The 72,089-nt window shown below is 39.0% G+C and overlaps 1 protein-coding gene and 1 pseudogene across 3 annotated transcripts; both read right to left on the bottom strand.

Moving 5' to 3' along the window:
- Positions 1-20,580: 20,580 nt before the first annotated feature.
- FMO2 (flavin containing dimethylaniline monoxygenase 2) lies at positions 20,581-45,525 on the bottom strand. Of its 3 annotated transcripts, none has more exons than XM_002760374.6 (9): positions 45,466-45,525; positions 44,979-45,116; positions 37,285-37,473; positions 33,692-33,854; positions 31,119-31,261; positions 26,220-26,419; positions 24,335-24,690; positions 22,207-22,279; positions 20,581-21,201 (listed from the first exon to the last, which is right to left on the bottom strand). In XM_002760374.6, the coding sequence occupies exons 2-9, from the start codon at positions 45,108-45,110 to the stop codon at positions 20,850-20,852; spliced, it is 1,608 nt and encodes a 535-aa protein (XP_002760420.4). In that variant the 5' UTR covers positions 45,111-45,116; positions 45,466-45,525; the 3' UTR covers positions 20,581-20,849. The 3 variants fall into 3 exon arrangements, with proteins under 3 accessions (XP_002760420.4, XP_078211460.1, XP_078211461.1); XM_078355334.1 differs by having other exon boundaries at positions 20,738-21,201; positions 30,711-31,261; XM_078355335.1 differs by lacking the exon at positions 31,119-31,261 and having other exon boundaries at positions 20,738-21,201.
- An 862-nt stretch (positions 45,526-46,387) lies between these two features.
- Positions 46,388-55,504, bottom strand: LOC100895922 (alpha-internexin pseudogene; annotated as a pseudogene).
- Between the last annotated feature and the right edge of the window lie 16,585 nt (positions 55,505-72,089).

Here is a 72,089-nt window from a genome sequence, read left to right on the forward strand (position 1 = left end):
GCCGCCACACCACGTTTGTTCTTCCTTCTCTCAGTGGGTCTCACCAGCGTCCTAGTCAGTTCTGGCGAGGAACCTGGACACCTTGGTTGTCAGTGAAGGATTCACATGCTTATTATGTTTTTTTTCGATGGGATACTTTGAATGCCACTCTTTCTAGTTAGCCATCTTGGCCCCTCCCCATTGGTATCATATTTACAATAGTATAGTAGTATAATGGGGTGAAGCAGAAAGGATGCTAGTGAGGAATCAAAGTTCCTTAACATTTTTATCTGTAGAGTGGGTTAATCATTTTTGCTTTGCCTAACCTACAATGTTGTGGTGGCAATCAGGTAAAATAATATTTGCAGAAGTTCTTTGTAAATATTGCAGAACTTAATGAATTAAAGCTCAAAAGTTTGCAATTGTTTCTTTCTTGTGCTTCTTGGTGTTCCCGGACGTAGCACAGTGCCTAGCATGTAGTAGGTACTTTACAAATGTTTAATAAATGAATAAACTGCAAGCCATATGACCTTGGTTGAAGAGGATATCTAGGTCTTTCTATGATATATGAGCCTTATAAAAGTAAGGACTCCAAGCTGGTCTCTTATGTGATACTCAGACCATTTTTAGCAACCTTTCTAAGGCTTAGGCAACCTGAGGACTTATTTGAGATTCATGTAACTTGGATAGAAGCTGGGGTCTCCCTGTACCTAGGCACATGCCTTCAATAGCATGCCTTCAGTTTCCCAGCTTTCCCCATGACTTCTGCTTATTACTTCATGGCTTTCTCCATGTCTGCATTGGCCTCAGATTGTGCTGTTGTTAATTGTCTCATACCAAACTATGTATAGAGCTTAGCTCCTTTTCAGTTCCACAAAAAATCCACCTCCACTACATATTTTTTGTGTTTAATAACTTTACTGCATATTCAAAGGGGCACAGGGAGATGTCACATTGAACCTACACAGCGTACTGTTATCCCACTGGCTCTGTTCTTTCTTTTTGTTCTTAATTTCTTTCCTTCATTCCTCTTCTAAATTACTTGAACATTCTGTTATCCTAAAGAATGCAATTCTTCACCAAACAAGATCCTTCAAAGTCTTTACTGTTTTCTTCAGGCACTTATGAGGGTATTTTTACTGAACAAATGCAGTTCCCTTTCTTATACAGATACCTTATTACCTAAATTATTACAGTATTTATTAATGTGGACACAAACTAAAACCATTTTTTGAGTGGGGAATCAGGGTCTCACTCTTGCCCAGGCTGGAGTGCAGTGGCACAAGCATGGCTCACTGCAGACTCATCCTTCCTGGGCTCAGGTGATCCTCTTACCTCAGCCTCCCAACTAGCTGTGACCACAGGCATGCACACCATACCCATCTTAAAATAATTTCTGAAAAATTTTTGACAACTTGTAGTTAATCAACTTTTCTCTTTTTATTTTTTTCGTTGTTTTTTTCCTTTATTTTGTTGTTCTTTCATCAACTTTTCAATACTGTTGAGGATCATTAATAATTTTTGTATATAAAGAGGGAACAAAACTGATTAACATAGTACTCCATTTGGGATATAAGACACACACTGAAAAATGCAGAGATAAGACGTGATTTAAAAATATAGTTTAACCATCCTATATACCAGCATTTAGCACAGTCTTGAGTGTCAGACTGTCCTGGCAGTAAAACCCATCTGGGCCCACTTGTAAGCCATATAACTTGAAAGATGTGTTTATTCTGTGTATTAGTCCATTTTCATGCTGCTATAAAGATACTACCAGAGACTGGGTAATTTATAAAGACAGGAGGTTTAATTGACTCACAGTTCAACATGGCTGGGGAAACCTCAGAAAACCTACAATCATGGCAGAAGGTGAAGGGGAAGCAAGGCACATCTTACATGGTAGCAGGATACATGGTGGCAGGTAAGAGAGAGAAGGGGAAAGCATCAGATACTTATCAAACAACCAGATCTTGTGTGAACTCACTCACTCTCATAAGAACAGAATGGGGGAATTACCCCCATGATCCAGTCACCTCCTATCAGGTCTCTCCCTCAACATGTGGAGATTACAATTGGATTACAAATTGAGATGAGATTTGGGTGGGGACACAGCCAAACCATATCATTCTGAGTCTTTGGGTTTTCTGATGCATGAAAGAGGTCGTCAGAATTAAATATAATTAAATAAAATTGAATTGTTTATAATGTGTAGTGGCTTTTAGTATTTTATCTAGGTTACTTAGGTTGTTAAAACTTGAAATAGCTCAACATTAAGAGAAATTGATGCTCCTTAATAATCAATTACTCTATTAGCCAGCAGCTCAAAATGTAGGGATGTCTAATGATAAAACACTTTTTATTAGTTATAATTAAAATCTTCTCCCAGATATGTAGCACATGTAGATGGAAACCTAAGTATTAAAGCACAAATTTTAGACTCACAGTTTTCATCTACAGGAATTGAGTAGCCAGTTCTTAAAATGGTTTGTTTGGAAGGAGCAAGTATGCAGAAGACTTAACAGGTCATGTGATCCTGGGCAGTGCCTTGATTTCTCTGAGCCTCTGTTTTCTTATCTAAGAGCATTCTGTTCAGTCCCTTCCACACGTAAAGTGATCCAATGGCTTATAGTAATACTTTGGTTGCGAAGTATAATTGCTGTTACTGTATTTTGAAAATCAATAAAATATTAATCTAATAAATTAATTCACTCAATAAATTAAATTAATTAAATTGGCCTAAATATGCCTCTGTAGGAAACTATATTCCAACTTAAAATCCAAACAAACTATGACCTAATTTGAGAGTACATTTTTGGAATTCAATTATAGTAGCTGAGCTTTCAGCCAATCATAGGTGAAAACTGCTCAGACATGTCCAAATAAGGCAAATGCTATGCTATGACCAATCAGGCTCTTTCCATATATAATTTCCTTTTTCGGCCTGTAAATACTGCCTGCCCATCTTTCTGGATGAAGCATTCTGGACTTTTATTGGTTCTGGGAGCTGCCTGATTAATAAATATTTTGTTTGTTAAAATAAACTCTGTTAAATTTAATTTGTCTAAAACTTTTCTTTGAACAATTGGTATCAGAAGTTGGATTTGGAATAGACCTTCAGGGACCCTCCCCAGGAGCACTGAGTGACCAAGTAAAAGTACTCACCAGGGCTCATTGTGCCCATTGATCTCTTGTAATAACTGGAGTTGTGGGTGAATTCTTTCCTGAATTTGAGCTCCATGGATTTGTGTTATAAACTCTCCAACTTTATTTGAGCACTTTTTAGTGGACTAAGTCTAGGATCAAGTTGGACTTCATAATTACTAGATTGGATCTAGTTAGAGGCCTTAAGTAGGTACCTTTCAAAGAAAAGGAGTCTAAGACTCCACTTTCTGCAACACTGGCTACCTTTACATACAGAAATTACAGGCCCAGAACCTGTATATTTTACTTATCTGTCAGGAGAGATACCATGATCACGAAAAATTCATTTGTAGAGATAGGGTCTTGCCATGTTGCTCAGGCTGGTTTAGAACTCCTGGTCTCAAATGATCCTCCCACTTCAACCTCCCAAAGTGCTGGGATTACATGCATGAGCCACTATGCCAACTGGATCCAAATATTCTTTAATAAATTAGTGATCTTGTATTACTGCACTAGGGACAAGGCTAAAATCTTAGAATGAAAGCTACAAGATCTGTTTTTGTCTATATGTTTATATATGTCTATATGTTTATATATATGATATATATGTGTGATATTTTTCTATCTACTTATGATATTGCTAAATTAAGTTGTAAAAGAACTCTAATTGGATTTAATAAAAATAAATGTTTACATAAATGAAGTATTCGTTCAGAAGAATAAGAACTAACCCAAATAGTTTTTAAGTTCACATGATTTGAGTAATCTTTGATAAATTAGGGTACTGTTGGTTTAATTAAAACAGGCATGTCTCTAGAGTTTCAGTACTAAATGTAATACAGATGCATGACTTTTCCTACCTAGGTTTACCAATAAAATAAATTTATTTTATGTCTGTATATCAAAACTAGTCATCAAAAACAGTAATTTAAAATGATGAGTAGCGGTTTAATATTTAACTTTTACAAGCAATCCAAGTGAAATTGTTAAAAAAATGAGTTAAATGGATGTAATATAAAGTTCTCATGTAAACAATATTCTTTCTGTACCAGTAAGTTTTGACATTCTTATCATCAAGAATGGAAAGTTGAGGCTGAGGGTAATCTGTAATAACAACAATTTAATTCTCAGGCCTATAAAGCAAACAAAAACAAACCCTTAGGAAGATAGACAAACAATTTTGCCTCCTCTACAGTTTCTTATTGCAGAGAGACTAAGGATATTTGGGACTGTTAGTAAATATCTTCTGTGCCATACTGAGAAATTCTGCTATGAGAAAGCATGTGCTTCTAGAGCTATGATTATACATTTGCCAAGTTACAGATTACTGGTGTGACTGTTCATAACTGCTTGCTTCCTAATGGTCACTGGAAATTAAAGTCACTGAAGATTAAGAATTCTAATTAATACATGTAAGTAAAATTACTAGAAATAATAATGGAAACAACTCTACATGCAAGAATACAAGGAAAGTAAGATTTAATTTTGATAAGGAAAAGCTATAAGATATGAGAATGTTATGTTTTGTTAAGAAAAAAAGAGTAATTTTCGTCCTAAAGTAGAATAACTAATTTTTCCAAAATGAGGTAAAGTAGAGGACAAAAACTGAATGGATGAAAAAGTTGTAGTGAGTTTGTGGAAGGTGAATCTTTTCTTCCTTGTATGTTCTTCCAATGTAGGAGATAAATCTTGTGGAATAAATTTTATGTGTGACCAGGCTAGCTAGGGTTAGAAGGAATTATTTACAAGTTTTTCTAAAAATTTCGTATTAATATGAGAAGTACACTAACACAAAAACTAGAGTTTTGTATTCTAACAGGAGCAGACAAATTTTTCTTGTGAAAGGTTTTTCCTTCTCTTTTAGATAATTGGCATAGGAGATAAAGATTCTATATTTTACTGAGATAATGTCCAGTGCTTCATGCTGCCTTAATTAGGTTTCTGATTTCTTAAGAAAACAGAGTCCTCACTATTAAGAAAGCAAGTTTTTCTACAACTATTTAACTTTCTATATTTGCCTTTGAAATATTTTAATTATCACTTTGGTTAAATAAATTACTACTGTTATAGTGACCTGTGATACTATTAAATATTTTGCTCAAATGTTTCAAACCTTTGATATTTTAGACAGACTTCCCAAAAATAAAATGTAAATTTAAGTCTTCTTCTTGACCTTGAATTAACTTTGTCATTTTCCACATGGGCCCTTGGAACACGCAAAAGTATATCTTTCCTTACAAAGACAGATAATAAGCTATTTGATCTTACTTGATACATTTAGTTATATGAATAGTATTGTCAAAAATAAATAATGCTTAATCTTCTTTGGGTTATTTTTATGTGTATGTGTTATTACAATATGGTTTGGAAATTGTATGAAATTCATCGAACTCAAATAGTCCTTGTATAATGTTGGTAGTCATAATTCTAGTTATTATCTTAAAATATTGTATGAAAGAGAATTAACTTCATTTCCTTGTCAATTTCATCATTAGTGTAGTAAATTTTCATTAAGTCTTTTTCTTTTTTTCCTTTGTCCTTAGTCTTGTCATTCACGGATGGTTAATTGCTTACTATGGTACTTTCCTGAGCAGCTATAAACCTGAAGTGTTTCATCTTCAAGAAGATTCATGAGGCCGGGCGCGGTGGCTCATGCCTATAATCCCAGCACTTTGGGAGGCCGAGGCGGGTGGATCACCAGGTCAAGAGATCGAGACCATCCTGGTCAACATGGTGAAACCCTGTCACTACTAAAAATACAAAAATTAGCTGGGCATGGTGGTGCGCACCTGTAGTCCCAGCTACTCAGGAGGCTGAGGCAGGAGAATTGCTTGAACCCAGAAGGCAGAGGTTGCGGTGAGCCGAGATCGTGCCATTGCACTCCAGTCTGGGTAACAACAGCAAAACTCCGTCTCAAAAAAAAAAAAAAAGAAGATTCATGAAAAGGACACTGACAAATACAGGTTTCTGGTAACTTTAATCTCATACCATTGGACTGGGTAAGAATGCTAAAACTCTAATGAAAAAATTGACTGGTTCATGAAACTGTGAACCCAACATATATCAGGACAATAATTAATTAGATATCAGTGAAATGATATGGCAGACTTTTATGCTAAGTCAGCCAGTACTGAAATTGTTAAGATATGCAATCTGTATAAACTTTAAAAGATTGATTGCTGTCAAATTACCTATGGTATCCTATTTAACGAGCAGTGCTATTCACCTGAATTGGATAAACAAAATTGATATTTAAAAAGATGTAAATGCACTATTAAGTGTGGACTCATGAAGAGTCTAGACAGCTGCTTGGTCCTTCCTGAGTCCTTAAAGCTTCCATTATTAAACACTCTGCACTCCATGAAAGAGATAAAATGTTTCAAATCATAAGGAATATTGATGAGGTGACTTTTAAAATTGCTAAAATTTATAATCAATTTTGGTTATAAATTGTCAAACTCATAGTTCTGATAAGAAATAAAAACTTCAGGTGATACACACCTGCAGGATCATTTGAACACTTACAGATGGCTTTCCTTCAAGTGCACATTAAATGCATCTTTTCTGGTTGTATAGACGCTTTCCCATGCAGGAAGGCTGATGCCATAATAGTAGCTAAAGAATGTTAGAAAATGTGTTTCCTTTAACATTCATTACTAGAGGATTCTTCAGTGATAGAGGTACTCATTTCACTGGACAACTGATGGCAATCAGACTAATTCTCACTAGATACCTAGGTTGACTGCTTGTGAAATTAAATATTTTAAATTATAAAAATTATAAAATATTTGAAATTATAGTAATAAAACCTGTGGATCTCCTGCTTTTGTAAACTCTGACGTGACTCAATAGTGTCAGGCTTTAAAGCATTATGCCAAAGCATATTTTCACCAAGTAAGAAAAATCCTTTGTGACTCACAAATTGATGACAACCAGACTTTTCATAATTTAGAACAAAGAGGTTGGGTCTTTTGGAAATGACAGCAGAGAAAAACTGCCCTTGATAGGGACTATACCAAATTCTTCTCTGCAGCAAAACCCCCAGGTCTTGAGTCTTATATTCACATCTTTTAACTAAGAAGGGCTCCTCCAGACTCCTGTGTACACTTGTTGGAGACCTTAAGGTAAAGATGACCAGGGAAGTTTTTCCCCAGAAGCAGCTGGTATACCAGACATAGACACTTTCCCAAGATCATGGATTAAGATTTCTCTGTCATCATGAAAGCCTTATTTCTCCCCTTTTTGCCTAGTTTTCTGCTGTCTGAATTCCTTCCTTTTCCCTAAAGGAAAATCCATGTGACCATAATCTCTGGATGGCTTTACCAAAGCTTATACCCTAGAAAGAAATGAGAGCAACTATTGGGTTTGTAGGCTAATACCCCGATATTGGAAAACAATTTCTCTCCATTGTCTGTGTTTTCATTGAGAGTCATCATGAAACCCAAAAGGAAGGGTGGAAAGCTATCCCTAAAATTGTAGACATTACTGCTACTTGCATTTCTACATGCACTAGAAATAGTACCATGAACTTTCCAATGAATAACCAAATATAGAAAATGTACCTGAGTGGTGTCTGTAAAAGGTATACTGTGTTTCTAGGCATCACATATTAAAGATCTGGGTACTACCAATGCAGATATGAATAATTGCTTGTATGATGTCACTGAATTAAATCCGGAAGTTCCTTTTCCATTAAATGTGGTTAGGCACTCTTACAGCATACCCTTTAAGTAAGTTTCTCACTGTACCTTAGGAGTGGACTTGTGGACAAATTTAACTTACTTCTGCTCAAACACCACTAGGTGGCCATCTTTCCTAGCCCCTGAGGGCCTACATTGGGACTACAGAGAATTTACTTACCGCTTCCTCATTGGTTCAGATTTTGCTATCTGACCTGGCTCCCTCCCACCTTCTGATTAGCTTTTCCTGAAAGTTCCCATTATATTTTTCATAACCAGAGGCCAAAGCAATCAATAACCAAATTTAGTACTAACCTTGAAATTGATGGAGACAAGTTAGTTTCCTTGGAGGAAATGTTTTAGTGGGGTTACTGCGGGCACACTCTCGGCAGTATTGGGGTGCTGGTTATATAGAATTTGAAGATAGTCTGTAAATTGGGTAAAATCTTAGATTTTGTAGCCAATATGACCTCTCAGAAGTTCAGATACGTAGAAGCTGCTCTTTAAAAGGTATATGAAAATATTCATGTTCAACAAAAACACTTAATGGAGCATCACGCAGCTCTCCTCTTTGCGGACTTGTGTATGTGCTAAAAACACCTGAACATTGTACTTATCTTTCTCATGATTTTACTACTACAAAAAGCTTAACTTAAAATGTGGCTGATCCTGATATTTCTCTAGACACTGCCACCAAATACATCAAGTAAATTTCTCAAGGGAAAGGAACACATAATGTGTTTACAGGAGCAGCTAACAGTTGATTTGCAGATATCCTGAATGGTGGAATGGTGGTTGGAAGTCTTGGCTATTGCAATTTTTTTATTTTTATTTTTTATTTAATGTCGAATCATTTGGGGCTAATATTCAAAGATTTAAAAATCTTTATGGGTCTTTTAGTAGGTCTTCAGACTAGTATGACTTGTCTTATGAGGCTAACTATAGAAACAGGCATCTCTTTAAAGCAGGCCATTTTACTAGTAACTATGGTTCTTAATCACTATCATATACTGAACAAAGACTATAATAAATAGGACTTGAATACTGTTGAATTGTCTTTATTATTGCCTGAACTTTAAATTGCTTAATTTTGATGATTTTGGTTTGTAGAGACTCCTGTTAAGTAGTGTACTTCAAGTTTTTGTATTTTTCCTCCTGATAACTATCATAATATTCTTCCAAATGTATTGTACCCCTTAAGATTCTTTCTTTTTCTTTTTTGAGACAAGGTCTGGCTCTATCACCTAAGCTGGAGTGCAGTGGTGTGATCACCACTCATTGCAACCTCCACCTCCCAGACTCAAGCCATCCTTTTACCGCAGCCTCCAGAGTAGCTGGGACAACAGGTGTGCACCACGACGTCCAGCTAATTTTTGTATATTTTTGTAAAGAAGGGGTTTGCCATGTTGCCCATAGTGGTCTCAAACTCCTGGGTTTAAGCAATCCACCCACCTTGGCCTCCCACAATGTTGGGATTACAGGTGTGAGCCACCATACCCAGCCCCTTAAGAGTCTTAAATGCTCATATGAAGCCATCTGTCATACATCAACTGATCTCATTATAGTTAGAAAAACAAAAGTATCAAGAAAGCATAAAGAATAATCCAACAAATTCGACATTGTGAATCATGAATTTTCTACTGAGACCAAACAAGTCCATTAAGATGGTGAAAAAAATTGGTGTCAGTACCTAGGTTATGGTCAATTTCTCAAAATTGAAAGGCTAATGAAAAAGGGGAATTGTTAAATTGAAACTTGGCCTAAAGCTGTCTCTATATGAAACAAATGATAACCTAATTATATATATATGTATGTGTATATATATATATATAATGTATATGTATATGTATGTACATATATGTGTATATACATATATATATATATGAAACCTACCTTAAGACTACATTCTTGTAACAAGTTACTGAGTCTGAATTAACCATAGCAGCTGAGCTTTTGGCCAATCACAGGCTGCAAACTGCTCAGATATATTCAAAAAAGGCAAGTGCTAAGCTGTAACCAATCAGACTATTGATGTATGTCACTTCCTTTTTCCATCTATGAATATAGACTGCCCAGATTGCAAGGTAAAGTATTCTGAACCTTCACTGGTTTAGGGTGCTGCCCATTTTCATGAATCACTTGTTTGCTCAAATAAACTATGCTAAATAACTTGTCTAAAGTTTTTATTTTGTACTTCTGCCAAGATGGCCAAATTGAAACAGCTCCGGTGCACAGCTTCCAGTGAGAGAGATGCAGAAAGGGAGTGATCTTCACATCTCCAAACAAAGTACCAGATTCACTTAAATCGGACTGGTTGGACAGTGGGCATGGCTCAAAGAGGGCAAACTGAGGTAGGGAGGGGTGCTGCTCCACCCCAGAAGGGCATCTGACCAGAGGATCAAAGGCTTCCCCCTGCCAGCACACCAGTCCAGATACTGCACTTCTCCCAAAGCCTCTGCAACCCACAGACCAGGAAATTTTTGCCAGGCTGAAAAGTGCCCGAATTACCAGCATAGAGCTGAATAGCAGCTCCAGTCGGTGTCACAGATTGTCAGAACAGATCTAGGTGGTTGCACTGGCTGACTAGGAGAGCTACTGGCCCCCTGGAGAGAGGGGGTGCTAAAAGCAGGGATGCAGGTGATAGGCTAGGTGGGTCCCTCCCCCCACAAAGCCCAGCAGGCTGAAGCCCTCTTGCTTTACAGCCAGCTCATCAATTTGAGCTTGACCCAGAAGGATTGAGCTAGGTGGGGGGAAGGGCATTGACCAATACAGAGGCGGGCCTAATCTCCTGGTGTAAACAATAGTCACAGGAAGCCTGAACAGCAGCCGGACTGCATCCATGACAGCCCAGCAGTGCCTCTACAGGCAGGCAAGGGAAAGACTACACGATCAAGCGGCTCCCTGAGATCAAAGCTAGGTAAATCCATGAAGATGGGAAGAAACCAGTGCAAAAAGGATGAAACCATCAAAGACCAGAGACCTCTCCTTCTCCTCCTCCAAGGGATCACAACTCTTCATCAGCAAGGGAACAAAACAGGATGGAGAATGAGTTTGATGAATTGACAGAAGCAGGCTTCAGAAGGTAAGTAATAACAAATTTCTCTGAGCTAAAGGAGCATGTTCTAACCCAATGCAAAGAAACTAAAAACCTTGAAAAAAGGTTAGACGAAATGCTAACCAGAATAACCACACTAGAGAAGAACATAAATGACATGATAGAGCTGAAAACCATAGCATGAGAACTTCATAAAGTGTACACAAGTTTCAATAGCCAAATTGATTAAGCAGAAGAAAGGATATCAGAGGTTGAAAATCAACTCAATGAAATAAAACAAAAAGGCAAGACTAGACAAAAAAGAGTAAAAAGAAATGAACCAAGCCTCCAAGAAATATGGGACTTTGTGAAAAGACCTAATCTACATTTGATCAGTGTACCTGAATGTGAAGGGGAGAATGAATCCAAGCTGGAAAATACTCTTCAGGATATTATCCAGGAGAACTTCCCCAACCTAGCAAAGTAGGCTAACATTCAAATCCAGGAAATACAGAGAACACCACAAAGATATTCCTCAAGAAGAACAACCCCAAGGCACATAATGGTCAGATTCACCAGGGTTGAAGTTAAAGAAAAATGCTAAGGGCAGCCAGAGAGAAAGGGTGGGAAGCCCATCAGACTCACAGCAGATCTCTTGGCAGAAACCCTGCAAGCCAGAAAAGAGTGGGGGCCAATATTCAATATTCTTAAAGAAAAGAACTTTCAACCCAGAATCTCAAATCCAGCCAAACTAAGCTTCATAAGTGAAGGAGAAATAAAATCCTTTATGGACAAGCAACTACTGAGAGACTTTGTCACCACCAGACCTGCCTTACAAGAGTTTCTAAAGGAAGCACTAAACATGAAAAGGAACAGTCAGTACCAGCCACTCCAAAAATGTACCAAATGGTAAAGACCAAAGATGCAATGAAGAAGCCACATCAACTAATGAGCAAAAAACCCAGCCAGTAACAAAATGGCAGGATCAAATTCACACATAACAATATTAATATTAAATGTGAATGGCCTAAATGCCTCAATCAAAAGACACAGACTGGCAAACTGTATAAAAAGTCAAGACCCATCCGTGTGCTGTATTCAGGAGCCTCATCTCATGTGCAAAGACACACATAGACTCAAAATAAAGGGATGGAAGATGATTTACCAAGCAAATGGAGAGCAGAAAAAAAAAGCAGGAGTTGCAATCTTAGTCTCTGATAAAATGGACTTCAAACCAACAAAGATCAAAAGAGACAAAGAAATGCATTACATAATGGTAAAGGGATCAATGCAACTCTCCTAAATATATATGCACCCAATACAGGAGCACCCATATACATAAATCAAGTTCTTAATGACCTACAAAGAGACTTAGACCCCCACACAATAATAGTGAGAGACTTTTAACACTCCACTGTCAACATTAGACAGATCAACGAGACAAAAAAATCAATAAGGACATCCAGGACTTGAACACAGATCTGGACCAAGTCGACCTAATAGACATCTACAGAACTCTCCACCCCAAATCCACAGAATATACATTCTTCACAGCACCACATTGCACTTACTCTAAAATTGACCACATAATTGGAAGTAAATCACTCCTCAGCAAATGCGAAAGAACAGAAACCATAATGAACAGCCTATCAGACCACAGTGTAATCAAATTAGAACTCTAGATGAAGAAATTCACTCAAAACTGCACAATTACATGGAAACTGGACAACTTGCTCCTGAATGTTGCTGGATAAACAATGAAATGAAGGCAGAAATAAAGATGTTCTTTGCAACCAATAAGAAGGAAGACACAACATACCAGAATCTCTGGGACACATTTAAGGCAGTGACTAGAGGGAAATTTATAGCAATAAATGCCCACATGAGAAGCAAAAAGTCCCAGAAGGCAAGAAGGTAAACGTTATTGCAGAGTCAAAACAAAATATTTTGGTAATGCAGAAGCAGAGGAGACTATTTCGGGCTGGAGGGACTCAGGAAAGCTTGAGGGAGAACAGCATTTGACCTGTGGGAAGGATGGAATTTCAACTATTAGAGGCTGGGGAGGCAATAGTGGAGTAACATTGAGACAGCCGGGTGGGAGGAGGTCCCCAAAAAAACTCCAACCAGCCTGTGCACTGGGGTGGAGGCTAGAAAATTTGCACCTTTTGCAGTGGGGAGGAGCCTGGTCCCTTCTCTTCCTGTATGAAACCTGGAATTTGAATCGCCAGGTGGGAAGCATGCTAGCAGGGGACTCTGGCTTTGTGGAGAGTTCCTGTTTCCTTTTTTTCTTCATTTTCACCCAATAAGACCTATTTATAGCCTATCTGTGAGTATTCTGAACTTATGGCAATATAATTGTTTGCATCAGTGCAATAAAAATCCACTTTCCGGAGGGGACTCAAGATGGCGCTGTGAGAACAACCCAGGATTGGAGCCCGCGTTGAATTCGCAAACGAGACCCAAACGAAAAGTCAGCAACTACGCAGACGACCAGCAGACAAATCCACAAAGATGGGAAGAAACCAGCGCAAAAAGGAGGAAAGCACCCGAAACCAGAACACATCGCCTCCTAGAAAGGACCAAGACTCCTCACCAGCAAGGGAACAAAGCTGGATGGAGAATGACTGTGACGAAATGACGGAATTAGACTTCAGAAGATGGATAATGAGAAACTTTTGTGAGCTAAAAGATCATGTATTAAATCAATGCAAAGAAACTAAGAACCTTGAAAAAAGATTTGAAAAAAGATTCGAGGAAATGATAACAAGAATGGATACCTTAGAGAGGAATATGAATGAATTAAAGGAGCTGAAAAACACAATACGAGAACTTCGCGAAGCAAACGCAAGTTTCAATAGCCGAATTGACCAAGCAGAAGAAAGAATATCTGAAGTCGAAGACCAACTCAATGAAATAAAACGAGAAACCAAGATCAGAGAAAAAAGCGCAAAAAGGAATGAACAAAGTCTCCAAGAAATGTGGGACTATGTGAAAAGACCTAACCTACGTTTGATAGGTGTACCAGAAGGGGACGAAGAGAATGAATCCCAGCAGGAAAATACTCTTCAGGACATCATCCAGGAAAATTTCCCCCACCTAGCAAGACAAGCCAACACTCAATTGCAGGAAATACAGAGAACACCACAAAGATATTCCGCAAGAAGAGCAACCCCAAGGCACATAATCGTCAGATTCAACAGGGTTGAAATAAAGGAGAGAATACTAAGGGCAGCCAGAGAGAAAGGTCGGGTCACCCACAAAAAGAAGCCCATCAGACTCACAGCAGATCTCTCGGCAGAAACACTACAAGCCAGAAGAGAGTGGGGGCCAATATTCAACATTCTTAAAGAAAAGAACTTTCAACCCAGAATTTCATATCCAGCCAAACTGAGCTTCAGAAGTGAAGGAAGAATAAAATCCTTTGCGAACAAGCAAGTACTCAGAGATTTTGTCACCACCAGGCCTGCTTTACAAGAGCTCCTAAAAGAGGCACTACACATAGAAAGGATCAATCAGTACCAGCCATTCCAAAATCACACTGAATGCTAAAGAGCTTCAACATAATGAAGAATCTACAACAACTAACAGGCAAAACAGCCACTTAGAATCAAAATGGCAGTATCAAATTCACACATAACAATATTAACCCTAAATGTAAATGGACTAAATGCACCAATCAAAAGACACAGACTGGCAAATTGGATAAAAATCCAAAACCCATCAGTGTGCTGTATCCAGGAAACCCATCTCACATGCAAGGATACACAAAGGCTCAAAATAAAGGGATGGAGGAAGATTTACCAAGCTAATGGAAAGCAAAAAAAAGCAGGAGTTGCAATTCTCATCTCTGATAAAATAGACTTTAAAGCAACAAAGATCAAAAGAGACAAAGAAGGCCATTACATAATGGTAAAAGGATTGATACAACAAGAAGAGCTAACGATCCTAAACATATATGGACCCAACACAGGAGCACCCAGATACATAAGGCAAGTTCTTAATGACTTACAGAAGGACTTAGACTCCCACACAATAATAGTGGGAGACTTTAACACTCCACTGTCAATACTAGACAGATCAACCAGACAGAAAATCAACAAGGATACCCAGGGCTTGAACTCAGACCTGGAGCAAGCAAACCTGGTGGACATTTACAGAACTCTCCACCCCAAATCCACAGAATACACATTCTTCTCAGCACCACATCACACCTACTCTAAAATTGACCACATAATTGGAAGTAAAGCACTGCTCAACAAATGCAAAACAACTGAAATCATAACAAACAGCCTCTCAGACCATAGTGCAATCAAGTTAGAACTCAGAATTCAGAAACCGACCCAGAACCGCACAGCTTCATGGAAACTGAACAACTGGCTCTTGAATGTTGACTGGGTAAACAACGAAATGAAGGCAGAAATAAAGAAGTTCTTCGAAACCAATGAGAATGAAGACACAACGTGCCAGAACCTCTGGGACACATTTAAAGCAGTCTCTAGAGGAAAGTATATAGCAATAAGTGCCCATATGAGGAGAATGGAGAGATCCAAAATTGACACCCTATCGTCAAAATTGAAAGAGCTAGAGGAGAAAGACCAAAAAAACTCAAAACCCAGCAGAAGACAAGAAATTACTAAGATCAGAGCTGAGCTGAAGGAGATTGAGACACGAAAAACCCTTCAAAAAATCAATAAATCCAAGAGCTGGTTTTTTGAAAAGATCAACAAAATAGACAGACCACTAGCCAGATTGATTAAAAATAAAAGAGAGAACAACCAAATAGATGCAATAAAAAATGATAAAGGGGAAATCACCACAGATTCCACAGAAATTCAAACCATCATCAGAGAATATTACAAACAACTCTATGCACATAAACTAGTAAACCTGGAAGAAATGGATAAATTCCTGGACTCCTGTGTCCTCCCAAGCCTAAACCAGGAGGAAGCTGAAACTATGAATAGACCAATAACAAGGTCTGAAGTTGAGGCAGCAATTAAGAGCCTACCTCACAAAAAAAGCCCAGGTCCAGATGGGTTCACAGCCGAATTCTACCAGACACACAAGGAGGAGCTGGTACCATTCCTTCTAAAACTATTTCAAACAATCCAAAAAGAGGGAATCCTTCCCAAATCATTTTATGAGACCAACACCATCCTGATACCAAAAACCGGCAGAGACCCAACGAGAAAAGAAAACTTCAGGCCAATATCCATGATGAACATAGATGCAAAAATCTTCAATAAAATATTGGCAAGCCGATTGCAACAGCAAATCAAAAAACTTATTCATCATGATCAAGTAGGATTCATCCCAGGGATGCAAGGCTGGTTCAACATACGCAAGTCTATCAACGTAATTCACCACATAAACAGAACCAAAAACAAAAACCACATGATTATCTCAATTGACGCAGAGAAGGCATTTGACAAAATTCAACAGCCCTTTATGCTAAAAACCCTCAATAAACTCGGTATCGATGGAACGTATCTCAAAGTAATAAAAGCTATTTATGACAAATCAACAGCCAATATCATACTGAATGGGCAAAACCTGGAAGCATTCCCTTTGAAATCTGGTACTAGACAAGGATGCCCTCTCTCACCACTCCTATTCAATATAGTACTGGAAGTTCTAGCCAGAGCAATCAGGCAAGAAAAAGAAATAAAGGGTATTCAAATAGGAAAGGTGGAAGCCAAATTGTCTCTATTTGCAGACGACATGATAGTATACCTAGAAGACCCCATCGCCTCAGCCCAAAAACTCCTGAAACTGATAAACAACTTCAGCAAAGTCTCAGGATATAAAATCAATGTGCAAAAATCACAAGCATTCGTCTACACCAATAACAGACTTAAAGAAAGCCAAATCAAGAGCGAACTGCCATTCGCAATTGCTACTAAAAGAATAAAATACCTTGGAATACAACTCACAAGGAACGTAAGGGACCTCTTCAAGGAGAACTACAAACCACTGCTCAACGAAATCAGAGAGGACACAAACAGATGGAGAAACATTCCATGTTCATGGTTAGGAAGAATTAATATCGTGAAAATGGCTATACTGCCCAAAGTAATTTACAGAATCAACGCTATCCCCATCAAGCTACCATTGACTTTCTTCACAGAACTGGAAAAAACCACCATGAACTTCATATGGAACCAAAAGAGAGCCCGCATAGCCAAGTCAATTCTAAGCAAAAAGAACACAGCGGGGGGCATCACACTACCGGATTTCAAACTATACTACAAGGCTACAGTAATCAAAACAGCATGGTACTGGTACCAAAACAGAGATATAGACCAATGGAACAAAACAGAGGCACCGGAGGCAACACAACATACATACAACTATACAATCTTTGATAAACCTGACAAAAACAAGCAACGGGGCAAGGATTCCATGTTTAACAAATGGTGTTGGGAAAACTGGCTAGCCATGTGCAGAAAGCAGAAACTGGACCCCTTCCTGACACCTTACACTAAAATTAACTCCAGATGGATTAAAGACTTAAACATAAGACCTGGCACCATAAAAACCCTAGAAGGAAATCTAGGCAAAACTATCCAGGACATAGGAGTAGGCAAGGACTTCATGAACAAAACACCAAAAGCACTGGCAACAAAAGCCAAAATAGACAAATGGGACCTAATGAAACTCCACAGCTTCTGCACGGCAAAAGAAACAGTCACTAGAGTGGATCGGCAACCAACAGAATGGGAAAAAATTTTCGCAGTCTACCCATCTGACAAAGGGCTGATATCCAGAATTTACAAACAACTCAAGCAGATTTACAGGAAAAAAACAAACAAGCCCATTCAAAACTGGGCAAAGGATATGAACAGATACTTTACGAAAGAAGACATATATGAGGCCAACAATCATGAAAAAATGCTCATCGTCACTGGTCATCAGAGAGATGCAAATCAAAACCACATTGAGATACCATCTCACGCCAGTTAGAATGGCGATCATTAAAAAATCCGGAGACAACAGATGCTGGAGAGGATGTGGAGAAAAAGGAACACTTTTACACTGTTGGTGGGAGTGTAAATTAGTTCAACCATTGTGGAAGACAGTGTGGCGATTCCTCAAGGCCTTAGAAATAGAAATTCCATTTGACCCAGCAATCCCATTACTGGGTATATATCCAAAAGACTATAAATCGTTCTACTATAAGGACACATGTACACGAATGTTCATTGCAGCACTGTTTACAATAGCAAAGACCTGGAATCAACCCAAATGCCCATTGACAATAGACTGGATTGGAAAAATGTGGCACATATACACCATGGAATATTATGCAGCAATCAGAAATGATGAGTTTGTGTCGTTTATAGGGACATGGATGAATCTGGAAAACATCATCCTCAGCAAACTGACACAAGAACAGAAAATGAAACACCGCATATTCTCACTCATAGGTGGGTGATGAAAAATGAGAACACATGGACACAGAAAGGGGAGTACTAAACACTGGGGTCTATTGGGGGGAAAAGGGGAGGGCCAGTGGGAGGGGGAGGTGGGGAGGGATAGCCTGGGGAGAAATGCCAAATGTGGGTGAAGGGGAGAAGAAAAGCAAAGCACACTGCCATGTGTGTACCTACGCAACTGTCTTGCATGCTCTGCTCATGTACCCCAAAACCTATAATCCAATAAAAAATTAAAAAAAAAAAAATCCACTTTCCTTTTGCAACAGGACATAATTTAAGAAAGTGGTTTTTTTACCAAAGCTTTGACTGGAAGGGTATGCTTCCCTTTAAGGAGCCAATCTCAACTTTACAGAGCTAATAAAAGCCCAGTTGAAAACTGGCCTCATACACGTGTCTACAGAGTCCCTGTACAGGGTTCCTGACCTGTCGTCAGTAAAGAATGTCAGTTTCTAATAGGTCTAGGAGCTCCAAGTTTATCTTAGGACCCTAAGAGGAAAGAATCACCCAACTTACAGGTGTTTAAGGATGCAAACCCATGGATGAGCTCAGCTTTAAAAGGTCTTATCTGAGCCAGGCGCGGTGGCTCATGCCTGTAATCCCAGCACTTTGGGAGGCCGAGGTGGGTGGATCACTAGGTCAAGAGATCGAGACCATCCTGGTCAACATGGTGAAACCCCATCTCTACTAAAAATACAAAAAATTAGCTGGGCACGGTGGCGCGTGCCTGTAATCCCAGCTACTCAGGAGGCTGAGGCAGGAGAATTGCCTGAACCCAGGAGGCAGAGGTTGCGGTGAGCTGAGATCGCGCCATTGCACTCCAGCCTGGGTAACAAGAGCGAAATTCCGTCTCAAAAAAAACAAAGCAAAAAGGTCTTATCTGAGACTCCTTGTGGAACAGACTTCCATCAAAGCCAATCTAAAAGGTCTATGTTGAAATAATTATTCTTGTTGCACTTTATGCAAACAATCAGGCCAAGTATAAGACTAAAGTCTATAAATAGACTAATTCCTATAATCATTTGTTTCTTAACAAAAATGAGGACTGCAAAGAGAGAGAGAGAAATTATGTTTCAAAACTCATCATAGATTTATCACTAAGGCTTGGCAGAAATAAGAAGAGAAATTTGCTGAAATCTTCAACATCTCTGACCTTTGTTCTCTCTATGAAGGGCTTGGTTTGAGCTCATAACAGAGCTTCTCTTCCAAAGTGCAGTTCATGGAAAGAGCAGCTGTAACAAATGTTCCCTAAGCAGATGTTTGTCTGTTCTGTTGCCCAATGTATATTGACATTGAATTGCTTGTTTTTGTTTTAGACTTCATTTCTAAAAAAAGTTTGTCTCTCCTGACAGAGTAGTATACTTCCTTTTATAAATGTTAGAGGTTACATATGGTTTAGCTTTTTTGCCTTGGTCATCTGTAAGACTGGAGTCAGATACAAGTGTCAATCATTATACTGCTGTGCATCTACTTGGGAGATAACATTTTTTTCCCTCAATTCTTATTTTTCCAAAATGTCAAAGATTATCTTAAATGTTATTGCATAGGTATCTTTCATTGTTGCTTTTTAGATCCAGCTGAAATATAAACCAAAAATTATAAATAAAAGTAATTTGGTTATACTTAGCAAAAGAATGCATTGTTTTGTAAATGTTTTACAGGACAAGGTTATAATCTTTAGGTCTATAGTCCAACAAACCTGGTTTCCAATTCCAGCTGCCTTGCAAGATCAGCTGCTCAGAATCTTAGTTTCATTATCTGTGAAATGACTTTAATAGCTGTACCCACCTCACAGAATTGTTGGGAGAATTAAATGAAATAATACATATGATGTGCCCAAAGCACAATGTCTGGTCTATGATAAGTATTAAATATATACATATTTGTTAAGTAGCTATTATGGCATTTTAATTTTATTTTTTCCAGCAGTATTTCTGTCAAAATCTAGGAAATGTGGCTGAGCTAAGCAAACAGCCTCATCTTAAGATGAGGTCCTAAAAGTTCATCTGAGCATTACTGATGCTTCCTAAGTCTGTCCTCTCACTTTTTCTAGAGTAGTTTTGAGTGATCCCCACGGAGCAAAGGAAACATGGTGGTCTTCTATCCGCCCTACCTGGTAACAACCTTCTCACATCTTGAGAACATTGTTACCAGGTAGGGCGGATAGAAGACCATCAAAAACATTGTTCAGGAATTTTAAATATTTACCCACAATTTAAATTGTCCAATAATTTAAACCATAGGCTGCTTTTCATGCTGTGTAATTCTACTATTTTTCCATACAACTCTCCTATATCCGGGTTGGCAGCACTATTTACATGAGACGGTATTATTTTATTTTATTTTTTGGTGACTCTGATGAACTGAGGGAAACGTGGAATGGCAAAGAAATTTCATGACATAATTTTGGTTTTGTACATAGACATATTTCTGCTAATTCTCTACAATTCCCCCTCTCACTTGTTCTACCTAACTCTAAAATTTATAATTAGAAGATGAATTTAATATTTTTTTCTTTTAGTCTTTTTTTTTTAAGAGGTAGTGACTGACAAGATAATAAATCCCAAAGCGTTATGCTGACTAGGACCAATGAAGTTGGCAAAAAAAGGCCACCACAACAGCAAGAAGGCCCAGGATTTTCAAAAGAATGGAAGCTGGGAAATTAGATGAATTCTTGAGGGACCGAGTCTTCAGCGGCTTCAGTATCCTTTGTTTCTGGGTGAAAATAGCACTCCTGGCTCCTTCCCATTGCCCAGGCCCAACCAGGCGATACTGATAGGAGTTGCAGGGCCCAAAATAGAGTCTCACAGCCAGTTTAGGATCTTTGAACAAGAGAGAGCAGAAATCTGGCTTTGCACCTATCTCTGAGGCGAGCTCATCCAAGTAGTCAACGTAATTAGTCTGCAACGTCTGGCTCTGGCTTTTTCCAAACCTGAGTGAAGAAAGTAAAAAGGGAATATTCACAAAATGTTCTAAGTTATCTAGAATATTAGGCATTCGAAACTGCTAAAGGAATAAAGGAATGAGTGAATACATGAATAAGTTTTGAATGAATCTCTGGTGGGAAGTATGAGTTTATTGCACCAGAAGGCGCATATCTCAGATTGAGAATAGGCCCTCAAATAAAGAGCCATGGATTCTTGGACACTCTAGAACTGTGACAAGATTAATAACCATTATTTGGCATTTTTTTAAGCAGTGGCAAATCTCCAGGCAAGAATGTAGGCGTTAGGATGGCTGTAGGGATTCATGAGGTAATGCATATGAAAGCATAGCTTGGTGTCTTGCTCAGAGGAGAGGCTTAATATTTGCTTGTTAAATTACTAAAGTACCTGGCAGTCTGGATGGCATATAGTAGATACTCAATAAATGTTAGGTAAATTTGAATTTGAACATGAGATAATTTCTTACCCTGATGTAAGCCCCAAATCAACTTTCCAAGAGTGCTCAATCACTGTTGAACCCCATTGCACCTCATCGCAAAGTACAAATTCTTGAACCTTCACACCAACCCCTTCCTAATTTATTTTGATGGGGATTCTCTGGCTAACTTTTCATAGATACTCAGGCTACTATCACCACCACTGTGTCATCCCATTCCCTCTCTAATCACAGAGTGTAGGTGGCTTGAGAAGTTATGGAATCTGACATGGCCATCATATAAAACTGAAATGAAATTAAGCCAAGGAGAAATGCTCTTATTTGGTACAATTCTTATCTTTAAGTATTTGGTTCTTAACCTAGAATGTATAAGAATCACCTAGGAAGAAGATAAAAATGCAAATTTTTAGCCTCCACATATAATTTCTGATTTAATCATCTGGGCTATAGCTCAGAAATGTGCATTTTATCAGGCAGCTAGGTGGTTCTTGTAAGTAGTTAGATCACTATACTTCGAGAAACACTGCTCCATGTAAAGAATTTAAAAAAATCTTACAGGTCAATTCTTTTTTCATTCCTTTTGATCATGTCCATCACCATAGTTCTCTCTGAGGGCAGGCTACACAAGCCTAAGGAATAAAAGGTTGGTTTGAATAGTAAGTTTGAGTCAATATGATTACTTTATCTTGTTGATTCTTAAGATTAAACTCTGGCCATTGAACCCTGTCATGCCAGTCAGGGCTTCTGTGCTGTTGAACGTCAGGGGGTGCCACTCCCATAGCACTCTATGTGACACTGTCCAGGGAGCACAGTCTACAGTGGGACTACGAGATGGAGAGGGCCAAGAGAAGAGGCTGGAAAAGGGAAGTGTGTCTGGGAGCTTGGCAGCCATGTCTGGTGGTTTGGGCTCTATCCTCAAGGTGGCAGGAGGCTGTGGAGGAGTTTTCTGCATGAGATGAGAAGACCAGACTTAATGGTTTGGAACGATCTGTCTGGCCGCTGAATTTAGGAAAATGGACTCCAGGGATGCAAGACCAAACTTGGGGAGACCAGTAAAGAGGCTGTTGACATAAACCTGCTGTGAGATGAGAGTAGGGCAGTAGAGATAGAGAAAGATAGATGCAAGAGTTATTAGTGTGTGCTCATGACTCCGTTGCCTGCCCACAAGTGTCCTCTGAGCTTTGGATGTGTTGAAATGTAGTCAAGTCCCCTTACTTAGAGTCATCAGATATCTCATATTTAAGTAGTCTAAACCTGAGCTCCTCACTGAAGCCCTCTTGTCCAGACTTGCATCATCTTCTGCACACCCCCTCTTTATTCACAGCACCATTGTCCACCCAGTTTCCAGTGCCAGAGATCTGTAAGTCCTCCTTGCTTCCTCTCGCTTTCTCTGACTTTCCCAGATTGAACCAATCATGACATCCTGCTGATTTTTCCTTAATGATTTCTCATATTTATGGCTTCCTTTCCACTTTGTATCTCTGCCCTGGCCCAATATGCATCATATTTTAGCATAGGTAAATGTAGCCTTCTCTTTCATCCTTGAGGCTATAGTGTTTCCCCATTTTCAACTCTGTATTCCACACTACTGCTGAAACAATCTATCTAAAGTGTAAATCTGCTAATGCCTATTTTTTGCTTCATTAGTGTTCCTGGCTGAAGAGTTTTCTAAAATCAGATTCCAGGTTCTCCAGCCAGTCTTACCCTCAGGGTCCCTAAGGATTCATCAGATGATTTTCATGTGTAGCCATATTTGGGAAGAATTGATCTATATTTTATAATGTAAGTGCCATAGCATGTCTTAAGAATTCCTGTATCCCGTCTCCTTCTTCTCCAAGAGTAATCTCTCATCAATCTTTGTCTCATAGGTCATGCTCTAGGAATGTAAAATAGCATGTGCCTTTCCGTATGCATCATTGCCTCTATGCTTTTGCTCAGGCAGTCCCCTTTTCTGCCCCTGAGAAAATGCAGTTATCTAGGAAGTTTTCCCTTATCATGTGCCCTCCCCTTGTTCTACTGTGATAAGTGCCCTTTCTCTCCTTCCCTGAGCACTCCGTATATCACTCAATCAAAGCATCTGTCATATTATGTTGAAATGATCTGTTTAAATTTCTCTCTGTCCCACCAGTTCCCAGCACAGGGCTAGGTATTGAGTAAACTTTTTCTAAACATAATTGAACCCTGGAAGCAGGGAAATAACAGCCTTCTGAGGAGTATGAAGTGCTATATAGACACTCAGAAAGAAACTTTTCAATAATTTTATAACTTGTAGTCATTTGTGAGGTTGAGCTGCTCAGGTATTAGGAGTTAAATTGATTTGCACATATGCTGAGGAATTTTTAAACACAGCATAGGTAAAACCAGGATACATAGATGTTTTTCTTAAACTAATCTCTCATGATTCAAAGAAAATTTAATATGTACTTAGCTTTATACTAGTTGAAATTCTCTTGTCTGTCTAATATTTTAAAGGGATGATTGCAGATATTTATTATTACTAAATTCCTGTATTTGTTATTCTTTGAATTCTCCATTAACTTTTTAGAATGTTAATCTTGTGGGAGCAGCCAAGGTTGTCAAATGTTTTCTTGACAACCTTCTTATCTCAGGTAACCTTCTGATCACTATTGAACAAACTTCGCCAGATCTGAAACCCTTAGGCAGTCACCTGCCCACATACTTACCTTTGAAAACGCGTGTCACCCAACGAGCTTGAAGTTCAGCAGTTGGGAAAATGGAACCTAGGGGCTGGATGAGACCAATGCATGCAAGGGTTGACTTCTCCAGGTGAGGGGGGAATATGTATTTATACAGTGAGACCATATTATTTTCTGCTTTAACAAGTGAATCTTCAAGGAAGGGAAAAGAGAAAGTATATCCCGTTGCAAAAACAATGACATCAATATTCTCCTCCACTGTTCCATCCTCAAAGATGGCAGAAGTTTCTGTGAGCTCTTTCACTGTAGATTTCACCTTGATGGCTCCATAGAGTAGACGACTTGGGAGATCATCATTTAGTACAGGTTCCTTCATAACATATCTGAGGCATACAGAAGAAAAACATTCAGAAGGATCATTTGCTGAGGAATCTTGAACCCTCTTGATATTTTTGTGTTATGGCTCTGAACATAAAAGGTCTTTTAAAATATCTGTAAAACTCTAACTTAATTGGTTGTCTGTGCCAATCCTTATTTTCTGACTTAAATGTCACAAATATCTCCCTTCAACAAATAAGGGAAAACATGGAGGCAATGTGAGTGAAAGAGATTTTAAAGATGGAAGCATCTCCAAGGGTTGAGACAAAATGCCTGTGCCAATGGTGAATCCCAGAGTATTATGGTGGTTATTATACCATTTCTGTTTCTGACCTTTTTCATGCTATCTAGCTTTTATTATTTTGCTGTTTTATTTAACCCCTATTAGATCATAAGTAAGAAAAAATTTGCTAAATTTCTGCTAGTTATGAAATCTTTGAAGGGATCAATGTGAAAATTAATGTACAAAATTAGGTTTGGTGATATTTGTCAATCCCAAATGTCCATGGAGTCCCTGTTAGGAAGAGCATGGATATTGATGCAGAGTCCACTTACAGATATATATTTTTAGATTTGAGAATATTTTCTTTTTTTTTTTTTTTAATAAAGCACATGGCACTTATGTCAGATCTTAGAATATGGTAGTTACATGGCAGGCATTTGTTAAAAGATTCTAAAGCTCTTTTGTTTTTTAAGGGACGAAGCCTGTAACAACTAAAGCAAAAGAAGCATTCATAACATTTGCTTGTGCTTATATCACTGACATATAACTTTGACGTCAACAGAGATTTCTTTTAGCAAAGAAAAAGGAATGTGTTTTCAAAGGTTGCCCAAGGGAAGAACCTTCATGGTATAGGGCTAGCAAAGCATAAATTATTAGATGGAGAATTACATGTTTCCCTCTGCACCCCTCTGAAAGGCAGGTCATAGTCTCTTGAAGCAGTTTTCTCCAATGTTAGATAACTCTGGGCATTAGAAAGTTTTTCCCCAGTTTTGCCTTCTGGAGCAGCTTATAACAGTTCTGCTTCATCTTCTTAAGTAATTTTTTTTTTTTTTTTTTTTTTGAGACGGAGTTTTGCTCTTGTTACCCAGGCTGGAGTGCAATGGCGCGATCTCGGCTCAGCGCAACCTCCGCCTCCTGGGTTCAGGCAATTCTCCTGCCTCAGCCTCCTGAGTAGCTGGGATTACAGGCACACGCCACTATGCCCAGCTAACTTTTTGTATTTTTAGTAGAGATGGGGTTTCACCATGTTGACCAGGATGGTCTCGATCTCTTGACCTCGTGATCCACCCGCCTCGGCCTCCCAAAGTGCTGGGATTACAGGCATGAGCCACCGCGCCCGGCCCTTCTTAAGTAATTTTTAAAGGTATACAGAACAAATTTGGAATCCAAACTCCAGGACCCATAAGGTACTCATACTGTTGGGTTGTAGTTTGAACTACTGTATTAGCTATTTGGATCTTTGTTAAGGGAGGCACCTTCAGACAACCTTGCTCACCAAGTATGCCATTAAAAAAAGCAAAATAACTCTACTTGTTTTGAGGCTCAAGGCCGTAATTTTCATGGTTGAACCACCGATTCATCTGTTGTTCTATCATCCATTTTACAATTGTTCGTGGCAGTACGTTGCGGAGCATTGAGCGAAACCGCGTGTGGAACACCGAGTCCCAAGGATAGCCATCTTCAGAGATACGGCTCATGACCCAGGTGCCATGCCTGGTGCTGATAAAAACCTGGAAAGCAAAAATAAATGCAGTTTAAATTAGGGCATTGTCCCATTTAGGAGGAATCTACTGTGAAGGTAATGTGTCACATATGTAGCCCCAGAATTTACAGAGGTTCTGTTTTTTTTTTGAGACGGAGTTTTGCTCTTGTCACCCAGGCTGGAGTGCAATGGCGCGATCTTGGCTCACCTCCGCCTCCTGGGTTCAGGCAATTCTCCTGCCTCAGCCTCCTGAGTAGCCGGCATTACAGGCATGTGCCACCATGTCCAGCTAATTTTTTGTATTTTCAGTAGAGACGGGGTTTCACCATGTTAACCAGGATAGTCTCGATCTCTTGACCTCGTGATCCACCCGCCTCGGCCTCACAAAAGAGGTTCTGTTTTAAAGGTGATTGACCTCAAACGTAAAGTAGCTCCTGAATAGGGGTCCCCATGGCATTTGCACTGATAGAGGAAGACTGCAACAAAGTCTTGAGAACTTCGTGGAGATATGAGAAAGTCTTTGGGCTCATTCTGATGATAAGATCCACAAGTCTTTCCCGTGTTTACAGTTGTGATTTGCTCCTTAAGAGAATGTTCCTTCCTCCCTCCTCTCATGTTTTCCATCCACCTGTTTCTTCTATAGTGCAGGTAGAATGATAATCCTTAGAAATGTATGATTGTAGCCTAGTGGACTACACAAGTATAAATGTTTGCATCTGAATATACCTGGATGGAGAATAACAAGGAAAATAATCTTCCTTCCATACTTAAAAGACCTTTATTATTTGTGTGTGTGTGTGTGTGTGTGTGTGTGTGTGTGAGAGAGAGAGAGAGAGAGAGAGAGAGAGAGAGAGAGAGAGAGAGAGAGAGAGAGGGTTTTGCTCTGTCACTCAGGCTGGACTGTAGTTGTGCAGTAATGGCTCATTGCAGTCTCGACCTCCAAGGTTCAAGTGATCCTCCCACCTCAGCCTCAGACAGGTACCACCACATGTGGCTAATTTAAACAATATTTTTGCAGAGACAGGGTCCCACTATGTTGCCCAGGTCGGTCTCCAATTTCTGGGCTTAAGCAATCCTCCCACCTCAGCCTTCCAAAGTGCTGGGATTACAGGCATGAGCCACAGAGCCTGTTATGTATTTTAAAAGTTGAAAACTCTGAACTTATACTGTGATTCTCTGTCTCTTAAAGCGTACATCTGAATCCCCTTTCAGAGGTATTGTTTACCTTGTTTACTAAGATTTCCCTTGTTTCCAAAATGTACATTTAATCTCTTTTCAAATATGTATTTTGCTGTGCTTACTGTTACTCCCTCATTGTCCAAATGCGTATTTGAACTGCTTCTTAAATTTTTACATACCATCCGGTGAGTTTTTGTTTAAGGCTGTACTTAATAAGCGCCTAAGATTCACCTGTAAGGAAACCAATTCACTTAAAAGATTTGAATACAGACTGATTGGGTTTGAATACCAATCCCACTACTCTGGGGGGAATTATTTCAAGCTATGTGGCCATGGGTGAATTATTTCAATCGCTCTGTGCCTCAGTTTCTCTTTCTGTAATGGGGGGGTATTAACAGTACCTATCTCATGGCATTCTTGTCTAGATTAAATGAGGTGGTACATATAAAGTACTTTAAATATTGCCTGGCAAGTGATAAGTACTTCTAGCTGTTAGTTTGTAAACTTAGGCTGGAAGAGAGGGGTTTCACACAGTGCCTCATATCTGGAGTGAACCAGAATTTGGAGACAAATTTTGTGAGACAAAAGTTTTAGCTTGTGAAGTAGCACCTACACCAAGCATTCCTGTATTGCTGGTCTGTGTGTGGTATATACCTGTTTTGAATTTCTCTTGCTGTTGCTTTTAGGCTGACTTGGCAATATTTTGATTAGATATTAGATACTAAAATATTTCCATTAGTGTCTCTTTCCGTTACTTACTGTCCCCACCTCTTCCTCAGGAAGAAACCATGTTTCAAATGAAATGCTCTGCCTGTTTAACTTTCTTTCTGTTGTGACCGTCCCTATTGCAGGGGTGTGTAACCTGCCTATTCACGCTAGGTACAACGGTGAGAGAAACATGAGGATTTGGGTTCAGGCTGCTTTCTCTGAGACATATGCTTTAGGTCAAAGGCCAGAGGTTTGTTTTTTGGTCAGAAGTATGTAAATGACTGATATGGTTTGCTTTTGTGTCCCCACCCACATCTCACCTGAATTGTAATAATCCCCCCACGTGTCAAGAGCAGGACCAGGTGGAGACAATTCAATCACAGGTGAGGTTTCCACCATGCTGTTCTCGTAATAGTAAGTTCTCGCGAGGTCTGATGGATTTCAGACTGAACCCCTTCAGTCTGAAGGGGTTTCTCCTTCGCTCTCATTCCCTCTCCTGCCACCCTCGTAAGGAGGTGTCTTCTACCACAATTGTTAGTTTCCTGAGGCTTCCCCAGCCATGCCAAACTGTGAGTCAATTAATCCTCTTTTCTTTATAAATTACCCAGTCCTGGGTATTTCTTTATAGCAGCGTGAGAATGGACTAATACAATATGCAGCACCAGCCAATATGCTCTCAAGTGGTGCTTCTGGACTGTGGTAAAGGGTACTGTATCTTTATGAAGGTGAATTTCGTTTGACAGTGCAGTGCACGCTCAGAATTTTGGTGAGTTCAGGTTGTAATTTCAAGTTTTCCAGACGTACCTAGTTCAATTTCTAGCATATATATCTCCTGTAAAGCCTTTGGTAAGTCTTTCCACAGAAGGCTTGATAGTACCTTACTCTGTGTAAAAGGTTTTTATCATAGTTATAGATTTATGTTGTTACTCTAATAAATATTGAAGAGATTAGTGCAGGTGAATGATTATAATCCTTGGAAATGTATGATTATAATATTAAATTTAGGAGGAATCTACTATGTAGGTGTTGTATCACATACATACCCCCAGAATTTACTAAGGCTCTGTTTTAGAGATGACTGACCTCAAAGTGAAGTACCTCCTAGAAACGGGGCACCTGGTGGCATTTACACTAATGGAGGAAGACTGCAACAAAGTCTTTTGCACTTGGTGCAAAATATTGTTTAAGGAGCTATAAGGCATGCAAATACAGACAAGATAGTTTCTTAATATTGAATCTGACACTGTAAGGCTTTCTGTAGGACAAGACCTATACAGGGAACTGGTTCTTGCAATCTAAGATTTGACATCTTTGGAATGAAGAGATCTAAGTTCTAAGTCAATATCACTGGTCTGACAACATGTAGGAGTCTAGGACGGATCTTCACTTGGCTGACTACCACATCAGCTCCTCACATATTGCTCCACTACATACTGTTCCTAAGGCTTTGCAGGAGTTCCCAGCATGAACACCTGGTGCTGAGACAGAGTCTTGCTAGAGCTGGTACTCTCACTTTCTGGCTCTGCTCTGCTCCAAGCTTTCACAGTTCCTGCCTCCTCACTTGTTCTTCACATTGAGGTGATAAATGAAAAGGTTTATTTTCACAAAAAGTGAAGACTTATTGGGTCTAATAAATCTTTCTGTTCTGCTCTGTTCTTAGGCTGGCACTGACTGACTGATAGATGACTATGATGGGGCCCATTAACCTGCTGGGCAAGTGTCATGTTTGCTTGTCACTTTGCTACTGGATGTCTAGAGTCCTGAAAGGGTAAGACTTGGGATGGAAAAGATTTGCTGGTTGTGCACATGGCCCTGGTAAGTCCTGGGTGGCCAGAGATACCAGGCTGAAAGAGCTAGTGTAAGAGTGACTGGGTATCTGTTTCAGACCTTGTTGAGGGGAGGGATGTTTTGGGAGAGGACCTTTAGCCATTTTCCCTTCTTAGCCTAGGTCTGTCCTTGCAGACGGAGTTTATTTTTTGTTATTCCTGACCGCCACTGTCAGCAGCAGCATCGTGTAATGTTTGACTCTTTGGCAGCTCAGCTGGTGTGATTCCTGAGCAGGTGCAAGATGACCGTGGTTAGAAGGCCTCAGGAAGCACCTAAATATCTGTGATTTTAGTTGGGAGACCTACTATCTATTTAATCTTTCTTTTCATAATATTTGGGTAACTGAGGATTCTCTTTATTTCAAATATAATTCAAATATGCACTAAATTTCTAAAAGCCACCCTCCAGAAAATGAACAGATTAACTTCTCATTAGGCACTCAGGTAGAAACCAGGCCTCTTAGCTGGGTGGAGTGGTGGTGGTGCATGCCTGTAATCCTAGCACTTTGGGAGGCTGAGGCAGGGAGATTGCTTGAGTTTAAGAGTTTGAAACCAGCCTGGGCAACATGGTGAGACCCCATTGCTACAAAAAAACACAAAAATTACCTGGGTGTGGTATGGCATGTGCCTGTAGTCCCAGCTACTCAGGAGGCTGAGATGAGAGGATCACTGGAATCCAGGAGGTCAAGGCTGTAGTAAGCTGTGTTCACACCAATGTACTCAGTAACAAAGGCCGCTTGTGTGGAAAATCATCTGGTCAAAACTTCCCACTTTAAAAATGAGGGAACCATCACCCAGAGAAGTGAAATGAATTACTCTAGGATACAGAGCTGATTAGTGACAGAGGTAGGAGGTAAACTGGTTTCTTGACTTCGGGATTTTCTATGATGCCACAATGGGTCACCAACCAACTAGTTAATGAGGATTGGAGCTGTGATTATGTGGCTGGGGTTCTCCAGTATGGCACTCCCACGGTCTCCCCTCCAGGTACATGATAAGCAGAGAGCATCGCACCTGAGCAGCCTTCTTACTCAGCTCAACAGCAATATCTGAGCCTGAGTTTCCCATTCCAATCACCAGGATGCGGTTCCCTTCAAATCCGTCTGGATGTTTGTATTGGCGGCTATGGAAATATTGGCCTTTGAATCTCTCAATACCTTCGGGGGAAAAGGAGAGGTCTGTGAGCTCCAGAGCAACTATGTCAAGCTAATTTCACTAAAATTTCATTGCCAGCTTTTCCTTTCTGGAGTCGATTTGTTTTGCCTCTTCTCCTCTATAGGAGTAAAGCACTCGTTGGGGGCCTGTAATCCCAGCACTTTGGGAGGCCTAGGTGGGTTCATTGAGCCCAGGAGTTTGAGACCAGCCTGAGCAGCAGAGAGAAACCCTGTATTTTTTGTACAAAAAAATACAAAAATTACCTGGGCACGGTGGCACATGCCTGTGGTCTCAGCTACTTAGGTGGCTGAGCTTGGGAGGTAAAGAATGCAGTGAGCCCTGACTGTGTCACTACATTCTAGTCTGGGTGACAGAGTAAGACTCTGTCTCCACACCAAAAAAAAAAAAACAAAAACAAAAAACAGGACCAAAGGGGTTGATTTTAATTTCAGAGGCTGCAGCTTGTAGCTTTTATCTATCAGAGACAAACAAATGGTGATGAATACAGCAGGACAAAATACTGGCTTCTGGCTACCCATTATACTATATTAGACTATATAATAACACTGTAACATCCATATTAGGCTGGGCGTGGTGGCTCACGCCTATAATCCCAGCACGTTGGTAGGCTGAGGCAGGTGGGTCAACTGAGGTCAGGAGTTTGAAACCAGCCTGGCCAACATGATGAAACTCTGTATCTACTAAAAGTACAAAAATTAGCCAGGGCTGGTGGTGCACTTTTAATCCCAGCTACTTGGGAGACTGAGGCAGGAGAATCGCTTGAACCCGGGAGACAGAGGTTGTGGAGGCTGCAGTGAGCTGAGATTTTGTCATTGCACTCCAGCCTGGGTGACAGATTCTGTTTCAAAAAAAAAATCACTTATCAGATACTCTTAAATATTTCTTAAGCACATTATGAAGTACTATTATTGTAATTGTGTAATAGAATACTATTAAGCAATCTTATTTTCCAAAAGTAAACGAAAACTAGGACTAAAAACCAGGCACATAGGAGTTGGTTTCCGTGTTGTAGTAAGTGATTTCCTGGTGGTTAATCACAGACAAGCTTCTCTGTGTCCTTTTCTAGTTACTACTTTTACACTTCCCGAAAACACATGACTTTATAAAGTATTTGCCATTGATGGGGGTTGCTTGAAAAAATCTTTAGATTATTGGTTCTCAAAGTGTGGTCACATGGCCAGCAGCATCTGCATCTCCTGGTGTTAGAAATGCACATTTTCAGCCTCATGCAGACCTACTGTCTTAGTTTGTCTTCTATTGCTTTTAACAAAATATCTGAAACTGAATGTTTTTTAGGGGAAGGAAGTCATTTTGGTGCACAGTTGTGGCAGCTGAGAAGTCAAGGTTGAGGGGTTGTATCTACTGAGAGCCTTCTTGCTGGTGTGGACTCTCCGAAGAGTCCCAGGACAGCACACGGTATGGCATGGTGAGGGAGGCAATCATGCTAACATGTTAACTCAGGTCTCTATCCTTTTCTTATAAAGCCACCAATTCCACTCCTGTGATAACTCAGTAATCCAACTCATTAATCCACAAATAGGTTAATCCGTTCATGAGGGCAGAGCCCTTATGACTCAGTCACCTCTTAAAGGTCCCACCTCTTCATTACTGCCTCATTGGAGATTAATCTCAATATGAGTTTTGGACAGGACATTCAAGCCATAGCACCTATTGAATGAGAAATAAGGAGGGTGGGGCCTAGCAATCTGTGCTTGGAAGAGCCCTCCAGGTGATTCTATTTGGGAACAGTTGCTTTAGATGAGCTGATCTCAGTCCTAACTATATATTAAAATCACTTGAGCAAACTTTCATTGACCTAACCCTACTCCATGGTGTTTGAAGGCATCAGGGCTTTAGAAGCTCCCAGGTGATTCTAATGTGAGGCCTGGACTATGAACCACTACATTAGATATTTTCCTGAGGGCTTTGGAAGGAAGTGTGTTCTCTGAGGAAAGACTTGGGTGGACCAGAACAGGTGGATGCAGGGTTCTATTCCTGCACTTCTCTCTCCATCACTAACTCACAGAAGCATTTCTTTCTAGGAGCTCTCTCCTTGTCTGTGAGCATGGACCTTTAGAAAAGGCTCATTGTTTGGCAGGATAGAAAAAGGCCAACGCAGGTACATGGCTACAAGGGCCTCTCCAACAGAGAACCAGTTTGATGCGAATTCTCTAAAATTCTGCCGAGCACATAGTGACTTCCAAGGAAATTAGCTCTGAAATCTATGTGTGATGAAACTCGGATCAATAGAAACAAAGATGGTGTTTGGTGTCTGTCATCTTTCTAGCTCTATCTCAATCTTCTTGAGCCCAGTTGTGCCCAGTTGCAGCAATGAATCCTGTCTGTCAATTCAAACTAGATATAAAGTACCTGGAAACCTCCAAAAAGCTGGGAATCCCAGTGGGTCTCACCTGGAAATGACTTCAGCGGGATATGAGGTAGAATGTGGTGGCCACTGCAAACCATAACTGCATCAAAGACAGCACTCTGCTCCTTGCCGTTGCTCTGAGTGACAACCTTCCATTGGCCAGAGGATGAGAAATCTGGACATTTTCTCACACTAAGAACAGTTGTCTTGAAGAAACACAGAGAAGACATCATTGAGAATTACTCCAGGATAACACAGGCCAAGTGTGTTCTTCTCATTGGCGCTTCGTGCAAGGGGCCCAACTCAGCAGTGGGACCAGTCTGCTAAGGGTGTTGAATACTGAATAAGGACTTGAGAGAGAAAAGAAAAACAAGTTCTTGTGAAAGCTGTCAGAATCCAGATGGAGTTACTAATGTTAAGAAACCCGAAAAACAGAAGTGGGAAAGGAAAGAAAGAGAGGGTTCTCATGGTATGTGGCTGATAACAAAAAAGGCTACCAAAACCATCAACTTGCACAAAGACCATCATAATCTTACATAAAAACGACTTCTACAGGAACATCTGCCCAGTAACTGACCAGTCTCGGACTGGCATCATCTTTGTTACTGCTTTTTATATTATTTAAATAATTATTTCAAAACAATTATGTAATTGTATTTTTTCTGTTTTAAAAACCTTTGCTTCCTTTAACTCCCTGACTACACACATAGTTTACCATGGCATGCACATTCTAGTTACAATGCTCTATTACCAAATATCTTGTAAAGAGCCTCTCTCTGTTATTTAGGTTGATAGTATGAACAAGGAAACGAACCAATAATTCAATTGATCATGAAATTAGCATATGTCAGGAATCTTTTGTGTAGCCACCTCTGTGTGGACTTTGTATGAGAGAGGATATTTCATATAAAGCACTTTGCAGAGTGCCTGACATATGGTTGACATTCCACCGAATGTTAGTTTTTAATGTTTATTCTTTTTAAAACAGATTATATCATGTGAGCAGGGCAGTTCATGATCTCATTTGAATAAAATAATTTATTGGCTCATTGATTTTTTTTAATGTAGCTCAGTAGAGATCTGTTAATTTCTAAAATTGTACATAAATGCTGGATTAAGAAACAATGTCGAGTGGAAGCGAAGTTTATAATGTAGAAGAATGGCATGCTTCTCCTTTGTGAGTATTTTAGTCTTTTATGTATTTTATATTTTCAGATATTTTTCAAAATGCTGGGTTGGGAATTTTTAAAGCTGTGTTATTTTAAAAATGTGTATGGAATATTAGTAGAAATCTTGTGGGAGGACTTTAAATATCTGGGCAATTTTAAGCTGAGAGAAAAGATTTCACATTGTAGTTCACAGTGATATATTAACTGAATCGCTGTAGATTCCTGCTATTCAAAATGTGATTTGAGGACCTGGATCTTCAGTATCATCTGGGAGCTTGTCAGAAATGCAGAATTTCAGACCGTACCCCATATCTATTGAAATCAGAACCTACATTTTTAACAAGATCTCCAGGTGATTTACCTGTGCATTAAAGTTTGGGAAGACTGATGTAGATTACATTGACAATCATAAATAACAGGGCTTGTTACAGTTTGCCTCCTTCTCGAGTTGAACCCTAATATCTATGACTTACACAAACTAAGAGACCAGTAAACAGAAATGAGTCTTCCCAACCCCTCTTCACTCTCCAAGAAACAAGTAATACAATAACCAAGAGAAATGACTCCATTGCAGCTCTAACATGATCTTTAAAAGAGTGGAATATGAGTTGTATATCATAAGAGGGCAATATATTTGTTAAGTAGATTGATAGCTAAGTGCACAAAATTACAGAATCATTTGGTATAAAGAATCTTATTCACAAGTTAGTTATACTAGGAATTGGGGAAAAACTACATTTGGTAGAACTGCACATCTTAATGGCATTTGTAAATACAAATTTTCATCAAAATTTACCATTATGAGTTAATATTATATAAGCCTAGTATTAGAATTACTAAGACAATGAGGTGTATTAAAAATAAGCCTCTCTGGCCGGGCGCGGTGGCTCATGCCTGTGACCCCAGCACTTTGGGAGGCCGAGGCGGGTGGATCACGAGGTCAAGAGATGGAGACCATCCTGGTCGGCATGGTGAAACCCCATCTCTACTGAAAATGCAAAGGGTTAGCTGGGCATGGCGGCATGTGCCTGTAGTCCCAGCTGCTCGGGGGGCTGAGGCAGGAGAATTGCCTGAACCCGAGAGGCGGAGGTTGCGGTGAGCCAAGATCGCGCCATTGCACTCTGGCCTGGGTAACAAGAGCGAAACGCCGTCTCAAAAAAAAAAAAAAAAAAAAAAATAATAATAATAAAAAAGTAAGCCTCACTAACAGTTACTTATCCAGAAGCATTATTTAGTTATTTTGAGTCAGGGTCTCCCACTGTTGCCTAGGCTGAAGTGCAGTGGCACAATCACCAGTTACTACAGTCTTGACCTCCCAGGCTCAAGTGATCCTCCCTCCTCAGCCTGTTGAGTAGCTGAGACCACAGGTGTGTGTCAACATGCCTGGATAATCTTTTAAATAAATGTTGTAGAGACAGATTTTCACTGTATTGCCCAAGTTGGTCTCAAACTCCTGGTTTCAAGTGATCCTCCTGCCTCAGTCTCCCAAAGTGCTGGGATTACAAACGTGAACCACCACACCTGGCCTAGAAATGGGATTTATATTTTATTTTCTAAGCACATTAACTATTTCTCAAAGTATAGACTATTGATGAAAATTCAACATGCTTAATGAAATTGTTGTTGTTTGTTGCTATTTGTTTTTGAGGAAGCACAGGAAAAGGTAATTCCAAGTTGTATTTCAAAATGATCTGCCATCTTGAGGTTGCTAGAGATTGCATTCAGAAAAAAATTGTAAGAAAAATACTTTCCACAGCCTTCTCGTATGAACAGAGAGCACGGAGTTTATTTAGTCATGTCTAAGAAATCTCATTTCTATGGAGAAGAAAACAAAATGGCAATTTAATTTTGATATATGCCCTTTCAAGGACAGGCGTATTTAATGGTAACAGATATTAATTTAAATGAAGTTTTGGGGCTGAGTGCTGTGGCTCACGCCTGTAATCCCAGCACTTTGAGAGGCCGAGGTGGGTGGATCACTTGAGGTCAGGAGTTCTAGACCAGCCTGGCCAAAATGGTGAAACCCTGTCTCTACCAAAAGTACAAAAATGAACGAGGCATGGTAGTATGTGCCTGTAGTCCCAGCTACTCAGGAGGCTGGGGAGGGAGGAGAATTGCTTGAACCTAGGAGGCAGAGGTTGCAGTGAGCCAAGATCATGCCACCGCACTCCAGCCTTGGCAATAGAGTGAGACTCTGTCTCGGAAAAGAAAGAAAGAGTTTGGCATCAATATCATTATTCAAACCTTTAATTTTAACAGATGATTTTTCTCTTCAGTTAATTTAAATAATCTATAATATCAAGGGTAATAATACTACTTTTTGGGTTTTATATCCGCCTTTTATATTTCAACAAACACTTAGAATGGGATACTTTATTCATAATTGCTTTCATTATTAGAATAACTTACCTATTTAAATATGAGCTAAACTAATGTAGAAGAACCCAATTCCCCAAAAATACAATACCTGGAACTGAATATATTTTAACAGATCAAATTTTTTGGCAAACATCCTGAAATATTCCAGAAGTTTAGAATTATGCAGGAAGTTTGGAAAATCTTCAGGCATTGGAAAGTCACTGAAACAGGACATTTCTTTGCTGGTGTTGGTAATAACAGATTGATAGATACTTGCTCGGCCATCTTCCACATTCTCCTAAAGGATCAAATAAAATAATTAGTGATAATTACACATTCAAAAAATTTTTTTTGGTTTTCTACTCGTCCTACAACGAACCCTTGGGTGATTCGATTGTCTTTTGTTGTGTGGTGTGACGACATTTAGGTGATGAGTGTAGTCTACGTGTTCCATCATTCTGTGGTGATACCTGTTTGTTGCCTGTTTGTGATGCTCACTGCAAGGGTTGGGGAGATATTGGCAATAGTGAGGGTGGGGGCAGGGACAATTATTTTGGCACATAGCAAAATACTAGCATCCTAGGTCTCTACCTATTTAATGCCAGAATTTGTGACAACTGGCTTGCTTCCTTAATTCCCTTTGTGGAGGCTGCACACACCCTCTACCTCTTTAGAAACCAATAAACCTTGGGACACTGGGCAGAGAACACAATAGAGAATTTCAGTATTATAAAATGAGTACTTTTGGAGGAAGGAGTTTGCACATTTTGATTTGAATCCCTTTACACGAATCAACCTTTGTCAAGTGATAAAGGTTAGTAACACTGATATGATTAAATCTTAAACTTGCCTCGGCCTCCTGAGTAGCTGGGACTACAGGCATACACCACCATGCCTGGTTCATTTTTGTATTTTTGGTAGAGATGGGGTTTCACCATTTTGGCCAGGCTGGTCTCTAACTCTTGACCTCAAGCTATCCACCTCCCTTGGCCTCCCAATGTGCTGAGATCATAGGCATGAGGCACTGTGCTGGCCCCTCTATTTTTCTAGTCATTCATTTCGTTTACCCATGACTACTATAGTACATTTTCCTTGAGTAGTGTGTTTATGCTGGTCTAGAATCAATATTTTTTTTTTTTGAGATGGGGTCTCACTGCAGTTGCCCAAGCTGGAGTGCAAGGGCATAATCTCAGCTCACTGCAGTCTCAGCCTCCTGGGCTCAGGTATGTACCACCAAACCCTGCTATTTTTTTTTTTATTGTTAGTAGGGATGGGGTTTTGCCATGCTGCCCAGGCTGGTCTTGAACTTCTGAACTCAAGCAATTGGTTTGCCTTGGCCTCCCAAAGTGCTGAGATTACAGGCATGAGTCACTGTGCCTGGCCAGAATCAAGGTTTAAATGGTAACTTTGTTATAATTTCAAGTGGCTTGGTAAAAGCTAATCAGGTTAAGGTATGCTAGCTTTTTAGGTAGGTAGAATTTAGTATGGTGTTATTGCTAACTATACATATTAAGATCCAAAGAGAGGGTTGCACTAGAATACAAAAGGGTTTCTGTATTATACACAAGGATATAATGATCTGAACTCCGGATAAACAAATGATGGTACAGTATTTTCATTTTCAAACATGGGCTTCAAATTGCATAATACTGAAGTCAGACTGATGTGTAAGCTATTTCTGGATGTTTCAGCATAACTGAATGTAATGTCACTGGCAAGACAACGAATTCCTTAATCAAGTTTTCAAAATGGGAAATATTTTATGGAGCAAAAAAATACTATTTTTTTTTTTCTCAAGAGCAGATTTTTTTTTTTTTTGAGACAGGGTCTTACTCTGTGGCCCAGGCTGGAATGCAGTGGCATGATTATGTCCCATGCCTCATGGCAGGGTCAACTTCCTGAGCTCAAGTGATCTTCCCACCTCAACCTCCCAAGTAGCTGGGACTACAGGTGTGTGTCACTAGACCTAGCTAATTTTTTGTATTTTTTTGTAGAGATGAGGTCTTACCATGTTGCCCAGGCAGGTCTAAAACTTCTAAGCTCAAGGATCCACCCACCTCGACCCCCCAAAGTGCTGGGATTACTGGCATGAGCCACTGCACCCGGCCCCAAGACCAAATAATTTTATGAGTAGTATAGAGTAGAAATAAATAGGAGGGTTCTGGAGTCAGACTGACTGGGCTGATGTCCTAATTCTGCCACCTTTAATGTCTTTGTGACCATAAGCAAGTTACATAGATCAGCTTCCTCATTTTCCTCTGTAAAGTGGGGCTCGTTAATAACTTAAACATGAACCAATTGTATCAAGGCTTTAATGAGCATGAATAAAGTACTTAGCAGAATGCCTGGCTCAAAATACATGCTTAAGAATATTTATCTCTTTTCTGTTATTATCAGCCACTAGAGTTAAATTTATTAAGCCAGCCGTAGTTTTGAATCAGTTAAACTAAGACTGTTATACTACAGCCAAAAATGTTAGTTTTTAAAAGACCCAACAATTTGGCTTTAAAATGTGGTTGGCTCCTTTGTCAGGTCAATTTTAAGGGAATTTTGAGTGATGAGAAGAACTGATGTCTGAGGCCCTACAGTAATCTTAGGGCCAGGGCAAAACTTGCCTTTGGGGGTTTTGTTGTTGCTGTTTAGAATCATTATTATTATACTTTAATTTCTAGGGTACACATGCAGATCATGTAGGACAGTGGTGGTTTGCTGCATTCATAGCCCTGTCATCCACATTAGGTATTTCTCATAATGCTATCCCCACAACCCCCCACCCCCTGATATTCTTCTCCTAGTCCCCCAACCACAGGAGGGGAATATGTGATGTTCCCCTCCCTGTGTTCGTGTGTTCTCACTGTTCAACAGCCTTTGGGAGATTTTACTTCTGTAGTTTGTCAGCAAACAATAGTGACCTCACAGTTCTTTTTCTGAACATGAAGTGATAATCTTTTATTGCTGGGTTAATTGGTAAGTAGCAGCTAAAAAAAAAAAATCCTTGTCTTTATATGTGCTTCTTTCTACATTTAGTTTGCTGAAGTAGATGTCCATGTATTTATGATCTTTTGATCATAGGCTGAATTAAAGTTTATGTTTGACTTCATGACAATAAAAGGATTGAAAAAACTAAACTAAGTTTAAAGAAGAGTAAAAGGGTAATATTTAATCTACTCAAGGAAGCAAATTTATAAAGAAGAAACAGATTCACTTATAAATGTAAATTATAAAAACTTATAGATTAAACTTCTCCTTTGTGAAACATCATTATATTGACCCCTACCAATCAATATTTTGCTTTCATTGGTAGTTACTATAAGCAGTTGGAAATAATAAAATTGCCTTGCTTTAAAAATATTTTGTGATTTTATAATTTTAGTCTTTCAGATGGACCTTATATCTATCTGCTCCATTACTTGAATTGAATATGATTGGAACTCTTCTTACTTCCTTGTCCTACAATTAGAGGCAAAACTGCAATTCCCAAATGACAGTCAGTGGGCCAGCTGTGTTAGGAGAAGGGCCCAGATGTGTGGTGGTACAAGTTTGTAATCCCAACTACTCAGGAGACTGAGATAGGATAATCACTTGAAACTGGGGGTGGAGGTTGCAGTGAGTCAAGATCGCACCACTGCCCTCCAGCCTGGGTGACAGAGCAACATTCCATCTAAAAAAAAAAAAGAAGGGCCCAGATTTCTATTTTTAAAGTGTTTCCTAGCTGCTTCTGCACAATGAACTTTGCGAACCACATCTCTGTTAGAATATTGCTATCTTCTGTCATCTTTCCATTAGGCTGGTGTCTCCTTTAATCACTGGCCTTGATCAGTGATAGACCTCCCTAATTAAGCTCCCTGGCTCAGGTATGTTCCATCTTTGCTGCTGCTTTCAGGGTACAGGGTATACATTTATTGGCAATATGTTTGGAATATTGGATCTTGGGGGGAGCCACATTTTAAGAGAGAAAGTGATATTTCAGATTGAACTTAAAGGAAGAAAACCAAGATAGAGATATGTCTAGTGAGTATTACATGAAAATTAACTAAAATAACTAAACATATATACCTGGAAAAGGAGGAGATCCAGATAGTAAAAGAAAACAAAAACAAAAAAACGTACATGGTAACTCCCTTGTGAATACAGGGTATTAGGAACAATAAAAGAAGCAGAGAAGTTCAGTGGCTGAAAGAAGATCATGCCTTCCTCTATCAATACTTCAGCAAGCTTATTAAGTGTGAGAGCAGTGAAATTGTAAACTTTCATTTTTTTCCCCCTACCACCTATGTTCCCCTGGCAAATTATTTATCTGAAACCTATTTCTTCTTAATATGTAAATAAAGATAATAATAATATATACTTTCCAGCAGTTTTTTAAGAAAAGTGAGGTGATGATTGCCAAGTGCTTCCCATTGCTGGAAACAGCCAAACATACATGCTAATTACCTAGCTGGCCCACGGTCCATATGTGCCACTAGGGGGTGCTGGAGAGTTTGGGAGAATTCTGTATTGTCTAGATTGGGCATAGGATAAGAGTATTTATTAACTTGTCACCACCAAATGTGTTACATAATCTCAGAAGGGTTTGTGTAAATATAACAATAAATAACCCATTTTAAAAATTGCTTCTGGATGGTAGAGTTGTGAAGAGGCAAAGTTTCCCAGGGAAGAGCAGGGACTCCCAGCATCCTTCTTGGAAACTCCTAGCCACGTGGAAATCAAGACCCTCACATAGCCCTAGTGCAGGCAGCCTGTGAAATTTTTCTGCTTTTATGTTTCACTCTGCAGGGAGATTCTTTGGACTCTTTGACTCTGCTGAGTGGAGACAGTAGTTTACATTCTTCCACTGAATATATTTTTAAGAAAAATTTGAAATGTGATAGATACTGTTACAAGTTCCACAGTTATATAGTTAACATTTAATATTCAATAAAGCCTAATTAATCAGGTTTTAATCCAATTTTTCTAGCGAATAGGAAGGTATTTCTAATCTGAAATTTTAGATACTAGCAATAGGATAGTTGGAGAAATATTTTGCTGCAGAAAATACCTTCGTAGAATTAATCAAATCATATTGTTGACAGACTAGTCAAACCGACTCTCATCTCTTTTGCTATCTGTGGGATGTGAGTATGCAAGGATTTGGGATACTGGTGGAAGGAGGTTGTGGAGCCAATCTCCTGCAAATACCAGGGAACAACTGTAATTTTTTTTTTTTTTTTTTTTTTGAGACAGAGTTTTGCTCTTGTTACCCAGGCTGGAGTGCAATGGCGCCATCTCGGCTCACTGCAACCTCCGCCTCCTGGGTTCAGGCAATTCTCCTGCCTCAGCCTCCTGAGTAGCTGGGATCACAGGCACAAGCCACCATGCCCAGCTAATTTTTTGTGTTTTTAGTAGAGACAGGGTTTCACCATGTTGACCAGGATGGTCTTATCTCTTGACCTTGTGATCCACCTGCCTCGGCCTCCCAAAGTGCTGGGATTACAGGCATGAGCCACAGCGCCTGGCCCGGGAACAACTGTAATTTCTACATTTCTTCTTAGGTTAAGAATCTATCTGGGGGCAAAACAAAACAAAAAACAAACATGAAAACCCCAACTGAAATCTACATGTGAACCTAGAGTGGACAAAAATATCTTTGGTTAAGACAGGAATGACCACCATATTATATGGCCATCCCAGGAAAAGCTAAAATGATGTTAATCACCAGATTTTAATAAGAAATGAATGTGATTTAAGCTGTTTTCCTTTTTGCAAGGCCACCTGTCTTACAGAAAGATCAATTTCTTCCTTCTCTATTATTAACTCTGAGTGTGTTGATAGTTGAATGATCAGATTTTTAAATTAGGTGTTTGTGTGAAAATTACCAAACTTGTCTTATCATAGGATTCATTTGAGATGTTTATTAAAAACCCCCAGAAGAGTGAGTCAGTTGGTGTGGGTTGGGGCCCATGAATCAGCATTGTGTGTGTGCGGGGGGGTGGGGGGCAGGTTTGTTTAACCAAAGGAATCAATATCTTTAAAAACCTCTCCATGGCTGGGCATGGTAGCCTGGGTGACAGAGCAAGACCTTGTCTCAAAAAAATTTAAAAGGAAAGAAAGTAAAACCCTCCAGGTGTGGTTTATGGTGATATGTACTTGAGAAACTTAATGTTAAATGATAAAAAAGATCCCCATTGGCGTGAGATTCAATTTGAAATGCCAAAGCACAGGTCCTGGATCACCATGCCATCCTCCTAACTAGTCAGCCTGCAGTGAGAGCCCTTTGCATGGTCTCTGCTGTTATGAGTTTGCCTTTTGCTCCCATCTGGAATATTCTCATGTGTTTTAGTATCTCAGTTAGAGATATCTGATAAATAATTCCAAAGTCATTGCTTTTGGGTTCTAAACTTAAACTTTTGTAAGTTAGGGCATGGTTATAAGTCAGGGCTCCTCTGTTTAGAAGTCATAGAGGCCCCGGTTTGAATGCCAGTTCCTCCAGTTGTGTGGCCCTGGCCATCTCACTTAACTCCCTTTCAGTTTGCACATCTATAAAATATATGGTTATTGTTAGCAGCTAACATTTATTGAACTCTGTTTTGAGTCTGGAACTTATCTATTGTTCTTTATGTAAATTGTCTCCCTTAGTATTCAAAATAGCACTATGAGATAATCACATTTTCCTATTAATATATCTATTTATAACTGAGTAAACTGAAACACAGGATGTAAATAACTTGCTCAAGATCTCACCGTTAGAAGGTGGTAAGCTACTACCTATTCAGAGGTTGTGGGAAGGAATAATTATAAATCCTTATAGCTGTCCATCTATGCAAGTTTCTAATTTTTATACAAATTGTGAAGGACAGTGATATGGTTTGGCTCTGTGTCCCCAACCAAATCTCATCTTGAACTGTAATTCCCACAATCCCCACATCATGGGAAGGACCTGGTGGGAGGTAATTGAATCAAGGGGGGAGTTACCCTCAAGCTGTTCTCCTGATAGTAAGTGAGTTCCCATGAGATCTGATGGTTTTAAAAGTGGCTTTTCCCCCTTTGCTCAGCATTGCTCTTTTTCCCCTTTGCTCAGTCCCTCTCCTGCTGCCATGATTGTAAGTTTCCTGAGTCCTCCCCAGCCCATGTGGAACTGTGAGTCAATTAAACCTCTTTCCTTTGTAAATTACCTAGTCTCAGTGTTTCTTCATAGCAACATGAGGACGGATGAATATGGACAACTAGCATTATCAATATTTGATTTCATTAATAAAATGAATTTAATTAAACATATTTTACAAAGAGTTTACAGCAGTTACACTAGAATGTCATTGATAAAGTTTACTAAACAAACATGGTTCATTTGTCAGAGAAAAAATAGTAATGATAAGAGGAGGGTCTCTAAAGAAGCATTTAGGCCGGGCACGGTGGCTCAAGCCTGTAATCCCGGCACTTTGGGAGGCTGAGGCAGGTGGATCACAAGGTCAAGAGATCGAGACCATCCTGGTCAACATGGTGAAACCCCGTCTCTACTAAAAATACAAAAAATTAGCTGGGCACGGTGGCACGTGCCTGTAATCCCAGAAGTATGGGCTATAAGACAATTGCTGAATCCAGAAGAAGAGATTTTTTACATGCCTGAGTTGGCTACCTGAGTTGGGTTAGTATTGACCTGGGGAGGGATGTTAGCCTATGACTTTAGTTCCCACATGGCCACATCAATAAATAGAAATAAATTTCATCAAAATTGTTTAATAAACTTCTCAATATGGCCCACTAGTAACTATGATTCACCCTGAAATAACAACACAACTATTCAAGACCCAAGAAAATCTCACTTACTTTGAACCTCCACACTCCTCCAATATCTTCAGTTCTCTCAAAGCAAGTGGGCTCAAGTCCCTCATCCACACAGCACTTCAGAGAAATCAGGCCACTGACCCCAGCTCCAATCACAGCTACCTTCTTTGCCATCAGCTCCTGTCAAGGAGTTGATCAATAGACGTTACTTAACTGGGACAACTGGTAAGAGAATCCTTATGATTTGGTTAGGTAATTGGCTTTAAACATTGTCACAGTGGTAATTTAATAAGCAGCACTATTGAATAAAGTACCAGTCAAAAATCCTGCTATTTTCTTGCCTCTGTAAAAAGCTGAGTTGTCTTATGGACTTTGTTGCAAACCTTGCTTACATCTTGCTTTAACATATAAAAGCGACCCATTCAATAAAGCCAAACTATGCAGTAACATACTATGGATGTGAGCCAAATTTCCAGTTAGAGTTCTGAGCTTTTCCTTTTCAGTTTATTTCCCCAGCGATCATCCTTACCTTTGTTTTTGCCTTTTGGCACCGTCTCTTTTACAGACTAGTTTTCTCCCTGGGTTGTGTGCTGGGAGGCAGTTGGAAGTGTTTTTAAGAGTTGGAGGTGGCTGTGAGAAATGGGAGGAGCTCCCTACTCCTCCAGCATTCTTCCAGCTGAAACTCTTTCTTAGCTAGGAGTTCTAGAATTAGGCAAGAGGCATATGCTCTAAGGTCAACAGTAGTGATGCAGTGTCTTTATAGTAACAGCATATACTCTTAGATGTGTAGCAACATATACTCTCACACATTAAAAATCCTTTTTATAATGATGTATAAATATTAATTCACAAATGAACAAATAAGGATAAATAGCAAGAAGGTTAAGATTACTCCCAATCTCACCACCCAGAGATAACTGCTTTTGACATTTTGGTATATCCTTCTACCTATTTATAGATACACCCAAAAGTGGAATAGCAGTCTAATTTCCAATTTGATTTTTTAACTTTGTAGTATATCAATATTGTGCACCTACAGCAGCATTTTTCGTGGTTGCATAAATCTCATTCAGTTGATGGTTTAGTTATCGGTCTAACAAATATTCAGTACTTAGAGTTAAGCACTATTTCTGGCAGATTACCATGCTTGAATGAACAAGACAGATTATGTCCAGCCTGGGTAACAGTGAGACCCTGTCTCTAAAAAACAAGTAAAATAAAAGGTTACAAAAGAAAAATTTTTTTAGAGGAAAAAAAAAAAATCAAGTGACTTCATTGACAATTGAGTACACATTTTGTAAACAGCCTGTAACAACTCTCCAACGTTATCTTTGCAGCATCTTATCTAGTTATGATATTGATGGGAACCCTGTTAAAAATAATTGTACCTGACCATCATGCAGGGAAAAGAAAATAGCTAGGTACAGAAGCAAACTTTTTTTTTTTTTTTTTTTTTTTGACATTTCATAGTGGTGTGGCAGGTGTTATGTTTCAGGAATAGGCTGTTTAACAAGTCAAATGCATATCATTCCCTCTTAAGCATTAACTCTTTCAAAGCAATGGAACTATATTTTTTGGCTTGAAATGGTGGTTTCTTCTGTATTTGATTTCTCGGTTTTCTTAGTAGATATTACTGTCTCCTCTAATATGTCTTCAAAACTTTCCCCTATCTGGGAGGTTTTCTTAGAGGCTACCTTAGATGCCTCCTCCTCCTCCTCTTTCTTAAGTGATAGCCCAGTGGATGAGATTTTGGAGGTTGTTAGAACTGAGGATTCTAGGTGGGAGCGGATAACTTGGATTGGGAAGTGGATTCAGCCCCGAAATGCTTAACCCACTGGTGCTAAAACGTGTCTCTTCACCTTCCAGCAGTTTCCTGTAAGCTGCTATCTCAATGTCAAGAGCCATTTTGACATTGAGCAAGTCCTGGTATTCCCAAAGGTGGCATGCCATCTCACTCTTGGTGTTCCTCAGATCATTCTCTAGCTGCCCAATGTTATCCTGGTAGCCAGCCACCTCGGCATTGCGCCGCTCCTCCAGCTCCAGGATCCGCCTCTCCAAGGGCTCGTTGGCCCTGCGCAGGCCCTCGATCTCGATGGTGCACGCCTGCAGCTGGCGCCGGTACTCGTGGATCTCCTCACGGCTGGCTCGCATGGCCTCGGTGCTGCATGCCGCCTGCTCGTTCAGGTTGGCGAACTTGGACTTGTACCATTCCTCTGCAGACTGCAGGTTCTTAGCAGCCAGGGACTCATACTGGGTGTGGATCTCCCTCAGGGCCGAGCTCAGGTCTGGTTAGCCACAGCCACGTCCACCTCCGCCGCGGCCTGTGACGACGCCTGCAGCGTGGCCAGCAGCTCAGCTACTTTCTTCTCCAGGTCCAGGCGGGCCAGCTTGGCGCCATCCACGTCGCGCTACTGCGCCTTCGGGGCACGCCCGGCACCTTTGCATCCGCGGCTCTCCTCCTTGCAGCGCGCCCGCAGCCGCTGGACCTCCTAGGCCAGCCCGTGGCGCTCCAGCAGGGCCTGAGCACGCGCCGGGCTTGCCTCCTCCAGTTGCGTGCGCAGCTCGCGCTGGAAGAGTTCGCCAATGCGCGAAGCCTCGGCGTGGCGCTGCCTCAGCGCGGGCAGCTCGGCCTCCAGCGTGCGGTTCTGCGTCTCCAGCTGCTGCACCTTCTCGGTGAACCAGGTGAAGCGGTCATTGAGTCCCTGCAGCTGCTGTTCCTCGTTGGTGCACGCCGCCGCCTGGCTCAGGTCCAGCCCGTCGGACGCCGGCGGCCGGCGATAGGCCAGGCTGAGGCCGAGCTACGAGGCCGAGGAGCAGGCGGTTGAGGAGGCCACACTGCAGCGGGACAGCGACTGCGAGAGGAAGCCTCCGGCTCCGGAGAGGCGCGCGGACAGGCGGGAGCCGTCCCTGAACACCTTGCGGTAGGAGGAGAAGAGCACAGGTTGTGCTCCAAGCCGGGCGTGCGGCTTCACCTGGAGATAGAGAAGAAAGGAGAGGTGCGGCAGGCAGGGCCAGAAGCAAACTTTTAAACTGGCTGAACCCTTGAAAGATGATAGAGGCAGATGTCCTAGTTCTCCTCCAGGGATAACTGATGTGGGGATATTAATGCCCTTTTGTGTCACCTAAACATACATCTATGTTCACAGTAGCATGCATTAACTGAGAAGCAGGCATCTTCTAGGCACCAGCACCAGCTAAGAACCAGCTTGCTTTGTAAGTTAGCTCTGGCTGGCAAATGGTGTATCCATAGATGAACCATAAAGCACTTTGGTTAATTTTCTAATAGTGGACCTTTCAGTTCATTGTATACTTTTGTTGTTATAAAAATGCTGTGTACTTAGCCTAATCATTTTCTCAGGATAAATACCTAAAACAAGAATTGCTTAGTGAAAGCATTTTCCCATTTTTAAGTTTACAGATCTCCTCAGACTTTAATGTGCATATGAAACACTTGGAGATGTTGTTAAAATGATAAAATGCAGGGGGGATTGAATGGATATAAGGTGGGCCTGAAATTGTTTCTCGCAAGCTTCCAGGTGATGCCAGGTGTACCCTTAGACCATATTTTGAGTTGCAAGTTTCTGATATGCTGTGTCAAGTTTCCTTCTATGAGGTAGATAGGTTTTAATAGTATCTGATGTTTACAAAGTGTTTTCCGTTGTAAAAATACTTAACACATATGTTAATCCATTTGCAAGTTTAGGACCCCAGGTCTTACCACCCATTCATCTTTTGTGCATGTGGAAATAAGTTTGGCTTAGCTACCAGAGAATTTAAGAATAAACAAAATGTCAATGAACTTCTTAAAGCCATGTCACGTAAAGGGACACTGAAGAAACTTCTGATGTTTAGCCTAGAGGATATATCGAAAACCCTATGATAATTGCCTTCAAGAAGGTTGCTATATGGAAGAGGTCATACAAGCCTATTTTGGGTAGAAACAAAAGTCTCTCTAGGACTGCATATGTCAATGGTACAGAAAAACTGAGTTTGTCTCAATGTGAGGAGTAACTTTCTAGCCAATCAAGCTGTACAAATACAGAGTGAGATGTTTTGAAAGGCAATGAACTCCTTATCACTGTAAATATTCAAACAGAGTTTAGAGACCACTTTGTCAGTGGATAAGAGAGGAATTTAGGCAGCACTAGAAAGTGGAGTAATGTCACTAGCTGCAAGAGTCTAGGGTCTGAGATCTAAAATCTTACTATCAATTAAAGTTTTAAGATAAACATAAAAATGCTGAGAAGAATTAAATGCTGTTGGTATTTTGTGCATAATCTATTTTTTATGTGCATGCTTGTGTCTTTTAATTTTTTAATCAAAAATGAAGTCATCTACCTACTACTTATAACCAGCTTGTTTCATAACATGTTATTTTCCTGTGTCATTAAATAATTACCTCAAAAAAATGCTGAGAAGACAATTTGAAAGTACTCAGGTTACTGTAGGGGAATGAGAGGGTGTTGGCCCCCTTCACTGCCCTGCATGGTTAGGAGTTCCATAGTCACTCCCTTGACCTATTCCTGGACGAGTCCAAGCTCCCTTATTGTGTATACTATCATGAGAACAATATACGTATTAGCCCTATATCTCTTCCTTCCTTTTTAACTTTCTGCTACATAGTTCAACAGAAAATGCCTTTTTTTTTTGTATGAACTCATCTGTATTTCCTGTGTGACATATATAGTTCCATCACTTCTATGTGTCCTCTCTATTTTTGGGGGCAGTTCTTTTTAGAAATAATCCCTACAAAGCTTCTGAATCAAGAGTGAACTGAGCAGGCACATTTGCTACCCCTTTCAAAAATCTCATTAAAGTGGTAAGAGAGTTATACAAAAGGACTAAATCCATGAGAGCCTTGAGAGAGAAAAGTGTTCTGGGCATCAGATTTTTAAAAAACAGTTTTATTGTGATATAATTCATATACTATAAACTACATCAATTTGAAACATAAAATTCAATGGTTTGGAGTTGTACAAATATTCACAGAATTGTACAATCACCACAATCAACATTAGAACATTTTCATGACTCCCCCCAAAGAAAAACTCCTGTATCTGTCAGCAGTCTCTCTCCATTTTGCTTCAACCTTCCCCCACTCCCAGCCCTTGGAATCCACTAATTTACTTTCCATCTCTATAGATTTGTCTATTCTGAAATTTTATATAAATGAAATTATACAATATTTTTTAAACTGGATTATCTCAGTTAATGTTTCCAAGATTCACACATAGTGCAACATGTATCAGTGCTTCATTCCTTTTTTATTGTTCAATAGTATTTTATTGTATGAATACCATATTTTATTTATCCAGTCATCAGCTGATAGACATTTGAGTTGTTTCTACTTTTTGGCTATCAAGAAGAATAATGCGTCTATCAAAATTCATATGCAAGTTTTCATGTGGACATATGTTTTCGTTTATCTGGGTATATACTTAGGAGTGGGATTGCTGGGTGATATGGTAATTATATCTTTGGCATTTTGATTAACTGCCAAACTGTTTATAAAGCACATTTAACATTTTTTATTCTCACCAGCAATGTAGGAGGGATCCAATTTCTTTACATTCTTTCTAACTCTCTTTTTGGTTATACCCCTTCTAGTGGATTTGAAGTGGTTTCTCATTGTGGTTTTGTTTACATTTTCCTACTATTGACCATCTGGCTAATGATACTGACCATCTTTTAATATACCTGTTGGCCATTTGTATATCTTCTTTGGGGAAATGTCTGTTTAGATCCTTTGCCCACTTCGTCTTTCTACTGAGCTGTGAGAATTCTTTAAATATTCTAGATACAATTCTCTTATCAGAGAAATGATTTGCAAATATTTTCTGTCTTTCCAGGCATTGTCTTTTAACTTTCTTGATGGTGTCCTCTGAAGTACAAAAGTTGTAATTTTGATAAAGTACATTTTATTGTTTTTATTTTGTTTGTGCTTTTGGTAGCATATCTAAGAAGTCTTCACCTGCTTGTGGACTAGATTTCAATGAAATTTCTGAAACATGGAATTTGCATGGGAGCATCTTGACAAACCAGAGTAGAAACCATGCCCCAGAACAGATGAGATGCCTGGAGCAGAGATGGCAGGTATTCTTACCAGTAGAAGCTGTGAGAGGCTCCATAATCCCTACTATTTATATAGTACTTATTATTTACCAGGCACTAAGTTTTACCTGGATTAAGTTGCTTGTTACCACAATCTTATGAAAAGTAAATCTTGTTAGCTGCATTTTTTGAGTGAGAAAGTTGATACCCAGAAGAATGAAGTAAAATGCTGAAAGTTAACCCAAGAAGGAGGGTTTTAAATGTAGGTCATCTATGTATGATGTGCTCTTAATCACTGTATCAAACAAACACAGAGGGAGTATGTGTAGGAAGAGGAGTAGGTTGTGGGATGTTAATCCCAGTAATTAATTAAATGAGAGCTTATGTAACAGCTGGGATGATTTTTCTTCCTTCATGCTTCTACCCATCACCTCCCAGTGTGGGGATTGGGAGCAGGAGTATTTGCCTCCAGAATTAGTTCCAATTAACAGAGGAAAATTCAAGGTCATATGTGTGAATCAAGGCATTATATTATTACAAAAATTTATTGAAGCATATGCATTCTTGTTCAGCTGGCTTTTTTGCTCATTGTTTTGGTGAGATCTATTTTCTAATTTAAGCAACTTTATTTTATTCTTATTATGTGAAAAACTCCTTTATATAAATATATTTAGCTCTTTCCCATTTATATTTATATTTTCATATTTTCTAATACAATACTGACAAAAACATTCTTGTACTTGTTTACTTGTGCACCCATTCAATAGTTTCTCCAGAGTACATGCCCAGCAGTGGAATGGCTAGGTTGTAGAATATGCATATTTTCAACATTGCTAGATGGTGATACCTTGTTTTCTAACATGTTAGTACCAATTTATGCTCCCTGCAACAGTGAAGGATTCTTTTTGCTTCTCATTCTATCTGATACATGATATTGTCAGGGTTTTATAATTTATTTGCTGATTTTAAGATGTGAAAATGTTTTATTATGGTTTTAAATTGCATTTCCTTGATTACTAGTCAATGCTATGAATTAAGAAAAACTTGGAAATAGTAGTACAATACAGAGAATAACTTACAGTTGTTACAAGAATTGGTAGAATTGGCTTCTCTCTCTCTCTCTCTCCCTCCCTCCCTCTCTCTTTTTTTTGTTTGGAGACAAGACTCACTTTGTTGCCTCAGTTGGAGTGCAGTGGCATGATCACAGCTTATTGCAGCCGCGACCTCCCAGGCTCAAGTGATCCTCTATCCTCAACTTTCTGAGTAGCTAGGACCACAGGCACATGCACATGCCTGGCTATTTAAAAAAAACTTATAGATACAAGTTCTGCCCATGTTGCCCAGGCTGGTCTTGAGCTCCTGGTCTCTAGCGACCCTCCTGCCTTAGACTCCCAAAGTGTTGAGATTACAGGCATAAGCCATTGTGCTTGGCCAGAATTGGCTTCTCTTATAGGCCATATACTTAAATTAGACCTTATAGTCTCTCACTAGGTCAACTTTTTGCTTAGCTTCTGGGAGGCACTAATCTTGAAGTGAAGGCCAAATTGCCTGCCAAACCCAGAGACCAAGTTCACCAATGTCCACTTCATGTGCTGCCTAAGGATTATCCCATTCTCCATTCAGCTGATGATGACAATTTAATATTCTTTGGGAAAAATCTATGCTCATAAAAAAGAATGTCTTTAGTCTTTTCAGTCAGGACAGAACATAATAATAGGTTAATATGGTGAGAATATAATAGAATACAGTACACAAGGTGCAGTGGCTCATTCCTGTAATTCTAGCACTTTGGGAGGCTTAGGCAGGAGGATTGTTTGCTTGAGTTCAGAAATTTGAGACCACCCTGGGCAACATAGGGAAACCCCATCTCTACAAAACAAATGAAGTGAAGCAAAACAAAAATACAAGAAAACAAAAAGCAAAATGGGTAGATTGTTAGAATGACAGTAGAGATATCCCAAAGTTGGAGTTAGAAAGCCTCAACACCATGTGGGTGACTTCAGTAGCTGGGGCATATTTTGCTGCCAAGGTCAATATCATTCTACTCCATTCTTTTCTCTCAGAGAAGGACTTTCTTCATATTCCTTTAGCTGTGTTTTCTTTTCTACTTTAGTATCCCAGAAGTTAAATTATAAGTAAACACAAACTCACAGAATACTCAAAAACTGGTTTTAAGCATATATTGGTTTAGTTCCAGATTTACAAAAAATCAAAACCAAACAGAAAAACAAGACTAAACATTTTACTGGGTCTGCATGATCTTAGTTTTGCTAAAACAATTTTTATTTCAAAACAAAAAGATTTGCTTTTACAAATACAGTTGAATGTGTGTGTACTGATTCATGTGTAAGGTTATTCATTGAAGCAAAATAATAAGATTGAAAATGCTGGGACTTAGAAACTAATACCCAAATATATGGCACTGAGGAAGCTGAACTGAGCTGAACTGAGGAAGATGACTGGATCTTTCTGATGTCCCCTCTCTTCCAGTATCTCAATCCTCTGTATTCCCCATCTGCAGTTTTCTTACCTGCCTAAAGTCTAGACTTGGCAGAGAATAAAGGGACCTTTGGTCCCTTCCCCAAGTTTTCATTAACTGAACTCATACTGCAGGAAGAATGACTGAAGTCTGTCAACATACCTGAACAGACTTGTTTGTGCTGTGGGTCCAACATACTTTATTCTAGGCCATTGTATGTTCTTCAAGCCCATTGGGTTCCCCTAAAAATCATTTCATAGTCCCCCTAAAATCATCCACACTTTCTCATCTCCCTGTCACCTAAGAAAAGGGTATATAAGTGTCTATACCCCATTTCGTGCTGGGATAATCATTCTGTATGATTTTCACCCCTACTCTTGTGGAAGTCAATAAATTTGTATACATTTTGTTCTATTAATATTTCTTTTGTCAGATTTTTAGCAAATCTTCAGATTGCAAAGGGGAATTTTCCCTCAACCCTCCAAAAACTAACAAAATGTCTATCAATAGAATATTGAGTCCATATCTTATAGTACATCTCTAGAACTGAGTTCAAACATGTAACTTTGAAAAAAAGACACAGTTCTCAATATATTAGTTGCCAAGGTATTTTATTAAATAAATAAGCAAGATACAGAACAGCATATACATAATGGTATACTTTGTGTAAAAACAGGGAAATACATTTTAATTTTCTCATATCTGCATAATTAAATAATGAAAAATATTCAAGAAATTAGTAAGAGTGGATTTGATAGGATTGGGAGTGGGAACTGAAGAGGGCAGCGTCTAGGCAGATAGAGGCTGGGAGTGAAAGTAAGATTTTTCACTGAAAAAAAATTTTTTTGAATTGTGAGAACATGTAACTGTTAAAACAATAGCACAAACATAACACTTATTTTTAGCCCGTGATCAATAAAGCATCGACATTTGGGTTGATTCTCTAATTTCAGGCTTGCCTAAGTAAAGTATCTGAGCACTTGTCTTACGTGTCATTACTGACATGTAAGAGGAATGAACAAAGTGACAAAGGGAAGATCTGCCCCACAGCAAATCACAGTTGCCCACTCAGACGCTGATTGTGCTTGCCCAAACAACAGTTTTTCAATTTCAGAATATTCGAAGTTCTAGTCTTCACAAAACACTTGTTGTAAGTGCTCATGATTAACCATCTAACTTAGAATGTCCTGCCTCCATTTCCATCTATCAAATTTCACTCATTTTTTTCTGATTATCCCAGCCAGGAGTTAAAACACACTGTTGCTACTATTGAAATGTAACCTGCACAAATTCCTCTTATGTGCTGTACATCTTGGACTTCTTTACAACACTTACTGACTCCCGTTGTTTCTATCAATTTAGTTTCAAGCTTGTCCTCTTATCTCTATTATTCCTGCTACTATTATGATTGAGACACTTATCACTTCTTACTGAAATTCTTGATTGTCTCCTCACTCTCCGTCTTGACCCACCACAACTTTCCTCTCCAACCACTTCTATCCTTCCCCCTACCAATTCATTCTTTACAGCTGAAATGGAGAGGACTTCAGATTAAACATGGTGGACGGAACACACATTTTCCTCTGCTTCCTGTTGAAATCTCACTAAAATAAGCATTTTTTTTTAAAAGGCATAAGCTTATAGGATAAATGAAGTAAGAGATTGAGATTATAGTGGAGAAGAAATGTCAACACATTATTTGAAGATGAGAAGTGAGTTGATGACTCATCAGGAAAGAGAAAGCAAACACCAAAGACTTGCAAATGGGATGCTAACATGAAAAATGTGAATGCGTGCTGGATGATTTTAAGAGAGCTTAGTGAGTGATTGGAGGCAAAGATGCTGGTAATGGGACATAATAGAGGAATTGATTGAAAGTCTAAGAAATAGATATTTCTCATCCCTATTCTGCAAACAACTATGAGACTGACCTTCTTTCATCCTGGATGGAGACTGGAGGTTTGATCATTGTGACAACTGAACAGGTAAAATTTCGGATCTCATAATATAAAGAGGACTCAAAACCAAGGCACTTCATCATGAAATTTCAGAACCCCAGAGATAAAGAGATCCCATAACCTTTCAGAAAAGGAAATACAAGTCACATATAAAGGACAGAAAATAGAATGAACAATGGGCTTTTAACAATACTGAAGCTCAAAGACAATGACTTTAAAAGTCTAAGGTAGTATCATTTTCAGCTTATACATTTGCATTTAGCTGAATTACTAATCAAATGTGAGAATGAAATTAATATATTTCAGGTATAGAAGAGATATGACACATACTTTTTATTCACTACTCAAGAGTTTCCAAGTTCACTTTCCTCTTTTTACCTTCCACTATAGGCTGGAAAAAATTATTTATCATTATTTCAGATGCCCTTGTACTTAGAAGTCACCACGTAGTCTCCATTCTGGCCAATGAGGTATAAACAGAATTCTCCCAGTAGATCTCTAGAAAACCTTTTGATCCCTCCTTCCCTCCTTCTCCTCATTTCCTTGTTTTTATCTATCTACCTACCTACCTACCTATTACCTGTCTCTCTGGACATAGCTTATCTTTATCTTACTTGTTTTCATGAAATTAAGATATTTTACAATATTCCTTATTTAGTGGTGCCCTCTCCTGAAAAAGTAGAAAAGTTTAGATATTTAAGTTTTATTTTTGTTTATTTGTTTTAATGATGATGATTGGGGAAGGGTTGTGGATGCTCCAATTTTATCATTCTTTTTTGTCTTATAGGACCCTAATTTTTTTTGTTTTTTTCTTCTTTCTCCCTTTACTGTCAAATTGCCAGAGCTTGTCTTCCTTCCTTTTGCCTTTTCTTTTCTCACTGATAGCTGTGTATTTCAAAGGCTGACTTCTAAGATGTAGTCTATCCTTTTAAATCTCACCTGTCCCTTTATATTGCATCAGTTCTTTTCAGTGGTGCCTGGTCCTTTAAACAGCTAGTATTTGAAGTTACTATCTAGTTGCCTATACTCTGACTTGCTTAAATGCTTTTTAATGTAAACTAAAAAGTTTACATTAAACTTTCTAATGTAAACTACTTTTAATTTATGATATTTAAAAAATTTAATGTAGAGACTCCACTCCAGCCAATATGGCAAAAACTCATCTTTACTAAAAATACAAAAATTATCCAGGTGTGGTGGCTTATGCCTATAATCCTGGAAGTTTGGGAGGCCATGACTGGAGGATCACTTGAGGCCAGGTGTTTGAGACCAGCCTGGTCCATATGGTGAAACCCCATCTCTACTAAAAATATAAGGATAGTCCAGAATGGTGGTGTGTGCCTGTAGTCCCAGCTACTTGGGAGGCTGAGCCAGGAGAATTGCTTGAACCTGGGAGGTGGAGGTTGCAGTGAGCTGAGATCGCACCACTGCACTCCAGCCTGGGCGACAGAGCAAGATTCCATCTCAAACAAACAAAATGTAAAGAGACTGACAATATTTACCTTTTAGGATATCACTGAAAAATTAGTGAAAGCTTTGAATAACAATTTATTTATAAAAAAAATTCAGTATGATTACTTTCAGGTGTGGTGAGGACCTTGGGGAATACTTCCTTTGCAAAGAAGTAATTATTTGTAATTATCATATTTCTTAATCTCATGGATTTTGTATTACAGTAGTACCTGATTGTAGTTTTTGTTCTTTGGTGGTCTGCTTTCCCCAATGAAATATTGTTCACTTAATTTATTTGCTTAGCAAACTTAAAAACAGAAGTCATAGTTAGCAGAAGTAAATTTTAGTTCAAACTATACCCATGACATTGTGAATTTTACATAGAAATTTACTGAGACGTATAAGGAGTTATTGTCTTTATAAAGCTTCCTGTAAAGGGAGGTGCTGAATATGTCTTCATGACTCATTCTTCTTTTAGCTGTCCTCACCACCAGGAAGTTCTTTACTGTGTTTAATCAAATCCTATAAATCACATGAACAACTGTTAAAACAAACTAAAATTGGCCCAAGGAGGCCTATGTGTGAATTCCTAACTCAACCCAACTCAGCACTTAAAAACTGAAAACCAAACTTAGGAACAGATAGCTGAATCCCAGCCAATCACAGGCAGCCAATTGTTCAAACCATGTTTAAATAAGACAGATGTGAGCTATAACCATTGGGCTATCTCTGTACCTCACTGCTGTTTTCTTTATGTTATTTCCTTTTCTCTGGTTACAAATATAACCTACACATTTGGTGGGGTGGAACATTCTGAGTCATTTTTGGTCTGAACTGTTGCTCAATTCTAAAATCACAAAGGCCAATTAACATCTGTCAAACTAGATTTGTTGTAATTTTATCCTTTAACAGAACACACTTCCAATATGACTAATATTTAGGAAAACAACTTGAATTTGTGCTGTCTTTCTTCTCTGCAGACACATTTATAACTTTTAATTTTACTATATTTTGTGTGATTTAAAATTATATTTTTAAATTTTATAAGTCAAGGAAAATTTCTGGTCTATTTTTAAATATATGCTAGGATTGTAGCTTATATTTATTCTATGAGAATATGTTATGGATAAAACACTTTTTTTCATAGTAACTCAAAGCAGGGTGGTAGATGGAGGTGGTAAAGCCTGTAAATTGGTGTGATATCTAAATGGGATGCTATTTTTAAAGAAATAATGAAGGTATGTATTTATTTAGTTAATATTTGTTGAGTACATATTGTGTGCCAGGTATTGCACATACTTGAACTATCAAACAAGTTCTTGCCCATTGAATGTCTTTCAAGAACATACTTTCAAAAGCACATAATGGTTATGACTAGTACATTAATTGTGGAAATGTGATTGTTTCTACAATGTTTAAAATATTTTGTGTTGTATAATTTAAGCTTTCTCTTACATTTTGTTTATAGTACTAAGTGTTCATGAACTACCCCTTTTATAGATAAAATAAAGGGACACTTCAGCCATATCCTTATCAAAATTGTCATAACTTCTGAATTATTGAAATCAGGCCTAGACTGTTGCTGTGGCTTTTCAACAGATGTTCTTGTTTTTAGTCTTTACCATTTGCAATAAATTCTCTGCTTTGAAGTACATATTTTCCTATATTGTTAAATCGATTTATGCTACTTCTCTGTTTAAACACCCCATTGGTGTCCTATTTAAACATTGTTTTGAGTCATTTAATGAGCTGTAGGTGAAGAAACATGATTTTCTCTCTACACCGCATGAGTTCTTAGTTATGACAGAACTTTGTAATTAAATACAGATTAATAAGAGAAAAACAGAAGTTTAATCAATAATGTATATCTCATCTATACATGTGAGACACTCAGGGAAAAATGAGGAGTTCTCTGGAGTAGATCTGATATAGGTGGCTTTGACTTTGAGCTTAAATACCATCGTTCCCCAAAACAAAGAAGTATGGGGAGAGACTCAGTTATGACAAGAAAAAAATTAGGCCAAGAAAATCCTGATTAAAAAGAACAATTATTATGTAGATTTTTGCTGATGAATTCTCCACTGATAAGAATTTCTAATGATTAAGTCATCCTTCTCTTCCTGGTACAGAGAGAGAGAGAGACACCCTTACAAATGAAGATTTCATTTATGTATATAAGTTTTTCTTACAAAAGAATAACTTTGTTTTCAACTTCTCTTGTGTCTGCTGTTTCTCAAAATAATCAACTTTAATCTTTGTGACAAAAAGGCATTCTTAAGGTAGTATATTCTGGTCTCCTATAGTTACATTAAGGTGGTGTGTCCTGAACTTCATCAATATGTTATAAATATTTTGAAGCCATCACATTTTGTTGTGTGTAACATATTTATAAAACAAAACCATTGCAATATATATGAATGAAACAGGGAGTCTGATCAAGCTTTGTCACAACCAGTTTTTTTAAAGGAATGCAAATTCCTGTTATTCTGCATTTATTAAATGTTTTGAGATAGAGGTATAGAATTATAATCTATCCAGAGAAGAGAGGTGGGGAAAATCCTGAAATTTTAGAATAATATCGAATTTTCTAACTATAGTTTTCTTGGCTCTAACTTTAGAGAAAACAAAATGAATGACACTTTCTTCTTCTCTACCACCTCTCTCTGATTGCAGATGCTTCTTTATCGCTTCTTTTTAATCCTGCTCTGGATATATCTGTCACAGGACAAACAATGAAGACACATGAGGAAAAGTAGAAAAGTAGTTTTGTGGACCGATGTCGGGGTCCGGCACGTCTGCCGGGGGGCTACCGACCTGCGGGAGTCCCCAAGACCGCCAACGTAGATGTCTTGTTCAACCTGAGGGAGAGAGTGTGCAGAAGTGAAAGAAAATAGAAAAGTGGAGTCTGGAGGTCTGCGTAAATTATGGTCAAAACGCAGCAAATTTATTCTTGTGGGTTACAGCTTTTATACCTTTTTTTTTGTTACATTTACATTTACTTTATCTCAGCAAAAAAAAGGGGTAAACAGAAAGGAAATAGAAACTCCATAAAAATAGTTAGCAGGGGCTTGTGATAACCGCTCACAAAGTAGTTTAAGGGGGCTTGTGATAATAGTTTACAAAGCAGTTTGTTTTTCAAAGATACACTGTGCAAACAAACAATGGCACCTTTAAGGTGGCTTGTTAAACCTGTTTTTCAACAGGAGTTAGGTCAAAGGCTTAGCTCCAGGGAAAATATGGGCAGGGGTCTCTTGTCCCTCTTAGGCATCTCAATTGCAGCAAGTTAATTGCTTACACAGAGACTGATGGGGACGTGAAAGCAGACAGCACAATGTCCTCATAAACCGCAGACCTTTGCTTTGCATTCTGTTTTTGCTTCAGTGACTCAGCCCGTGGCCTTTGTCTCAGCTTGACAGCCCTTGAGATGGGGGAGTGCAGATAGGTCCAGCAGCCAAGATGGGGTGAGTCAAGCTGTCTCAAGCCCTTGGCGTGAACACGGCACAGAAAAGTAGTTGTGTGGACCATTCCCAGATGTTTTCAAAGGATAGTCCTTTGTTATCTAGGGTAATAGATATGAGGGTGCTGAGTTGGAGAAGCCAGAGAGAACTGAATTATTCTAATGAGAAAGGAGTGGAAGCTTGGTAGTGATGGGGTTGAGGACACATTGCTTCAAAATATGATAGCTTGGCATTTGATAAAACAACACAAGCAGAAAGTGCTCCTTGACTTTATCACTGTCTTTCTTCCCTGAAACAGGTCATAAAATAATTCTTTGACCTTCCTCAGAATAAATCCCTCATTTTGAGTTACCCTTTCTGTATCCAGAGGAAAAAGAGCATCCTTGTCTCTGAAGACACAGGGACACAGAGAAGAGTCTAAACAAACCAGCTTTGCTAAGTTGCCCACAATCTGTTTGCATTATGTTACCAGCAGTGAGTCTGGTCAGGGTTCACAGTCCTGGGTTCTTGCCTTCCTTGAAGAAAGAATTCAGCCAAGAGACAGAAGTAGATTTAAAGCAGAAGTAAAGGTTTATTGAAGCAAAATATACGTGGAAGGGATCAAGTGGGCAACTTGAAAGACTGAGTGCCCCGCCTGGTTGTTGGCTCAGGTATCTTACAGAGTTATAATTTCCTGTCTTCTTAGTCTCCTCCCCTCATCCTTTGCCTTGGGCAGGCTATTGGCTAATCACAGCACAAGCAGTGACTTGCCAGCATCTGGGAGGGGCCACATGTGCTGTTTGGCAGTTGAAGTTATGTGTATGTTCTCTTAGGATAATTTTCCTTTATCAGTCTAGCACCCACAGATAAAGGTTATCTATCAGCTGTACTCTACTGTTTTGCCCCTCATTGTCTATGTCTGGACATGTAACCAGTGGAAGGTGAAATGTTGCCATTTTGCCCCTTACTGTGCATGCCTGGACTCATTTGCCATTTTTAAGTTCTTATCAGGAAGTTGTTGCCCAAAATTTCAAAATGTTTCCTGTTTGATAGGAAATTTTCCCCTCCCTGGTACCAGTCAAGACCATTTATCATTCCTGAGGAGACTGCCTGGCAGTTGCCTGACATTTGGGGCCGTATCTTGCCCTACTCATATCTGCCTATCTACCTACTCTCACAATTACAGCATGCCCCCTTTTGTCTAATTATACTTTTCCTCAACTATCTACTACTTCATTAAACTTAGAAAAAAAATACATATTTCCCTGTTTCTTTGGATCTTTACTTCTCAAGGCTCTCGTGTCATGTAAAACTTACGTTAAATAGATGTGTGTGCTTTCCTTGTTTTTTTATTTTCTGTTTTTTTTTTTTTTTTGAGTTTCTTTGGAGACAGGGTCTTACTCTATCACCCAGGCTGGAGTGCAGTGGTGTAATCATGGCTCACTGCAGCCTTGACCTCTTAGGCTCAAGCAATCCTCCCACCACAGCCTCTCAAGTAGCTAGGATTACAGGCACACACAACCATGCTTGGCTAATTTTTGTAGATGGGGTCTTGCTACATTGACTAGGCTTATCTTGAACTCTTGGCCTTAAGCAAGCCTCTTGCCTTGGCCTCCCAAAATGCTGAGATTATAGGCATGAGCCAGCATGCCCGGGCTTTTTTCTTGTTAATCTGTCTTTTGTTACAGGGGCCTCAGCTATGAACCTTGCAATGTGTGAACAATCTTTTCTCTCCGACAGTTCATAGATGGTAGGGGAGGCAGTTAGTTTGGAACCAAGGATGGAGAAGCTCTAGGGAGGAAGAGTTGATAAAAGGGTAGGGGGTGACAAGTCATCTGATCATCTGAGAATAACTTTGAGGAGGAAACAGAGATCTAATGAGGATTTTTAAATTAATATTTGCCTTTTGGTGTCAGATGTATTCCTTTGTCTTCCTATAGAAAAATCAGAATTATTTGCTAACATTTCATAGACTTGGATGTACTTTTAGGGAATAGCTGAGTCTTACTTTAAAGTGGGAACGAGAACAGATTGTCAACAGGGTTAACTTATTTACTTTAAGCCCAATGTATTTCATGTTCAAATCTGAGTGTGTGTGTATGTGCATGCGTACGAGTACATGTGCCCACATGCTCGCACAGGGAAGAGTTCAAGAAGAATATAGATATCTTGTGGTTTGACCTTGCCTCTTCTATTCCCATAGATGTGTCTATTTTCAGTTCTTGGTGACCTAATAACTACAAATAGCCATGGAGACAGAGACAATAAAGGTTACCTGTAAGCTTTTAAGCTTGGTGGATCATGATATACTAGTGTCAGTTGAAGAATGACAAAGTTCATAAATTTGTAAAGGAGAGCTTTATTTCTCATAAATGGTTACAGCCTGAAGGGTGGCCATTCTGATCAGCTGGGTAGCATGGCCTCTGGCCAGAAGCTAGAAGCAGACACTTTTGCAGGGCAGGCAAAGGGAACATGAATTTATGCTGAGCAGGGTGGCTAAATATGCAAATTCAATAAGCCATAGAAGGAATCATGAATATTTATGAAATGAGAAACATTTATATGCACAACTGAGCTTCATCTTCCTCCATGGGACCCATGTTCAAAAAATGGCAGGATTAGCATGACCCAGTGGTGGAGTTTCTGACCCTCTGACCTCAAAAGGTGAAGCAGAGGACACAAAACCCTTATTGTGCATTCTCTATAGATTTGGAATCTTACTCAGCCTTAGAAAGGAAGGAGATCCTGCCATGTGCAACATTATGATCCTAGAGGACATTAGCTAAGTGAACTAAGCCCCAGAAAGAAAAGTACTCCATGATCTTTCTTACATGCAGCGTCTTAAAAAAGGTTGAATACACAAGATCAGAGTAGAAAGGTAATTACCAGAGGCAGGGGGAGATCAGGAGTTGTAGATAAAAAGAATGTTACAGTTTTGTCAGATAAATAAATCTAGAGGTCTGATGTACAGCATATGAACTATAGTTAATAGTATCCCTGACACAGGATGTTTCTCAGTCACTTTTGCCAGCTGGAATTGTCCGGCTGGTAATGCCCCAACCCAGACCTCGCTCAGGCCTGCTGCAGGAGGCACGCTGCCCATTTGGGCAGCCAGGCCATACCTGGCTTTAACACTGGCTTAGCCCGTGATTGGCCCAGGAGTGCCCCAGCCTACCTGTGTTAAAGCTTGTACCCATGATCAGCAGTTCTTGTGTTCTAGTCCTGAATCCAAGAGGAATGAGGTTACATTGACAAGTGAAGGGTAAGAAGGAGAGAGAAGAGCTTTATTAAGTGATGGAACAGCTCTCAGCACAGAGGGGATGTGAGGGTGGTCCACCACATGAAGTTGGGTGGTCTCCCTTTCAGTGTGGTTGGGTCCGGGACTTTTATGGACTTAGAATGAGGGAGTGGTGATTGGTTTGTGAGTATGCAAAAAAGGTTAAAACAAAGGCACAACTCAAAGGTGGGCACGGCAATATAAAAAACCAATTAGGAAAGGGTAGGTATATGTAAAATAGGTGATGGGTGGGGATCAATCAGAAGAAAGTACACCAATGGGTAGAGAGGTTCTCAATCCAGTCTGTGGATATGACTTGTAGCTTGGCTTTCAGACTATAAACTGTCTTTGGCTTGAAGGTGGGGTTTCACTGGGGACCTGTCCCTGTCTGCCTAGGAATATTTCTGCCTCTTGCTGCTATCATCATTGTATTGTATACTAGAAATTTGCTAAGAGAGTAGATTTTTGGTGCTCTTATACTCCCCCTGCCCCCACCACACACACACTCCGATTACGGAAGGGTGAGATGATGGATATGTTAATTGGCTTGACTAGTCATCATTTCAGCATGTGTATGTAAGGTTAGATAAGGGCAAAGAGGAATGAAGATGGTGGTCCCCAGAGAAAGCCACTATGCAGAAAGAATAAAGATAACGAAGAGCAGGAGTTGTCCAAGGCTGTGGTGGTGTAGATGTGTGTGGGCTGATGAAAGGTATCTGTGACCAGGGGAACAGCGTGAATTGGAGCAAAGAGGTAAGGATTATTATGGTATGAGTTTAGGAAATATCACCAGTCCAATACCACCAGAGTATTAAGAGGGATCAAGGAAGAGGTAAAAATGGGAAAGACTAGAGCCAGATCATAGAGGACCTCATTTGCTATTGAGCTTGGGCATTATCTAAAAGGTGATGAGAAGCCTTTGAAGGGTTTTGAGCAGGGCACGCTATAGCCAGATTTGCAGCAGAGTGGAGGATAGATGGGGAGGTGGCAGGGCATTATCACAGCCTATGGTCATCTCTTTCCAGATCTCAGCATTGATCTGGGTGATTCATTATGAAAAAATTATGTACATTATCTGGGGACTTTTGTGATTCCATTATTCTCTTTCTCATATATAGGGCAAAGAGGCTGAGATCCACAGGCTGCGATCTTTAAACTCCCTTTGAACTTTGAGAATGGCAACTGGAAGATGACAATTCATATTGTTCTCCAGAAAGGTAAAGAGAAGCTCACAACTTTGACTCAACCTTTGTTAGCTTATCCATAACTATGTATTCTGATAAAGTATGTTCCAATGAGTATATAACTCACTAATCACAGCCCTCTCCGGCAGTAACGCAATTAATATTGTTATATAATACACAAACACAATCACATGAACACAAGGAATGGTAATATGAGACACAGGACAAAGTAGTATCATTGAGAAAGCAGAAAAATAATTTGCTGTTGAGACTAGAATTCATACACAAAATCTCATTTTTCTTTTGCCTTCACAAGGTTCACCAATCAGGCATCTTGTAGGTGCTTTCTGGACCAAATGGTACCTATTTGAAAAAATTTATTTTCTTAAAAGTAATATAAGTCATGTATGAAAATGTCTTCATTGAAAAAACTCAATGCAAAAGCATGTGGAAACAAAAGTACAGTTCCTACTCCTTCCTCAGTCATATCTTCAGAGAAAACTGCTGATGACAATTGGCTTTCAGACGTTTCCTACTGGGTGTAAATAATATTTATATACACATAGACACATGGACTTCACATAAGGAAGACATATCGTATTATTTTGTTACGTACTTTTTTCATTAAACAATGTATTTTGAGAAGAGTTCCATGTCAGTATGTATAGGTTTATCTCACATTTTACTGTATATTATTTTATACTATCATAGATATTTCAGTTGTTTCCAGTTTTTCATGATTACAAATGAGCCTGCAACGAGTGTCCTTGTTCGTCCATCTTTGTGTGTTTATGCAAAAATATTTATATAACAGATTCCTAGAAGTAATTATTTCTTTTTTCAATATTAAGTTATGAAGACTCTAGTTTGGAATCAGTGAAGTGTTTTGCTTTTAGTTGTTGAGGAGGTAGCTGTGACTCCCGCATTTGAACCTCTGTCTCACAGGGCTGGTGTCTAGTGAATTTACCACTATGAGTGAATGGTGGCTGTACAAGGTAAATGCCAGAGGCAGTCAGTTAGCCAAAAGCTGCTCCAGAGAGTAATGAATGAATTTTGTGTCCAAGGAGGTATTAAAGGGGAGGCTGGACATTGTAAAGAGAACACAAATATCAACCAAGGGTTAAATTAGATCTTCATACTCCCTCTGAACCTTGAGAATGGTGGCTGGAAGATGGCAATACGTATTGTTTTCACAGAAGTTCTTGAATTGGAGGTTCTTCGGCTAAAATCTGCCCTTACTGTTTTCTTCAGCCCATCTAAGACTTACAAATCTGTTTTTTAAAAGCTGTTGCTAAACATTAAAAATCCAAAAATAACAGATGAAAATATCAATACAAGACTTCTCTAAAAAGTTTAGAAAATCCGGCTGGCCTGGGCCTGCAGATATTTTTGTGGAAGTAAAGAATGATTTCTCTATGTTTTATGTGCCAACAAAATGATTAATATACAATCTGTCTGCTTTACTCACTTGTTTTCAGTCTAATCCCCAAAAGCATCTGGGTTTGGATGTCTTATATGTGGCCAAAGCCTAACGAAGCTTAAGGATTTTCTTATACATTAAGAAGGCAGATATATAACATGACTCAGTTCTTAGCTATGAAACTCATTTGATGATTAGTTGGGTGGGATGGTGATGAATCTTCGACATATTAGTAAACCAAATACCTGAAGATGACATTGTCTTATTTCAGAGAGGTGAAATTAACAAATGTACTCCTCAAGGCTCTGGTTATACTTCTTTTATTATAATATAAGAAACGGTAATCAGTGAAGCTGTCTGCATGTTATTCTAAGGAGAGGGCAGTTGAAGGCACCTAGGTCACTACAGTTCAATCAATGTAAGATGTAAATTTTAAATATATGCATAGCAATTTCAGCTATCATTTCCTTGTGGCTTAATTTAATATTCATTTTGCCTTTAAGTACTTTTTACTGAAAAGCCATATTATGTAATATTCATTTTGCCTTTAAGTACTTTTTACTGAAAAGCCATATTATGACACTGCATCCAGATATACCTTTGTTAATTATCAAAGTATTATAATCATCAAAGTAATATATAAACCAGGTTGTGGTTTTATGTCCTTAAAGAGATTGGTAGATACAGAACAAGGTGCCATGTTCAAGGGTCTGCCTTTTGATTGGTGTAGCTGCCCAGTAAGGCCCAGATCCCTGCTGAGTCTTTAGTATGAGAATCTCCCTTACCACTAGAGGCACTGTTTTGCTCTCCAGCCTCATTTCTAGCCTTTTCCCTCCCAATTCTATTTGAAACCACAAAGTATTTTCCCCATTTCTTCCAATGCACCATGCTTTTTCTTATCTCCAGAATTTTGTGGATAGGGGCCTCTCGGTAGGGAGCACTCTTCCTGCCCCTTCCCCTTCCATTTGGCTCTTTTTATTCATTACCACTTGAGAAAGACCACTTTTTATCATACCCTATCAAGTTTGCTAATTTTCTATTAAATCTGTTTTCCTAATCTTACAGTTTCAAATGACATTTTATTGAATGTGTATTTTTTATTTTAACTGAGATTGAAATTTCAAAAATATGTTTATGTTTCATGTTTTTTTCTTCTCTGACAATTTTTGTTTAAATCCTTTGGCATTTTCCTCCTATCTCCTCTTCCTCATAATTCTTTCACATAGATTTTGGAGTTGTCCTGTTGATGGGCATTTGTTGGGTTTACTAACTCCTTGCAACTCCTTTTTCTGTACCCCTGTACGTTACTCGCTCCTAATTTCCTCTTCTACATTTCTAATGATTCCTTCTTAATTCTCTTTTTTCCCTTTCCCAACTGGGGTTCTTTTCCTATTTTCGTTTGGTTCTACACCCTCTCCCTGGCTGGTTTCATCCATGTCTATGGCTCCAATGGCTATTTTTAACCATAGTAATCTGAAATCTCTCTCTTCTGCCTTCCAGATTCAGATTTCCAATTTCTTTGGGGGCATCTTCACAAGCATCTCAATTTCAGCTTATCCTAACTTTTCATCTCTGTTTTGTACTCAAGACCTAGTCCTTTGAGATTACTTAGTTCAGTCGAAAGAGTTATGGTCTACTCAGTTTCCCAATGGAAACAGTAATGTTTTCCTTGATTTTGCCATTCCATTTACCCTGCACATTCAGGTAGACACTTGTCCATCCTCCACACTACTGCCAGAGTTCTCTTCCTACAAAATTCAAGATCTCCGTGGTAGACATCATAAGTTACAAACTCAGCATGGCACGTAAGGCTCTTTATGGTCTGACCTAGCTTCCTGTTCATCCTTATTTTCTACCACTCGCTGTTTATATCCTTTACTCTTAGCACTGAACTTGTTTTATCTTGTCTTTGAAGAATGTGTTCCTGCTACTTAGAATACTCTTTTTCATCTTCTCCTGCATATTCTTCATAGTCCAGATCAGATGGCATCTCCTCTGGGAAGCCTTTCTTAAGATGCCAGGACAAATTTCTCTGCTCTCCACATTAGTCCCTTCACATCTCCTTTATGATTTCAGTTAAATTTTTACACACACACACATGCACACATGCATGCACACACATGTAATATTACTCTTTATGAACATTATGAAGTGGGTAATACTCTTTGTAGATATGATTACATGCGTTGTGCCCATTTAATATATATATATTCATGTATAGTATATATATAAACATATATCATGCCCATTTTATATACATACATGCATGTTTGTGTGTATTAGATACATATATAAATCAATGGGCACAGTGCATTTAATTATATTTATGAAGAGTATTGCCTACTTCACAAATGAAAAATACTGCATAAGTAGTGATATAAGTATGTCCTTTGGCTCTCAATTCTCTCATGTGCTGTTTAGGGAATATAATAGCCAAATAGTTCTTGGAAAGAACCTTGTATTGCAGAGTAAGAGGCTTAGCTTTGCCTCTATATTACCTCAAAGTTTCAATATCCTCATTATAAAATAAAGCAGAGTGACATTAACAGAAGAAATGCCATATAAATTAGTAGGCAAATATTTGTAAAAGATTCAAATTTGACACTATACAAATATAAGAGAGAGAAGAGAATCAACACTAATGAATTCCTATGACTACAGTGCTGTATCTATTATTTTTACCAGTTTAGTTTTTTATTTTTTAGATAGAGGGTCTTGCTGTTACCCAGTCTGTAGTGTACACTGGCATGATCATAGCTCACTGTAACCCTGAACTCCTCTTGGGCTCAAGCAATCCTCCCTCCTCAGCCTCCCAAGTAGCTAGGACTGCAGGTACATGCCACCACACCTAGTGTATCAGTTCATTTGTAACCAGGTAGCTTCAGTTCAAACTGCATTTTAATACTTTGTTTTCTTTCCTCCTTTCTCCCCAATTTGAAGATACACCTTGGAGAAATCCAGCCTCAGAATGTGCTGTGAACCTCCATTCCCTTTCTTTACCCATTCTATGCTCCCATGCCTTATGTACATTTATTAACTCAGATGCTTGTTCAGTGCTCACCATGGTCACTTACCTGGTCATATATTTTCCTTGAAGCTTCGGAAGCCAGATCCTGACATGGACCAGATACTTCTGGAATTCTCAGTCAAGGCCAAAACTCAGTCCTAGCTAGAAATTAACTGCAAGATTGACAGCAATTAATTTGTAACCTGGTTGAGCCCAGGATGGCACCAGCCCCTCCACCAAAGGGAACAATAATTCAAGATAAGCCATTGGAGGACATCATACTATTTAACACCACTAAGGCTCTTCCTCTCCTGCATTCCAAACCCCTCTCTCTCTCAAAAACAACAACAACAACAACAAAAAAAAAAAACAAAAAAAAAAAAACAAAACCCCACATTGCTTCCACAAATTGAAAAGTGGAAATTTTAGGGAAAATTCTGCCCATTCTTCCCCTTGCTCATGGATAACAAAACTCACTCTTTCTGTGTCACACCTCGCTCTTGTTATATTGGCTTCTTTCTACAAGCAGCAAACAGCAGGATCCTTTTGCCAGTTACACATTTTGTGTTGCTATAAAGAAATACCTGAAACTTGGTAATTTATAAAGAAAAGAGGTTTATTTTGGCCTATAGTTCTTCAGGCAGTACAAGAAACATGGTGTCCACATCTGCTTCTGGTGAGGTCTCAAGATGCTGACAATCATGGCAGAAGGTAAAGGGGAAACCGGCATGTCACACTATGAGAGAGGGAGCATGAGAATTGGAGCAAGAGAGAGGAGAGAAGGTGCTACCTTCTTTTGAAAACTATATAGCTCACATGTGAACTAATAGAATGAGAACCCACTCATTACCCTGGGGAGGGCACCAAACCACTTATGAGAGAATCGCTTCCCACAAGGCCCCGCTTCCAACATTAGGGATCACATTTCAATATGAGACTTGGAAGGGACACACATCTGAATCATATCACCTGGCTAATTTTTAATTTTTTGTAGGATGAGCTTTTGCTATGTTGCTTAGGCTGGTCTTAAACTTCTGTGCTTAAGCAATCCTTGTGCCTGGGCCTCCTGAAATGCTGTGATTACAGGCATAAGCCACCACTCTTAACCCTATTTTAAAAATATGTTAACTTATGCTAGTATTGTATAGGCAAAGTAAAACATTCAAAATACAGTTTCTGCTGTGTGTGATGATGCAAAACAGAGTAGTTCCTTAACTGTGAGATTTGCTACCAATCTGATTGAAAAGCCATGATTGTCTTTGGGAATCAACTGCTAAAAGGGTTTTATTTAGTTAGTTTATTAATGGGTTTGTCTGGTATAGTCCTTACACTAGATTCGACAAACATAGCTTTCACAGATGAACAGGCTAAGTACCCAATCAGAAGAATGAGGTGCATGAGTTAGCTCTGAGTTAGCATGCTCCTCGCCTTTTGTCACTCCTTAATGGTTCTTTATTCTCACCTTATTTTGTGCAGTTGGTAAAGATGATGGGAATGACCACATTTATGTCTACTTACTACACAGGACCAAATACAGAGGTTATAAGCCAGATTCCATCAAATTTAATTTACTGCAAATTAATATTACCCATATGGTTGAATAAGATATCAAGAAGTCCAAATTACAAGAAAAGTTTCTAGTTGGCCCAAATATACTAAGTCTGAAGGGCTCAGCCATCCACTTAGCCACACTTTCTCAACAGTCTTGGTTGAGGAGAACATTCCTCTAGTATTAGGTCTGAGGAAGGAACGAGACTCTCACACCCTGAAACATGTTCCAGAAAGAGACCCCCACTCAAAATATTATTTTCCTTGTTCTTTCCAAGCGTTTCTCTCCAAGTTTCCAGATTAGTCTTCATTGATAGTCCCCAGATTGAACAGAGGACTCAGAAATATGTGCATATATGATTCTTACAGACTCTTTCTGCTATACAATCTAGCATCATACTAAACAAAAACAACACTAGCATGTGTGTACACATACATACATGTACATGAGAATACTTTGGAAGCACATCTGGTTTTAACCAATTTTTACTAGAATAAATTATATAGTAAAAACAAACTGAGATGGATTGGTATAGATTTTTCTTTTCAAGTATGAACTTTCTCTATGATATCCTATCTATCTCTCCAATTAGGCTAATTGAGTTAGAATATTCACCTTGCTTTTATTCGAGACAAACAATATGGATGTCATAATCATCAATGTACTTACTATATTATTTTCTAAGGGAATATTAGAACTGTTTTTAATTTTGATGAAGTCCAATTTACACATTTAAAAAAATGAATATTGTGCATTTAGTATTGTATCTAAGACATTTTTGCCTAACCCAAAGATTTTCTTTTTCATTTTCTTCTAGAAGTTTTAGGGTTTTTAGTTCTATGATCCTCTTTCAGTTACTTTTTATATATGGTGCAAGAATGAATTTTTTTTTCATATTACATGACAATCCAATGATTCCAGCACCATTTGTTGAAAGACCTCTCCTGTCTTTACTGAACTTTCACCTTTGTCCATATTGTGTGGTTTTATTTCCAGACATTCTATTCTTTTTTATTGATCTATTGTTTACCTTCTCACCAATAACATACTGACTTGATTATTGTAGCCTCATAAAATAAGAAATTTTGAAATCAGAAGTCAGGTAGTGTTAGTGCTTCAAATTTTTTTTCCCAAGGTTATTTTTAACAATTCTAGGTCCTTTAAATACCTTATAAATTTTAGAATCAGCTTTCAATTTCTATAAAAAAGTATGTTGGGGGATGATTGGTATTGCATTGAAATTATGGCTCAACTTGGGGAAAATTGACATCACCAAAATATTGAGTGGTCCAATCTAGGACATAGTGTATCTCTCCTTTTATTTAGACCTTTAATTTCT

This window comes from Callithrix jacchus, chromosome 18, assembly GCF_049354715.1.
Source record: "Callithrix jacchus isolate 240 chromosome 18, calJac240_pri, whole genome shotgun sequence".
In the NCBI taxonomy this organism is placed as follows: Eukaryota; Metazoa; Chordata; class Mammalia; order Primates; family Cebidae; genus Callithrix; species Callithrix jacchus.

Coding starts and splice junctions, on each gene's coding strand:
- FMO2 (XM_002760374.6), bottom strand. CDS start 45,110: ATGGCAAAGAAGGTAGCTGTGATTGGAGCTGGGGTCAGTGGCCTGATT. Junction 31,262..33,691: donor CCCGCTGAAGTCATTTCCAG/GTGAGACCCACT, acceptor TTTCCCCCGAAG/GTATTGAGAGATTCAAAGGC. Junction 22,280..24,334: donor GGTGACACGCGTTTTCAAAG/GTAAGTATGTGG, acceptor TTTATTCCTTAG/GCTTGTGTAGCCTGCCCTCA.